This window comes from Taudactylus pleione, unplaced genomic scaffold (genome assembly GCF_031769625.1).
Source record: "Taudactylus pleione unplaced genomic scaffold, aTauple2 ptg000290l, whole genome shotgun sequence".
In the NCBI taxonomy this organism is placed as follows: Eukaryota; Metazoa; Chordata; class Amphibia; order Anura; family Myobatrachidae; genus Taudactylus; species Taudactylus pleione.
The window spans coordinates 5,068,979-5,133,453 of NW_028284692.1; the positions used below are offsets into that span (position 1 = coordinate 5,068,979).

Below are 64,475 nucleotides of genomic sequence, written 5' to 3' on the forward strand. Positions count from 1 at the left end.
CGATCGGGAAAAGACAGCCCAGAAGTCACAGACGGCATGCTAGTTTGAGTGACACAAAGTGCCATTTGTGGGTAGTTACAGGGGAAGGTGCTTGTGAACGGGGGAGTGGTGCTGCTAACGCAGGCATGTCTGTGCATCAAAACAGCGTTTAAAGGGCGTGCATAATTAAACTGGAGCCATTCATGCCCCAGTCCGACACTGTGCACTGCTTATGCCGCCGATGGTTCTCAATGTTACCGATTGTCTTATACACTTCCTGGAGATGACGTGTGCTGTGAAGGGAGAGGGTGCGGTATTAGACCAGCTTGCGACTGATTTGCCGGTGCACGCTAAGACATAGAGGGCATCCTTAAGCCAGGTCGTGCGATTGTGGGATTTGCATACCCAGCCCCTGACGGCTGCGTGCTATTGCTGCATTGCGACTGGTTCTGAATCAGGCCCCTAATTCAATCTGGCCCTTAATCTAATATATTCTCCATGATTCTTATAGAACTTGCCTGTGAGGCCCATGCTACCTGTGTGTAACTGAAGGTGTATTTTTAATAATTTGTGTGGAGAATGCAAAGACTCCATAAACTTCATGGTGGCAGTAAAATTGTGTATTTTGGTAAGTGACTTAGGTGCGCCAGTGTCACGACAAGCTAATCCAGATTGCTATATCTGGGAACCAGCCCAGGATCATGACAAATTGATGTAATCTATATTACACCCACTAGTGCATCCTCATAACTGCCCCAATCTCCACCACTCTCACTAGTCTTGTTGCAGCTGCACTCTTTTTTATTTAGACCTCACTACTCTGTCCACTGCTACTAAGCATTGTGGCACCTTACAGGTAAATGATAACAATAATGATAATAATGGAAAGTCTGTCCTTCAAATCCTGCTATAATTGTCTATTTTAGCTGCAAAACACCAAAGATATAGAATTCCAATTTTGGTAATTATGGCTACATACTTACATAAAAGAAAACGATTTTGGGATTAGAATTTCAATCTTTAAAAAAAAGAGAGAATGGTGAGAGAAGCACTGTGGAAGGTTAGCGAAAACTCGTTGGCCAACACTCACCACTTCCCACGGCAGAGTCCTAGCCTTCGTTCCCGAATTACCAGCTGGCCTATAATCCGGATCCTCTTCACCGATTAAGTATCAGGTTCACTTCAAACCAGCCTGAAGCTGTAAGAGAATGGGGTAATCAATAATAATCCTCCTATGCCTGATGACACTCTAAATGCTAGGGATGATCGCGACCTTCACCGGTTGGGTGAATGGTCATCATCGGCACGAGGCCTCAGCTACCCAGTTTTCACCTATGCAGTGCTCACACACTCAGGTGTACTTTGGATCTCCCACTGTTGTGCGAGATCCCCTAACCGGTGCTCAAGGGGAGAACAGACAGAGAAAGAGAAAATATAGAATGGTTGGATCTCTCACCGTTGTAAGAGATCCCCTATCTGACGCTCACATGAAAGACAGACAGACAGACACTAAGAGATACTCACACTAGACCTCTTGTCACCTTGATGAGTAGTCCACCGCCCCTGAGAATCAACACAAAACAATCCAGCTTCCTTCGCGGACAAATCACATATACAATGCTGTACCAACTGGGTTACCTGATCGTATGCCCGGAAGCATGAACTTCACTTCCGGAAACTTCCTCCACAAACTCTCCACTATAATAACGAGAAGATTCAAGGCAACCAACGAATAAACATTTTCTTACACACTATATAAACTAGGCTTGGGAACAATACACATCTAGCGGAAACACTCTCGTTACGGCTGTCCCTCTCTTTCTCTTCCCGGCCCTGTCTGTGCACTTCTAAGAAAACACCGCTGCCTTGATCCACTAGGCTGGGTCTTCAGAGTTCCCACTACAGGGGTTCAGCACCGGAGCCGGACAACCCCTTGTACTGACTCCCGAGAGGAACTTACTCAATATCCTATGCCCAGTACTCAATCCCACCAAGCTGGGGCCAAGGCAGGTGATTCGAGTCTAATACTTGGATTACTTTATTCCACAAGCCACCTACCAGCACTCGGTACCCAGTGGTCCAGACCTCAAGCGCCGGTCACTCTGCTGTGCAGGCCCACCAACTTGTGGATGATCTCTTCTGTTTTGCCCAGTTGCCAGAACACCTTTCAGTTCAGGCCCACCTTCCTGCGACCAATCCCTAGGGATCTGAGCCTAACGCCCAGACCGCTTTGATGCTGGGCCGCCTCTGGTGAGTCTAGTGGTCTGATGCCCAAATCACTTTATACAAAGGGCCGCCTCTGTGGGTCGTTTAGTGATCTGGGCCTAATGCCCAGACCACTTTATATGCAGGGCCGCCTCTGGGGGTCATTTAGTGATCTGGGCCTAATGCCCAGACCACTTTATATGCAAGGCCGCTTTTATTTACAGGCCTTAGGCCTGGCTGGTGGCACGAGCCTGGTGCCCGCCTACTTGAGCCCAAACAACCTGGGCCTAGTGCCCAGGTCGCTGATAATGGAGGGCGAAGAATTCCCTATAGGGCCTAATGCCCCCTGCTATCCCCGGGGCCTTGTGCCCCTCCTATATGGCCACAGGCCTAGTGCCTGATTATATCCACGGGCCTTAAGCCCGACAACAGATGACCTAGGTTGATTTTTAAATATAAGTAAAGGTGGCCCACGGCCGCCTACCCTGTCCATTGGAAGAGCCTGCAGTGGGGAACTTCGATAAGCTCTTTAACTTCCCTCCACTGCAGAGCTCTCCGGTCCTCAGCTTCGGCTCCGCTGCCCACCGCCCGCCGCCATCTTCCTGCTCCAGCAACAGCGCTTCCGTCTTCTGGTGTTGAGCGCGGCATCTTCCGCCGTTTTCCGGCGCCTCTGGAACTCTTCCTCTCCGCAGACAGTCTTCCTGGCTTGCTCTCCGCCGATTGACTGACTCGCCCCGCTCAGCAGCTCCTAATATATGGAGTCGCGAGGGGGCGGAGCCATGACGCGGCGAGCCACAATTGGCTCGCCGTGCCAGACCTGGATTGGCTGTAGGCCCGCGAGCCATTACTGGCTCGCAAGCGGCGCCAAATTCAAAATCCGCGCTGGTGGTTGGACGAGCTTGAATCTTTTCAGATGCAAGCTCGTCCAGCCCTGTCTCCCGCCGCCGCACCGCGATGCCCGAACCGCCGACGCCTGCCGGTCCAGTGGGCACTGGATTTCGGCCCGGACCAGGCCCTACACTGATGACCCTGCTCACAGCACCCTGAGGAATACACAGGAGAACTGAAGGCCACATCTAGGGGCGTATCTATAATGGGTGCAAGTTGTGCAGTGCACACAGGTCCCTGGATCCAGGGGGGCCCACCTCGCACACCCTGCACCCACGTATTCGATACTTACCTCTCCGGAGTCCTGCATCGGTGGTAGTAGCGCTCTACAAAATGCCTGGAATATGGCCACAGCGGCCATTTTACCAGTGTTTTACATATGTGCAATAGGGAAATTACCGGGAAAATGGCTGCTGTGCATTTCCCCGGAGACCTACACACATGCGCAGCAGACTCTGGCACAGACTAGTACCCTAAGTCTATTACTGCACTCAGTGCGTAGAGAGGAGGGGGCCCCGGACAGAGACTGCACATGGGCTCCTACGCCCCTGGCCACACCCTCAGTATTCCTGTGTAATGTATGCCAATCCAGTCAGCAGCTGAATGATCATGTTGGTGAGTTGTAGAATTTACCTGTCATTGTTTCTCTCATGTATCAGTGAGAGATGGAAGTTCCATGATGGGTTCCTGGGTCTGGCACAATCCTCCTGAAACTCATGGACTGTAGTATGGTGTCACCAGATGTAAACCTGGATAGTCAGATAAACAATTGTACATAATTTCACTGTATTCTGCATGTGTTTACTGTAAGATAGAAGAGTCAGACATTTAATCATATAGTAGGGGCCCATGAAGGGACATAGCCAGTCACCAGATAGGAGTAGCCAGCCATTAGATAAAGTATGAAGGAAATGATCAGCCCATGAAGGAGCAGAACCATAGTAAAATGAAAGTGAAATGAAACCAACCATCAAGAGATCCTCTCTGAATGTCTTCTGTCACCAGCCCTGCTGCTGTTCCTCTCTCTCCTCGAGGATGCTGAGCCGCGAGCCACGCGGGATGGGGTCTGGCCTCGCAGCCGGAACCCCATTGTCCTGTGATATTAACTGGGGGAGGGTCCAAGGGGGGGGTGCAGAAGGTGCGGACTGCCCTGTCCTGTGTGCAGTGCCGCCTCCCTCAGTGTCAGGAGCCGAGTGCTGCACTTAATACTACAGTGCAGCACCCGGCTCCTGTCACTGAGGGGGAAGTCTACACCTAGGTGTCACCCCTCACATCCCCCTTGTGACGCCACTGACTGTTACACCCTTCTGGGAGATGACCACTAATTCAGGGAGTCTCAAAATTCAGGAAGTTGTCAAGTATGATGGAAGCATATATATGCCAGACGCAAGTGAAGCCAATGGAGATGTTTGCTGATGTTCAAAAATAAGCTATTTTTCTTTTGAATAATATACTGTATACCCATTTTCCTTCCAACTCTGCGTCTTCCAATAGTATCAGTTTGGCAAGAAGACTGATCAGATATATTTTTAAAGCCAACACATTCCGTCAATTCTGGCCACAGGATTGAAAATGGCAATAATTTTAAATGCAAAATCAGGAGTGTTTTGCATTTACACTGGAAAGCAATGCCTTTAAAAAGTAGTAAATAGTATAAATAATAATATCCCCTTTAGTTTTGAGTCAGATAGTATTCCATAGTCACCACTAGATGGTGCTTTTCACTCAGTCAGAACATATATACTGTACAAAGCTATACTAATACAATAAAAGGATATATTGTATGATCATTACCAATGTACCCTAGTGACAACGCCAAATATAAAAGGATTAAAAATTCTCCCACTACAATATATAAGATTTATAAAGATAAAGATTTGAAATTAAATGCTAGGAAGATGATGGATCGGAAACTCTAGACCAGTGTTGGCTAACCTTGACACGCCAGCTGTTATGGAACTACATAACCCAGCATGCACTGCTACAGTTTTGCTATTAGGGCATGCTAAAACTGTGGCAGGGCATGCTGGGATATATAGTTCCACAACAGATGGAGTGTCAAGGTTAGCCAACACTGCTCTAGACCCTTCTTCTAGAATAGGCCCAGAGATGTTAAGTTACTGTAACATAAGATAAGTTAAAATAAAGAGTATGCATAGGTATGTTTTTATTATCTGAGGAGTGCAGAAGGATGTTTAGAATCATAATTATGGTCTTTCTCCAAATGATGGAGATATCATTTACAGAACTTGCTTTAGCTTTCAAGTATCTCATGTGACAAACTGTGCTAAAAAGTATTGATGTAAAGTAAAGAACATTTGTAGCGCTTACTTACTGTATCTTAAAGTATGTACAGTAGCTGTGCACACATGTGCAATGACCAAATATTGTCTTGGAGGTGGTTGGGACAAATTTACTTATGTGGTGGCTTTATAGAATGTCAGCTGCTTAAATCATTGTATTGCTCCATCACATGTGCTTGTAAGGAAGGGGTTAATTTAGACAATAAAAAAACAAAACACAGAATTCCCCAGCATAGTGCACAGGGCCAGCAAATGACATTCTCATATTTTTTAATAATAGCAATGCAGATATCTCAGTTACATATATGTGTGTAAGCTGCTAAGCCACACCACGGCGTCTCTGTTAGGCCCTCATTCAGAGGCGGTCGGAGGATGCAAGTGGTCGCTCAGAAACTGACCACATCCACCACACTGACACCCGGTACCTCCACCTCAGCATCTCCTGGAGGGGAGGAGCAAAAAGTTTATTGGCAGTGGGATTATTTGTGTGCCATTAGGCTGTAAATGTGTCTTACCCATGGAATATATTTCTGTTATATAAATTTGTCAATGGATTTTTACTGGGCAATATATGATTATCTATACATGTATCACTGTGCAATGTGTGGCTTCCATTTGTCTGGTCGGTGTTTCTGAAATGTATGGCTGGCAATTGGGAATGACCTCTGCATACATTAACCATTGGATTATTCCTAGGTTTTCTTTTAGCTATATTTGTAACTGTAGAGATTATGCACATTGAAATATCTTCCATTAATAATAATTCAGCTATTGGTTACATGATAACTGTATATATGAACTGGTTTTTGTAAATGTAAGGTTTTGAGGCCAGGTAATCTGAATGCCTTTTTGTTAGGTTTTGTCATTCTGTGGCATGTATACTAACATAAGGGAGGTCTAGGAATTTCAAAGTTTATTGCATGCAGAGCATATGGAAGGTTTTTCATTAGCATGTAAATCACTGAGGAAGCCTGAGAGGGAAGCTCATGTAGTTTCATTAAAATGTAATGTACATCCCTTATGATATCCTGGGAGCAGGGCAAATCAATTACCTGGACAAGACATTGGTAAACAAGGGCTTTGTCTATATCTTCATATAGATTATTTGAGGATGCATAGCTGGCACCAAGAACAGCTGGGGGTATGCAAACACAAGTATGCTCACCAAGTGTGATTGAACATAGGCAGATATCAAAGGCCTCCAAAATCATAGAAATATACATGAGGTCTATAAGCAGGTCAGGTGTGATTTGATAGTCCCTAAGATTTATAGTTTGGGAGAAATTAGGTATCTAACCAATCACACATCCCAGAGCAGTCTTGTTTATAATCATTTATTAGCTTAAATAATGCAGAGTAATATGAACATACCATATTTCATGTGGCTACTACACTGGGGAAATTATATATTTTTTTAACTTTGGTTAAAAGTTACATGGGCCATTCTAGCATGGACCTTGGGTTATTAACCAGCTAACCAGTCCTCAGGGTCTTGGTGATGACATCACTATGGGGAGAGCTGATAAAATGTATTGGATCAGTTTGTTCTGTATTGGACTTGGACTGGTTGGAGGCTGCGGGATAATGATTGTAAGATCCCTCCCCTGTGAGATTACCTCTTTAGGCTTAAAGCGGTTTATACAATCAGATGATGGTGTAAACCTATTGGGCCAAACTCCAAAAAACTTTGCTTTTGTTCAAACAAACGAGATATGTGCTTCTCATGGTATAATATAATTTAATAACCATACATAGAGCATAAAATAGACATGTAAAAATAAAATAATGACAAAGATGGCAGGTGTGTCTGTGTACCAGATGAAAATAGTTCTTTAAGCATATCACAAAACAGTTTTTTTCAAGATGTTCACATAAATGCCTCCGCTTTGGGTAAACTCAGTCACCTCCAGCTGATCACAGCATAGCCTCTATACACCACCAACGCGTTTCAACTGTAAGGTCTTCATCAGGGATTTCTGTGAAATCTCCTGTATTAAGCTGGGTACATATTTGACCATGTTTTGAACGATTTGGCTGAATCTGACGCATCAGATCAACAAATCATTTAAATCATCCAGTGTGTACGCGCTCCCGTCCATCGCAGCCTCAGACCTTTGTACATGCAGAATGATCTGAGGATGACGCTAGCATTGCCATGCTGCCGAATGCATCATGGCCGCCGCTACCTCCCACTGTCACTCTGTCGCTGCCAGCATTGGCAATGTGTATGAACTTGCTGATGCTGGCACCGAGCGATGTCGTGCTGGGTACACATTGTCTAATGTGTACCAAGCTTTAGTCTGTTAGCACATAGCAACAATTCAGAAAATTATACAGAAACTGCAGTTTCTACATAATTTTATGGAAAAAGGTGCCTGATAAATAACCCCTTATTTTAAAGCCCCCCCCTAAAATAAAAAGGCTAGATCCTCCCCTGATACAAATGTATTTACTATTGTGTTATTGAGATAAGGTATTAGTTAGTTTCATTAAGTTATGACTTCAACTTCTATATTAAACCAGTTCCACATTATGACTCTCAACTAATGACAAGACCAAAAGGTTGCATCGAGCTAGCTGGCTGACTAAGCTAAGTAACAGCTTTGGGTGGCTCAAACATGTGGCAGTTCGCCTTCCAACTTTGCACAGAGTGGCACTGCAGTGGTTGACACACATGGCACAGGTCGCACTACCCTAGTTACAGCCCTGTGCTGCTCATCTGCATATCCAGAGCAACTCCACCAGGACTCAGCGCACATTGAGAAATTTCTAAAACAGGCATTGGAACTGCTAATAAGGTACCAAAGTTGCATGCTTGAATCTTTTGTGCACAACATACCGTGTTTCCCCGATAATAAGACACTGTCTTATTTTTTTTTTGGTTCCAAAATACACCATAGGGCTTATTTTCGGGGTAGGTCTTATTTTAACTAACATTGACAGCAGTGCCCCTTATGCAGGCCCCCCTGTAGCAGTGCCCCTTATGCAGGCCCCCCCTGTAGCAGTGCCCCTTATGCAGGCCCCCCTGTAGCAGTGCCCCTTATGCAGGGCCCCCTTGTAGCAGTGCCCCTTATGCAGCCTCCCTTGTGTAGCAGTGCCCCTTATGCAGGCCCCCCCTGTAGCAGTGTCCTTTATGCAAGCCCCCTTATTGCAGTGCAAGCCCCCCTGTAATTGATCCCCCACCAGTACAGTACAGTACTTACCTGAGTCGCCGCCGTCCGGGATGTCCCTCTCACTTGCGCGCTGACTGGATCTAACATGATCCAGCAGGCGCGGCCGCACAGGATCCTCAGCGCGCGGGTGACATCATGACGTCACCCGCACACTGCATGACTGGCAACGCTGGTCTCTGCAGCGTTCCCAGCTCAAAAAGAGAATAAGGTAGGTCTTATTTTCAGGGTAGGGCTTATTTTAGACCGGGTTACAAAAGTAAGGGTAGGGCTTATTTTCAGGGTAGGTCTTATTATCGGGGAAACACGGTATATTAGGAGCTGCAGTATAAATAAGGATACACAAAATGAATGTCTTCTTCATATAGAGCAGCTTGATCTTCGCACTGCAGGGACTCCAATAAAGACTAAGGGGTTGATTCAGACCCGGAAGCTAAGCTGCGCTCTCTCGCTGTTAAAAGGGGCCGGGTATGCAAATTCTGTGATCGCACTGTCTGCTGTAAGGACGCCCTCTATGTTTTAGAGAGCAACAGCAGAGTGAGCGCACACCGGTATAAAGAAGCCCACTTTTCTTTCTTACCACACGTCATCTATAGGAAGTGTATGATTAATAAGAACCATCGAGAGCCATCGGAGCAGTACGCAGCGCTTGAGGTAGACTCTACTCCACCGCAAGCAATGCGATCACTGCAGGCTGAAATACCACCAAGTGATGTGTACAATGATGCTTCCATGCTAATTATGCCCACCCATAAAACTCCATTTTGATGCCCAGACACGCCTGCGTTCGCACCACCACTCTCCCCGTTCACAAGCACCTTCCTCTGTTACTGCCCACAAACGGCACATTCTGTCACTCAAAGTAGCGCTCAGTCTTTGTGCTACGAGCGCACGATTCCTGATCGCAGTAACTGGTTCGCGCACGTGCACTGTGATGCATACGCATGCGCAGACGGGCGACAATCACCCATAGCGTGCGTCCGCTGCTTAGCGTCGGGGTCTGAATCGGGCCCTAAATGCATGTACAGTACAATTAACCAATATAACTGATGACCAAGCCAAGTTGCAGCTTTCTCATGGATATTGTTGCCAGGAAATTACAAAAATTGGGCTATATTGTCTCAATACTCTCTAAACTGTGCAAAACCAGACAGCAAATTTTAGCTCACCATCTTAACTGAATTGGACCTAAGCCATTACAGTGGAGAGAGCTTGTCTATTAAAAAGGGGGTGCATACGGTTTGTAACCCGGGTCAATTTGCAGAAAAGACGGTTATCTAAGCTAGATATATGGGTCATATATCAGTTTATGAAACTGTATACAGATTGTAATTGTTGTATTGTTTGCATTGTAGAAGATTAGTGTTAGTTAGGTAACGGGTTTAATCCTCAGATTTATACATAATAGAAACTGTCTTGCTGAAATATGTTTATTGCAAATTGTGAAATTGAATCTTTGACTTATTTATATCTGCTAAACCAATGTTCCAAAATAAAATAGTGACTTATTTAATTCTGCTAGATTTGCATGATAACATTGCAAAGGCTAATAAAACTTATGCTATTTGAAAGTACAGTGTCATTTAGTATGTGGAAGGGAATGGGGGTCCTTGCCTCTCTGTATACACTGGAGCAGAGCCCCTGGAAGGACACAGCAGCCCCTGCCCCTGGATGGACACAGCAGCCACTGTCCCTGGATGGACACAGCAGCCCCTGCCCCTGGATGGACACAGCAGCCCCTGGCTGGACACAGCTGCCCCTGGCTGGACACAGCAGCCACTGCCCGTGGATGGACACAGCAGCCCTTACCCCTGGATGGACACAGCAGCCCCTGCCCCTTGATGGACAAAGCAAACCCTGTATGGACACAGCAGCCTGCCCTGGATGGACACAGCAGCCCCTGGATGGACACAGCAGCCACTGCCTCTGGATGGACACAGCAGCCCCTGCCCCTGGATGGACACAGCAGCCCCTGGATGGACACAGCAACCACTGCCCGTGGATGGACACAGCAGCCCCTGCCCCTTAATAAACACAGCAACCCCTGGATGGACACAGCAGCCCCTGGATGGACACAGCAGCCCCTGCCCCTTAATAAACACAGCAACCCCTGGATGGACACAGCAGCCACTGCCCCTGGTTAGACACAGCAGCCCCTGCCCCTGGATGGACACAGCAGCCACTGCCCCTGGATGGACACAGCAGCCACTGCTCGTGGATGGACACAGAAGCCCTTGCCCCTGGATGGACACAGCAGACCCTGCCCCTTGATGGACACGGCAATCCCTGGATGGACACAGCAGCCCCTGCCCTGGATGGACACAGCAGCCCCTGGATGGACACAGCAACCCATGGATGAACACAGCAACCACTGCCCATGGGTGGACACAGCAGCCCCTGCCCCTTGATGGACACAGCAACCCCTGGATGGACACAGCAGCCCCTGGATGGACACAGCAGCCACTGCCCCTGGATTTACACAGCAGCCCCTGCCCCTGGATGGACACAGCAGCCACTGCCCCTGTAGGACACAGCAGCCACTGCACATGGACACAGCATCCCCTGCTCGTGAATGGACACAGAAGCCCTTGCCCCTGGATGGACACAGCAGACCCTGCCCCTTGATGGACACAGCAACCCCTGGATGGACACAACAGCCCCCTGGATGGGCACAGCATCCCCTGCCCCTGGATGGGCACAGCAGCCCCTGCCCCTGGATGGACACAGCAGCCCTTTCCCCTGGATGGGCACAGCAGCCCCTGTCCCTGGATGGACACAGCAGCCCCTGGATGGACAGAGTAGCCCCTGCCCCTGGATGGACACATCAGCCCCTGCCCCTGGATGGACACAGCAGCCCCTACCCCTGGATGGACACCGCAGCCACTGCCCGTGGATGGACACAGCAGCCCTTGCCCCTGGATGGACACAGCAGCCCCTGCCCCTGGATGGACACATTAGACCCTGGATGGACACAGCAGCCCATGTCCCTGGATATACACAGCAGCCCTTGTCCCTGGATGGACACAGCAGCCCTTGTCCCTGGAGGTACAAAGCAACCTCTGGATGGAAACAGCAGCCCCTGCCCTGTAGGACACAGCAGCCCCTGGATGGACACAGAACAGCTCTGATGAACAAGCCTGCCCTGGATGGGACGCAGCATGGAAATGGCGCCGATCACCGCGGGGAGGGACTTACATACAATCCAAAACCCACGAGAATCCGACAGTTTGTATTCCGAGTCAGGTGGGAAAACCCGAGCCTGACTCGGATCCTATTCGGATCCACTATGTTCGGGTGGGTCCGGTTCTCAGAGACCAGACCCGCTCATCTCTAATTAGAAGTATTTAGAATCACACTGTTAAGGCTTGGGCATGATAGTAGGGAATAGTCCTGCAACAGCCTTGAGGGCTGGTATATCTTGGCTGGATGCGGCCGTGCAGCAACCTTGAGGGCTAAATTGATATGATTAGTTGTGGCCTGATGGCTGAGGATGTGATGCAGCCTTTGGTCTGTAGAGGCAGCCTTGAGGGCTGGAATGCTGTGGTAGTTGTAAACTGATGGCAAAAGATGTGATGCAGCCTTTGGGCTGTGGAGGCAGCCTTGAGGGCTGGAATACTGTGGTTAGTTGTGGCCTGATTGCCAAAGATGTGATGCAGCCTTTGGGCTGTGGAGGCAGCCTTGAGGGCTGGAATGCTGTGGTTAGTTGTGGCCTGATGGCCGAAGATGTGATGCAGCCTTTGGGCTGTGGAGGCAGCCTTGAGGGCTGGAATGCTATTATTAGTTGTGGCCCGATGGCTGAAGATGTGATGCAGCCTTTGGGCTGTGGAGGCAGCCTTGAGGACTGAGAAGTCTCTCATGTTAAGTGCCCATAGGCGAGAAGGAGTTGCCAATGTTGCCTGGTTGACACTGGTGATGGTGCGCCAGGTTGCGCACTCTGGACGCTAAGGTGCGGCCTATGTTGCTGGGTTGACACTGGTACTGGTACATTAAATAGCATACCCTGGGTGCTGGAATTTGCACACTTTGGACGCTGAAATGTGGCCTGTCATTGGGTTGACACTGGCGCTGGTACACTAAATAGCGTACACTGGAAACTGGGATTTGCGCACTTCAGATGCTTGAATTGTGGCCTATATTGCCGAGTTGACACTGGCACTGGTACACTAGGTAGCATACCCTAGAAGCTGGAATACTTGCCATGCTGCCAAGATGACACAAGCAGCAACAGCAGATGATATGCAGACCGGGCCGCCTGGATGGATCAATTGGTAGTGGGAAAACACATCAGGACCGGACTCTGAAACTACGACAGATCAACAGGAGACTTGGTACCACTGGAGACACAGTAAACTCTATAACCGGCATGGAGTGAAGGGCTGGCTGGAATTTAACAGAAACAGGGTCCAACCAGAGAAACAGGGCCCAACCAGAGCAAGCCTCTCTAATGGCAAACTAATGTGCAGCTGTGCTGTGCACAGACAGGAGAATCAATTAGTGTGCACCTGATACTGCACACAGACAGGCAGTAATTAATGCAGAGCCTCAGTAGCAACTAAGGCTAGAACTGCAAACCATATGCTGCAACTACAGATCCTTACAGGAGGAAGGAGGAAACTTCAGCGAATGCTTGCCCGGCGTTCACCCCACACAGCATTGGCAGCGCGGCTGCTTGTGACAGTACCCCCCGTTGATGCAGGGTTAAAGAACCCCTAGAGCCTGGGATAAGGGAAACACCTGAAAGAACATCTTCTACAGCCTGGGAGCATGTAAGGCATCTTCCTGGATCTATGACTGGTCTTCTGGACTGTAGCCCTTCCAATGGACCAAGAACTGTAGCCGTCCCCTGGAGACTCTAGAGTCAAGAATCCTCTCAACCATGAATTCTTGTTGACCATGGATCACCACCAGAGCAGGCCTGGAAGAAACTCTGTCCCCAAATTTATCCGACCTATGCACTGGCTTCAATAGAGAGGCTTGAAAGGTGTTATTTATCATCAATGAGTTCGGTAATTGGAGTTCAAAGGCCACTGGGTTAACCTGGGAAATGACCCAGAATAGATCAATGAAGCGAGGACCCAACTTGTGAGTAGGCTGCCGGAGTTTGATAATCCTCGTAGATAGCCAGACCAAGTCACCCCTTCTTAAGGTGCAGGGTCTCCGGTGTCTATCTGCCAAGCTCTTAGAATGACGAGAGGCCGTGAGGAGATTATGATGTATCTTGGCCCAAATTCCCCGAAGTCTGGAAACTGTCGTTGAATCAGAGGAATTGGAGAAACTGAAGTCAAAAGAATTGGCTCGAGGATGTTGCCCAGTCACACAAAAGAATGCAGAGACTGAAGATGCTGAGTGGCAGGAGTTGTTGAATGAAAATTCAGCCATGGGCAGATGGGACACCCAATCGTTCTGACACTTCGAGACATAGCAATTTAGATATTGTTCCAAGGTTTTATTAGCATGTTCCATCTGACAATTGGACTGTGGATGATATCCTGATGGCAGACTGAGACTGATACCTAATGAAGTGCAGAAACATTTCCAGAACCGCGGAATCAATTGTGTTCCATGGTCAGAAATGATGTAACTCGGAAGTCCATGCAAATGAAAGACATGCTTCTTGAACAAAACAGAAAGTTCCTTAGCAGAATGCAATTTGGGCAGGGGATCAAAATGTTCCATCTTGCTGAAGCGGTCAACGATGGTCCAAATGACTGAGCAACAGGCAGAATGAGGTAGATCCACAATGAAGTCCATTGCAATGTGTGTCCAAGGCCTCCTGGGTGTAGAAAGAGGAAGCAGCAATCCTGAAGGCGAAGTACGAGGAGCTTTGTTATGAGCACAAATGTCACATGCCCAAACAAAGTCTCGCACATCAAAAGACAAGGACGGTCAACAGACAGACGAGAAATTAATTCAGTGGTTTTATTGATGCCTGGATGTCCAAAGGCTCGCTTCACATGGAAGTCCTGCAAGACGGCCTTCCTCAAACCCTCGGGGACAAGCAAATGATTGGACAGCCTACCGGGAGGAGCATCCGCTTGAAATCTAGATAAATCCTCAGCCAGGTTCTGAGACAGAGCCACGTGAATAATACAGGAACTGGGAATGATGGACTCTTTCTCCACAGTATCCTGCTGGACTGGGGCGAAGCTCCTGGACAGTGCATCAGCTTTGATGTTTCTAGACCCAGGGCGAAAGGAGATGAGGAAGTTAAACCTGGTAAAAAAAACAATGCCCAACATGCTTGCCTGGAGAATAGTCTTTTGGCCGATTCGATGTACACCAAATTCTTGTGGTCAGTAAGGACAGAGATCTGGTGTTTGGCTCCCTTAAGCCAATGTCTCCCATCCTCGAAAGCCAACTTGATGGCAAGCAGCTCCCTGTTGCCAATGTCATAGTCACATTCAGCTGAGGAAAATTTGCATGAGAAGAATGCACATGGATGAAGTTTGCCATCCAATGGATCCCTCTGAGAGAGAATAGCTCCAGTTCCGATCTCCGAGGCGTCCACTTCGACAACAAAAGGCTGACTTGGATCTGGATGTCTAAGGACTGGTGCGCTGGTGAATGCAAGTTTAAGAAGCTTGAACGCCCAGAGAGCCTGGGAAGGCCAGTTGGAAGTGTCCGCACCTTTCTTGGTTAACTCCACTATGGGGGCAACAATGGTGGAAAAAGAGCCAATACATCTCCGATAGTAATTTGGCAAACAAGAGATTTTCTCCAAGTCTATGTAAGACCTGATTGACATGTTGGACATGCTGGTGCATGGATTGAGAGTAAATGAGAATGTCATCTAGATACACGACCACAAATTTGCCAAGGAACTCTCGGAGGACATAATTAATTAGATCCTGTATGTGTACTGAACACCGTCTTCCACTCGTCTCAGGCTTTAATCTGGATCAAATTATAGGCTCCTCGAAGATCAATTTTCGAAAAGATGGTGGCCTGCCGGAGCTGGTCAAACAGCACGGAAATGAAGGGCAAAGGGTAAGAGTTTTTTATAGTAATCTCGTGCTCTGTAGTCTATACATCCATCCTTTTTCTGGATGAAGAAAATGCCTGCTCCCACTGGAGATTTAGGCCCTCATTCAGAGCCGCTCGCAATTAGCGCTCGCTCGTTCAGAAAAAGGGGCTGGCTATTCAAATGAACCGTTTGCTCCTTGCGGTCTGTTGACGCCTCCATGTCTGAACAAGAGAACAAAACATGCGCTCGTTTATTTGAAAAATACGCCCCCTGGCCGCTCGCATCATACGTCATGTCCGCTATTTATTAGATTAATCGAGTACATCGAACAGCGTATGAACTGCTCGCTAGTCTTGTGGTTGTTTTTTCCTACCGCAATCTTGCGTGCAGTTTTGGCTAAAAGACACCCAACTGACGTGGTTGATGACGCTGCTGTGTTAATTATGCACACCCATAAAACGCCCGCTTTGACCTTTAAGCACGCCTGCGTTCTGATCTCCACTCCCCATTTTCAAGCACCTTCCCCTGTTACCACCCACATACGCCTCATTCTGTCACTCAAAATAGCAGGCACTAGCTATCTAGTGAACAAACAATTTTCCGCCGCACAGACTGGTTCGTGCATGCGTATTACAATCCGTAAGCATGCGCAGTTGTGCAAACATCGCTCGGAGCGAACGAGCAGCCGCTAACGAGCGGCTCTGAATCAGGCCCTTAGAACGGCGAATGAATCCTTTGGTTAAAGCATCCTCAATATACTCCTCCATGGCCTTATTCTCAGGATAGAGGACCTCATTCAGAGTCGGTCGTTGCAGCCGTACGGTCGTAGGGGAAAGGGGCCGGATATGCAAATGAAGCGATCACAAGTTGCGGTCTATGATGAGTTTGTTAGCTAAACGACCAATGGTAAGAAGCGGTCGTAAGACTAAATCACGCCCCCTTCTCGATCACAACACACGTCATCTCCTGGGATATAATGATTAATTGCGACCATCGGGAACCATCGGAGCTGGTCGTAGAGCTTAAGGTTGACCATACCCTCTCTTAAGTACTACGATCAAGTCAGTGTACAAACCTCCCATGTCACATGTGCCATGACACTACTTTGTTAATTATGCACTCCCATTCAATGCCGTTCGCATAATTAGGCACGCCTGCCTTCGGATCTCCACTCCCCCATTTTCAAGCAGCTTCCCCTGTTACCACCCACAAACGGTTCATTCTGTCACTCAAACTAACGACCTGGCTGTGTTCAAGGAGAGAGAAATTTCTGATCGTAACAGCTAGTTTGCGCACGCGCATTGCGAACTTTACGCATGCGCAGTTCAGCGAACATCGGCTGCGTACGACTGTGCAGCCGCAACAACCGACTCTGAATGAGGTCCAGAGTCTTATAAAGAATAGGTTACATTTTACATCACTTTTCCTATAACAAAAGGAACATAGTGAAACACTGACGTGCAATTCGCTAGAGCTTTATCAAGCCTCTATCCTGAATGTATACCTTGATCCTATGTGGAGGTGGGATATGATGCAGTTAACATAAGTAATATGAAACCGACAGCTTCTTTTTGTTTGATAGTGGTGACTGAACCTGATTGTAATGTGGCAGCAGAGTTGATTTGCCGCAACACACCACATGGAAAATCTGGGTCAGCGGCCACTGTTTTGTGAGGATTACATAAATGTTCCCATTTTGTATCTAAAATACTCACACAATGCTGACTGAGATTAATGAAAATGCTAGATGTGTATGAATACTATGAAGCTGACGGCTGTGCATTAAATTGTGATTATCACGGAGCTGACAACCACGATATACCACACCAAAAATCCGAGCCAGCAGCCACTGTGATAGCCACTATGATAAAAGGATTATATTAATATCCTTAGTACATAGGTGAACGAACTAACCTCATGCTCACTGAGATCGCCGGAGGCTACAGTATGTATAAATAACATGAAGCCGACAACTACATATTGAAACTGTGATGATTAAACGTGACCATAGCGGAACAGCAGAAGTAATAGAGCTGATAGCTGTGATATATGACACTGACAATCTCATGTTAACTAGCCTTTTCAAAAGCAGCAGGATTTAATAATTTGAAATAATAGGATATATAACAATGATCGGGGTGGGTGACAAACTGACATTATAAGCTAGTGAGCTAACCAACTTCTTTCCATTGTATAAAAATGATATAAATTGCAAAGTATACGTATCTGTGATGAAAGTGAATGGCTACTGCTTTATAAAAGTTATATGTCAATTACTTATATCTGCAGACTCACTCCAATTAATGAAGACTGTAAACTTCATGCTGATGAATATTATATCAATAAACGGCCACGTGTAAACCTATATACACCTTATGAGCATACTAATCCTGGACATGGTATTTAACAATTAGCTACAATCTATTTATGAAAACAGCTCAGCTGGAAAACACACTCTGGCTAGTGGTGCTAATAATTGATACAAAGTCGATACATAGTTTGAGAATTAGGGGTCTATTTACTAAGCAGTGTTAGGAGAAGTGAAAAGTGAAGAGTGAAAAGTGATAAGGTGCCAGCCAATCAACTCCCAACTGTCATTTTTCAAACACAGCTTGTGAGATGGCAGTTGGGAGCTGATTGGCTGGCACCTTATCACTTTTCACTCTTCACTTCTCCTAACACTGCTTAGTAAATAGACCCCTTAGAAACATAGTTGTGGAATAAATAGATACTTTTGGACTCTGGAAAATCATTCTTTTCTAATACAAGACAACTGTATACAACGCCAATGTAGCTGACTAATAATATTTAGGAATACATAATCAGGGAGATATGAATGATTATTCATTTAATATTACAAGATAAGGAAACCACTGGTAATATTAAAGTATTTCTATAACCGGAACACAGTGGATTCGTTTTTAATTTTATATTCTTTATATTCACACAGATATCATTATGCATAAAGTTTTTTAATACTTTGTTTGGAGCCCCCTTTTTTGTCTCATAAAGTTATACATTTTATTTTAATGAACATCAATAAAAGTTCTATTTTATATACTTGTCGGGCGGTAGCACATCCCAGAAATAATTAAAATAAAGGATCAAAGTGCATACTTTGGGATTTTTTGGGTGAACTCACTCTTATATATATTTAATTGACAATCAGAATGTAAAGTGTCCCGTGCGGAGAACATTTTCTTGATTTGACATTATGACTACATCCCATATCTTGAGCACATCTTTCTAGCTATTCTTCCATTTCCATGCTCTTCTTTGCTTCCAAAATCATGAATGGCTTGTCTGTAACTGCCTCATCTACTTACTCTCCATTCATTCTCTTCCCAAAGCTCTGCACACTGGGTTCTACCTGCTAAACCATAGCGAATCTAAAGTAACCTATTATTTCCTCCCTGCTAACACCACTTAACTTCTCTTTTGCTTTCGACACACTTGTACATCATCTACTTCTCAACACCCTTCAATCACTTGGCCTTCACAGTTTTGTACTATAACAACTCTGTTTACGACACCTACAGTCCTCTCTTTACACCTCTTATCTGTGTGATATCATACACTCCTTTAGCCTCCACTACCACATCTAGGCAGATAACACTCTAATATGTCACAATGCTACTTCAAGCTCAATATGACCAAAACGGATCGAATCATCTTTCCTTCTCCTCATGTCATTACTCTTAGACTCATCTCTTACTGATCACAACATCACACTCTCCCTTGTTCCCCATCCCTGCTCCCTTGGTATCAACTCTTCCCTCAGTTTTAATCCAGTCCCTTATGCAGTCTTGTCACCTTTTCCTTTACAACTTCCTCTTACCCTGGCCCTCCCATTTACACTCCACCCTGGATGCAGTGGTGACTAGTCTTCCACTCCCACCCCCCATTTTTCACAGAACCACTCAGCAAATCTCCTCACTTGTTCCCTATTACTTTCAAAATCCTATTCAAGCAGCTCATCCTTGCCTACAAAGCACTTACCAGCATTTTATCTTCATACATTTCTTACCTAACCATGAGATGCATCCCACACTACCTCAAAACTACATTTCTCTCCCTCCCTTCTCGAAAACCACCTCTATCTCCCATGCTGCTCCATACTAATGAATCTCTCTGCTCCCCTGACCAGACTCTTCCCCAATTTCCAGTCTTCAAAGCACTCTTTCAAATCTGCCTTTTTTATAGCCTATCTTATCCCAACTTTAAATTGCTCTTTCTACACAGTGTACCTGATACATATATTGCTCCCTCTAGACTAGACTGTACGCACTCATTGTCTGCTTTGTCTACCTCCTACATCTTCGTTTTAAAGTTTATTTTTTATTTGTATGAATTGTAATGCAGTCCAGCTGAGCACTGTGGAATTTGTGGCGCCTTACAAATAAATTATTATTGTGATGATGATGGGAGGCTAATTGAAGGTCATTTTGTAGCAGTTAAGGGAGGGGCTTATTGTTCCTTGCAACAGTGAGACTGTACAGTTATTGTTTTGGGGGGGGGGAGTAGTCAGGGAGGTCGTACTAAAGTGGGTTACTCTTCCTTTAAATGGGTTCTTACCAGGAGTGGTTCAATCAAGGTGGATCTCTGTAAACAGTCTCTATGTTGGCCCCTCGTTCTCATCAGTGCATGCACCGAGCAATCTCTGGCACTGTGCCAGAGTACTGCGCATGTACTAATCTCAGGGAATATGGTTCCAGTAACATTTTGCCCAGTAATTTCTGCGGTGCTCGTCGGAAAGGTAAAGCTCTGGGCGCAAGGTGTGCTATTTGGTCCTCCATGTTTACCCTGCACCCATTATAGATACCATCTTGGGGTCAAATGTAATAGGGTGAGAGTTTAGAAAATGTGAGAGTGTAGCAGTAAAACTCTCACACTGATACATTAATCGTGTTGTGTTTTCAATACAGGAAACACCTGGTTGAGAATTTAAATCTTGAGAGTTTTTTGAATGTGAAAAACATGTGAGTTTGCCTGTTCTGTGACTTTATTACATTGGCTGAGTTTAAAAATGTGACAGTTCTCTCTCACATTTTCTAAACTCTCACCCTATTATATTTGGCCCCTGGTTCTTACACACTGTGTTCGACAGAAATTCAAGCGACTGGTTTGTTTGGACAAAGCTTAAGTTAAGGGGGTTGGTTAGGGGCTCGATTTCTTGTGGTATTTGGCATCACTTGAGTTACCCTGTACCCTCCCCTTAAACTTATAAAGGAAATAAATAATAAAAGGTTATGGCTATATACTCTGCACTATTTGTTGTGGTGTCAGTTATTATGAGTGCCTGTCTAATGTCCTGTATGCACTTTCAGGATCAGCACTGGTTGCTTGTCTCTGATATGACTCATTACAAAATCATGGTCCCTACCTTCCGTGCACTCAGCTTTTTTTTTTTTTCATTTTAGTCACCGTCTTCTCTTGTTCCCATATATGTCATAACTAAATGTCTTAGTGCAGCAAAGATATATGGCTATTGTATTCCCCTGTTATTTAATATGATTAATACCAAATGTGATGACAATATCCTTATTAGAATATTATGTAATGCTAATATTATGCAATATCACAAATATATAGATCACAATATTTCAGGAATAAAAACAAAATCCTGTTTAGCAAATATTTACTATAAGTTCCAGAATGCAGAAGATTCACTTCTCAGAATCACTTGCAATCACTTGTCACTTTACCTGGATCTACTACAAGAATGCCACTTACATTTGAGATCGAATGGTATCACTTAACAGGCAGATTTAATTTTCATGTTTTACCCATACTCCCCAATCATTTTCCAGAGAAGGGGATAAAAGGTATCCTATACATTTTATAAAAAAAGAAACCTTGTAGAGACACAGACGGTGAAATGCTTTTGTTTTGTGTTAATACCGTATATACAGTATCTTTATAGAGACCCTATTGTGCACATAGAAAGGGATATTGAGATCTATATAGTCTCAATCTGTGAATTGTTTATTTCATTGTATTAGTTTTGTGAATGTATTTTAACTCTATTAACTATTTGAGGATTTCCATATATTCACAGTGAAACTGACCTTTTCCTATATCTAACTCTCTATCCCAGCACTGTCTTTTCTTATATTTACCTATTGAAGGAGGCAGATATGATTGAAGAGCTTCAGTTTTGACACTGAAAAGTACATTGATGTCATTTTTGTATAATGAAGCTTTATTGCAAAATGCCAGCCTCCAATAAGAGGATGCCATATAAAATGAATTACTATGGGCCTAATTCACCACGGATTTCAACTGCGATTGCAATAGAGATAACGCACACAGTTCAATTGCGATAGTATGCTAATCCATTGTGATCGCTATACCGTCGCAGCACTACACAAGAACGCCCACTTTACCTTACACACATCCGTAATGTTTAGCAAGACTGCAAAACCATCGGTACCATCGCAGCCTCATGCACACTTGCACAAGCTCTGCTAACTTCATCGCACACTATGAGACCTCAGGCTGCGTAAGGCACCGCAGTGGCTAACTTATGCATGCCCCTATAATGGCATCTGAACGCACTGGCACGCCTGCGTTTTCGCCGACCACTCCACCCTCTTCACCTCCCGCAAACGGCACTTCCTGTCAATCACTCTGCTGATGGTTCTGCGTATTCACTGCGATCGCAGTCCCTGTCACAGTGACTGCTTTGTGCACGTGCACTGCATACGCATGCGCAGGACGCAATAATCAGCCAATTGCGTGCGTAATCGCAGATGCAAATGGTAGTGAATCAGGCCCTATGAACACAAATAATTGTACATGTTTCTCTAAATATATACAGTATGCAATTACACTTCTACAATATACAAACTATCATTCACATATTTAAATGCACATTCAATGATGCTTATACACACCTTTCTACATGCAGTCAGAAAAACACATGCATTACGTGATTATCACATATACATGATTAATGGACCTTTGAGCAACAAACCATTTAATGCTGAGCAGGAGGCTGTTGTGTAGGTAGGCATCTCATGGCAGCTTCACAGTATGTAGTCAGTGCTGTGCCAGATACATTCACAGATTAGAGTGCAATACAGACAGACAGTAAGAGGGCCCATACACCTACGCGATCAGCATCCGATCCGATTCACATCGGATTACCCTGCAGTACCGTCGGCACGTTTTTTTTTTCTTAGCACAGGATCTGTCGTAAGATCGATCCTGTGCCTCACGCGCTCATTAGGGAATAGGGAAAAACAGTCATTGAAATGACTGTGGGCCTGATTCAGACCCACTCGCGAGCGGCTGTCCGCTCGCAAGTGGGTCGATGTTATGCACTGAGCATGCGCACGACGGAGGGAGCTCCGTCGTGCGCATGCGCCAGACGCGACGAGCGAAGGAAAGTCCTTCGCTCGTTGTGTCCGATCAAAGGGGGCGTGCTGTCAATGTTGATTGACAGCACGCCCCCTTTGGTGGGCGTTCCGGGGGCGTGCCTCCCTGACGGGGGCGTTCCCACGGGAACGCCTCCCGTCAGAAGCCGGCCCACTGACATCACTAGTGATGTCAGTGGGAGTGATTTTGGCTCTGATAGAGCCAAAATCACTCCGGAGCTTGCGGTTGAAAACCTCAACCGCAGGCTCCGGCTCGCAATTTCGATGGTCGCGATGGTCTCGACCATCGCGGCCATCACAAAGCACGCTCGTATAGCCTGTGGGTGGTGACCCACAGCTATACGAGCGTCCAGGAGGACGCTCCATGAAAATGGAGCCCGGCCCTCATTCAGAGCGTGCGCTCTGCTCAGAGCGTACGGCTCTGAATGAGGGCCTGTATTGCCACATGATGGATCGTATGAAAAAAAAATGCCACGGTCTGAACACGATACGATGGAACATATGGTGCTGCACATATGATCATAAGATACGATTGAAGGACCTACGGGAGCGCGCATCGGATGAAAACATGCACGATTTCAACAAGACTGAACGCACATCGAGTCGAAAATCGTGTGATCATCTACAAATCGCGTAGGTGTATGGGGGCCTTAAGGGCCATGAAATAGAACATTAGAGCTACAAAGCATGGAACAAAACTGTGTTTTAGCTTTATTTTACTATATATGTTCATTGAAAAAATTTAGATAAGTTATTTGTATATAGCTATCTGTATATTTCCATTTATCTATTATTATACTTGATCAAGTATGCTTTATAAGGATCAAGGGAGCAATGCTACTTCATAGCCGAACTATCAGGATATGTTATTATATAGCAATCAGTTTTAAATAAAACATTTCTGAGTTTTTCTGAACTTGCTGACTCCCTAGAAAAACAAATTTTTTTAGGCCCTGTAATTATAGGATTGCTCTAGCACTGGTCTGGCACTCAGGTTTTTTTTGACTGGCACACCCATTATTAGTTGTAGACAAGAACTACCCTGCTGCCATGCAAATCTCAATGGGAGTTCTTTACTAACAAAGTTCAAACGTGCAATAGCCCATATTGATGAATCAGCAATTAGCTGAGTGCAAGTGCAAGTTAGACAATGAAAGACAATGTCAGGTTGAGTACTCTGGGTTACTGCAAATAAGAACTTTGTAAATAAATATCCACTGAAATCTGTAGAAATGTAGTTTTGGCACATTATAAAGATCAAGTTCAGAGGACACGAATTAGGATATTTCGGGCACAAGCTAAAGGTGTTCTGAGCTTGCAGCAAAACCACAACATAATAAATAAATTCATGTTTCTATAAATAGTTCTAAGTAAAAATGTGTCTTGTTTTAACCCAGCTTTTTGGGAAGGGTATAGTGAGGCACATTCTTTTTCCTTCCCAGACCCCCCCAACAAGATTGGTCTGATCTTCTCCAATGTCCTGCCTCTCCCAGTTCTGTATCTCACACGTATCTTCCTGTGTGTTCTCAGAACCAAACATCCTAGGACATTCTGAACACTTCCAGAAGACTGGCAGCTCCATGCATGCGGTAGAAGATGCCGAAAGGAAGGCAAATGTTGGTAATAATGGTCCATACCGTAGGTCCATAGAATTTCAACTCTAAATTGTTCTTTAACTGTGGGCGAGCACCAAATGCCGGCATAAGCCAAAGCTGTGAATAGAGAAGTCAGAGAATTAAGACAACAGCAATGGTCGCTAACAGGGAATAAAAACCATGTCAATAAAATACTATAAATATACAATACTGTGCAAAAGTTTTAGGCAGGTGTGGAAAATATGCTGCAAAGTAAGAGTGCTTTCAAAAATAGAAGTGTTAATAGTTTATTTTTATCAATAATTTATTCTGCAGCAGGACAACGACCCCAAACATACAGCCAATATCATTAAAGACTATCTTCAACGTAAAGAAGAACAAGGAGTCCTGGAAGTGATGATATGGCCCCCACAGAGCCCAACATCATCGAGTCTGTCTGGGATTACATGAAGAGACAGAAGGATTTGAGTAAGCCGACATCCACAGATCTGTGGTTAGTTCTCCAAAATGTTTGGAACAACCTCCCTGCCGAGTTCCTGCAAAAACTGTGTGCAAGTGTACCTATGATTGATGCTGTTTTGAAGGCAAAGGGTGGTCACACCAAATTTTGATTTGATTTAGACTGATCTTCTGTTCATTCACATTGCATTTTGTTAATTGATAAAAAAAAATGTTTTTGCTGTTCCTCACCCAGTAAGCCCCCTACACAGCTGTTTCTGTTTCAGTTAATGACTGTACTTCACCTACATATGAAAATGATGATCATTATCACCTGTTCGGTACAAATGGTTTATCATACATCTGACTATAATCCTACAAAATCCCTGACTTTGTGCAAGTGTATCTAGAATAATTGATGCTGTTTTGAAGGTAAAGGGTGGTCACACCAAATATTGATTTGATTTAGATTTTCTCTTCTGTTCATTCACTTTGCATTTTGTTAATTGATAAAAATAAACTATTAACACTTCTATTTTTAAACTACCGTATATACTCGAGTATAAGCCGAGTTTTTCAGCACATTTTTTGTGCTGAAAAAGTACCCCCTCGGCTTATACTCGAGTGAAGTGTAGCGCTGACCGGACGGAGTTCGGTCAGCGCTACACAGCACAAACACACAGCCGCCGGAGCTGGCAGCTGTGTGTTTGCTGTAATCAGCAGCCGCTGAGAGTCTGTCAGACTCTCATCGGCTGCTGCTCCCACTGCGGGAGCCATCTTCCGGCTCCTGCAGTGGGTAATGGGAGAGACGTCATGAGTAATGACGTCTCTCCCATGCAAAGCAGCCGGAGGAGCTGTTAGCGGTGGGACCAGGAGCGGGAGTTTCAGGTAAGTGATTTTTTTTTTTTTTATTCTTCTTATTACGTCTCTCTCTACTGGGGGGGGGACTACTGGGGGCACTACCAGAGGGCGCTTACTACAGGGGGCACTAAAAGGGGTTATTAAAACTGAGGGAACTACCGGGGGGGATTACTACAGGGGGCACTAAAAGGGGGGCATTACCACTGGGGGTACTACCAGGGGGGGATTACTACAGGCGGCACTAAAAGGGGTTATTACCACTGGGGGAACTACCAGGGGGGGATTACTACAGGGGGAACTACCAGGGGGGGATTACTACAGGGGGCACTACCAGGGGGGGATTACTACAGGGGGCACTAAAAGGGGGGATTACCACTGGGGGCACTACCAAGGGGGGATTACTACTGGAGGCACTACCAGCTGCTGCCATTTCCCACCCTAGGCTTATACTCGAGTCAATAAGTTTTCCTAGTTTTTTGTGGTAAAAGTAGGTACCTCGGCTTATATTCGGGTCGACTTATACTCGAGTATATATGGTATTCTTACTTTGCAGCATTTTTTCCACAACTGTCTAAAACGTTTGCACAGTATTGTATATATATCATATGTTATCTATATTTTTACAATATTCAACAGATTGTTGTAGCATCTGTAGTGTGCACCTGAATCTTATATATAAAATTCATTGGTCTGTTTGTTTGTCTGTCCAGTTATGCATTCAGACACCCCTGCACCAATTGGTTTGAAACCAACGCGAGGTGGTCCAGTTGGATCCTGGCCAGGTTTTAGGGGGGATAGGGTCCCGTTCGGACTTCCCTTTATGTGTGTACGTGGGGTGGAACTTTGACCCAGGGAGCCTGTTCTGGGCCTTCCACTGGATGGATTTGGTTGAAAACTTCACAGAGAGGTGGGAATTGGTCCGGGGTACCTGACTTAATAACTTGAAGATTTAAACCCAGGATGCTTCAACTAGTTTTGCATATGACTGCCTTCTTTTTGGCTCCTCGTCCCACCCATCTATCCATAGGTGTTTTTTATCAGAGCAACATGGTTCCTAATAACAAAACTTGTATTTTAAAGGCACAAAGTATAGTAAGTCACACACTAAAATTATTAAGTATATGGGGTAAATTGACTAAGATTCATGTTCAGCCCATGTCTCTCTGTTTTTAAACATGGGTAGGCATGATCAGAATTGGGAGGGTTTTTTTTAAATAAATTTGGGAATTTACCAAGCTCCCGTGTTTGTCATGTTCGAGTTTTCCGATGGTGTATGTGAGCGCTCCTACCCATGTTTAATCCCCGTGTTTCCTGCCAGTGTTTCTCTCCCGTACAAGCAGCCTGCACATATCAGTGAGATACGTGAACGTTGCTTGTGTGTGTGCGTTAAGTAACTAAATGGTTAATTTAAAAACAAAATTTATGTCCGCCCCCCACCCACCCCCCAAAGTATAACCAGCCCCAGGCTCCTGACCCAGTCCTGGTTCTAAAATTACTGGGAAAACAACGTGTAGGGTTAAACACTAAGATTAAGTTTTAAGTTTAAAATATCTTTTTTTCTGGATAATTTAACACTGTCTTTTTTTGTCTTTGTGGATTTGTCATCACCATAGGGAATTAGACAACAAAACAGAGGTTTTGGATGATCAATAGTGAGATTTGTATTATTATTTTAATGTAATTTTCTCAATACTTACTATGATGTTACTCAGCAGTAGAAAAAGACAAATCTCCTGAACAAGTCTTCTTTTTAAGTTCCATGGAAGATCTTGTGTATTTTGCATTCCACTAGCCATTGCATTGGTGCCATGTAATGTGGATTCTAGAGATGCTCCATCTTGCAGAGTGGGAGCAACAACCTCATTTGTATAAACAAGTTCTTTTTGTGGATCCAGAGGTACATCTCTGAACGGTTCTCTGTGTAGCCCTTCAATGATAAAGGTATTCTGCAATGTAAGCTGTACAATCATGAGTAATGAGTAAGCCAGGTTTAAAGCATTGATCAGCTCCCCAGGAGTTGTGGCAATCATTGCTACTATGGAGTAATAAGATATACAGTACTGTCCAAGTGCTGCACCCAGGAGCAGGGTCACATCTAAAGTGCGAGTTGGGTTTTTATGACCATCCATATCTCTCTTGTCAAATCTGTAAATTATGGTGCCAGTGAGGGAACCCATGGACATAAGGCTGAGGACCACAATGTTGAATGAATAGAACATAATGTGAGCCTGGTAACTTTTATCTCGAATATTGACTTGAACCTTGTATGTAACAAGAGCCACAATGCCAGCAAGAAGAACTATTCCTCCCAGCAAAAGGCCCACAAAGATACTGTGAAAGCAGAAACAAGGATTTAAACGGCGGTGGCATGGCATGTTGTCATCCATTTTGCGGCCAACATTCTTCCACATGACATATGTCATAGCTGAAGCAAAGAGGCTGTACTCTATGTTAAATGGGTAAAGGTAATAGTATCCTGTCTGGAAGACGTGGCACAAGTGATTGCTGCAGCGGCAGGTGGGTCCATGTGCTCCACCAGAATCTAGAATATAGTAATAAGTGAGTTAATAAAAAGGAGACACCAGGCCATTTATTCCACTACGACATTCATTTTACATACCTCTGTGATCATGGTACCCAACAGTGCTGGTCAGGTCATCCAAGTCATCCTCCAAGTCTCGGGTCTGGTGGACAGACTCATCCGTTACAGCAGCCATCCAAATACTGAGATTTGTTATTAGAACCAACATAAGGCCGTATCTGAAAATAAAACAGTTTACAACTATATCAATATAGAAAGTATTCTGCAGCTGCTTTCTTAATGGGATGAAAAAAAATTCAGTTATTGCATTAGTTGGCAGAAATACTACAGGTCCTGTAATAGTCTCTTTAGTGAAAAAAAAATTGTAGGTATTGTTCTTTTACAGGATATTAAGGATAGTTACTAACTAGGGAAAAGTATATAACCTATGGATATCATATTCATAGAAGAGAAATCAGTTTAATTTGTAAAAGTTGGTTAGTTTTGGTAGGATGGTTCCGTTGAACATTGGCATAGCTACTATATTTTGTCTGATAAGGATGCACTCACCTTGAAATGTTGGTATGAATCTGTACACAGTGTTTGCTTGAGACCCATAGAAAATATGTCTGAAAAACATGAATGAAACAATGAAACATTAAAACAACTTTTGTGGATATTTTTAGAAGGCAGCCAAATAGTAGCACCACAAGGCAGGGGCGTATCTCTAATGGGTGCAGGGTGTTCTGTGCACACGGGCTCCTGGGTCCAGGGGGGCCCACTCCACATACCCTGCACCCATACTTCCTAATATTTACCTCTCCAAAGTTCCATGTAGGCTGGAGAGGTGCTACACAGAACTTCTGGAAAATGGCTGCAGCGGCCACTTTCCCGGCGTTCTGCGCATGCGCAGTAGACTCCAAGCACAGGCTAGTGCCCGAGGTCTACTGAAACTTTCAGTACACCGTTGCCGCCAGAGAGAGAGGAGGGGGCCCCAGATGGTGAGTGAACACGGGCCCCTTCCTCTCTAAATACACCCCTGTCACAAGACTTACAATCTCCAGCTAGATGGGACATTTACCTGAAGGATGATGAAAGCACTCTGTACCATGGGATGAATCAACTTGATTGGTGACTCACAATCAATATAGCTTATGTAATATCCTATCTTAAATACATCAAGAACAAGACTGCAGATCCCAAAAAACACCAGACCACCTAAAAGAGGATGAACAAAGTGACCTTAATGATCTTAATTGAAGGTTAGGTAAATAAATTAACATTATGTAAAAAAAGGAGCAACAATGATTATAATTACCAGTTAAATTAGTATATATTAATTGAAATAAAAAAGAAAAAGTATTTATCAATATTTTTTATTGGACAGTAGACTGCTGCCATCTCATTGATTGGAGGGTATTGTGTGACATTCACCAAACAGAGTAGTAAAAGGTCTCAACAAACTGACTGGTAAATAGCTGGAACCATCCACCAATCAGAGTGCAGAATGCTGTCATATGGATTGTACAGCTCACCTAGAGACTACGGGGCCTATTCATCATGCTAATTATCGGACCCCGATAATTAACATCCCAACTCGCAGCGGCTGCCGGAGCAATTTATCATTGCTCCGATGCGGTGACAGCTGATGCGAGATCAGCTGCCCCTGCGAGCGGCATCACTGCTCCTTTTCGGAGCAGTGAATGCTTTCACTGCTCCTGTTGGAGCAGTGACGGGAGTATGCATGCACGACCCACAGGTCACACATGCGCACAAGAGCCCCGATGTCTGGCAGAAAGAGGCAGACAGAGGCGGAGGGATCCGAAAGGATCTCTCTTCACAACCTGGGTTGCAATGCCGGAGCATTCGCCATCTGAAGATGGCGAATGCTCCCGCAGTCAAGCTCCAAAATATAATATTTTCGGAGCTTGATGAATACTGTCCCCATGCTAGTGTATAGGGACAGTGGGCCATTCCGCAAAAGGAAGGTAAGTAGGAGATATCTGTGATATTTCCTGCTTTACCTTCTTGATGAATGGCCCTATAACTTAATTTTCACAATTGCATGTGAAAATGTGCATTTTCACCTGCTTTTGTAGAAATTAAGTGATGACGAATAGGCCCCTAATGCAGATATATTGGCAGTTCAATTGATTGGCCAATATATTGCGTGTGCATCGTTCAGTGTGTACAGATGATGGGCCAAATGCAATAGGGTTCAAGTTTTAGTTTAATCCAACTCACACTTTTTCGCATTTTTTGAAGGTGCGAGTCAGTGCCGGGACTCGCAAATGTAATAGCCTGCAAACTATTGAGCTCAAGGCTACTACACTATGCAAATATGTGCGAGTATTTGCCTATGTAACCTCACACCTTTTAATGTGACTAACATTAAAAGGTGTGAGGTATACAGAAGCCTACACAGATCAGTGAGATCCGTGAAGGCTTCTGCCTGTGTGTTCTTTTTTTTTTAATTACGTGAAACCCCTCCCCAGAGGCTTAACCTGCCCCGGGCTCTGTACAGCCTGTGCTGGTTTTTAACATATAGGGGAAAAAATGTGTAGGGACCCCTGTATTTTAAATACCAGCACAGAGCTTTTCTGATCCGGTCCTGGTTGTGGAGATACAGGGGACAAAATGAGTAGGCGTCCCCTGTAATTTCCATAACCAGCAACGGACTCTTTCTAGCAGGGGGGGGGTAATGCCACAACCAGGGAGACCCCTTCACCAGGTTCCCCGGTCAAAGCATTACCCCCTGGCCACTAGTCAGCTCCGGACGGGGATCAATAAAGGGGTCCCCCTCTACAGGGCACCCCAGGCCTAGGCTGATAACCCAGGGCTATCCCCGGCACCTCTGGCCGGTGGGTGCCGGGTTGGTAGTGTAAATGTGTGGTGTGAAAGATAGATAGTGTAAATAGTGTCTTTTGCAATAGAACTACAGGTCCCAGCAAGCCTCCCCCACATGCTGGTACGTGTATTATCAGTAATTTGGAGTTGTGCACCTGAGATTTGTCTGTTTCTGTGCCTGCAATGAGTCTCATCAGGTAGCACCTCCCATTATATATATTCAGGGTGTGCAGTCCAGTAATCTTTCCCATCACCTCTCCCATGCATTGATCATGTCCTGTTCGGTCCATGTAGGCATCCAGAGGGTTAAAAAAAAAAACGAAAAATCACGAAACCATGCCGGACAGGAGGAAAGGTATGTTTACACATACCCTTCCTCCGAGCAAATGACTGGGGCCCACGTGAGCCTAGTCATTGCAGGAGCCACCAGCCAATCAGCGTTCGACTCCATCGGAGCTGCCCGCTGATTGGCTGGTCCTATGCCCCCTTGGTTCTGGTCCTATTCGGTCCATGTAGGCATCCACCATCTTTTTAAAATAAAAAACAGCAAGCCCAGACCCAGACCCAGACATGATTCAGCAAGGATCGCAAGTGCTAAGGCGCACACAGTCGGACGATTTTCGCGATCTGCGCATGCGTATGCATCACAGTGCGCAAACTAGCCACTGCGAACGGGAATGACATCGCAGTGTGTACGCAGACCCATCGTGTGGCGATTGACATGAAGTACAGTTTGTGGATGGAGATGGGGGTGGTCGAGCGAAAGCAGGCGTGTCAATGCATTTAAACGCTGTTACAGGGGCGTGCATAATTAATCTGCTGTGACGGAAATATGCAGCCTGACCTCTAGATACCGACAGGAAGTTTAGCAGTTTGTGAGTGAGGTGTAACCTGCCTTGATGGTACCGATGTTTTTGCAGACTTGCAAGGTATTATGGATGTGAGTAAAGAGAAGTGGGCGTCTTTATGTTGTGCTACGGCGGCATTGCGATCATAGTCATTTGCATAATTTCACAACAGAACTGCGTACGTGCTTGCTGCCACGATCGCATCAGCGATCCTTGCTGAATCAGGCCCATAGTACCGTCCTCTAAGGACGATACTTCGCAAATGATGCGACAGCTGCTGCATTTCCCACAGAAATGCATTGGCTTTGTTCATTGGCTGATAGAGGCGAGCCTCCACCTCTAGCCGACAAGTGATTCACCCCATTAACTTCAATGGTGGGAATGCACTTTAGTTACGTAGTGGTTCCCACCATTGAAGTCAATGATGGGAAATGCTCATTGGCTAAGAAACATGCATGGATCTCACTGATCTGTGCATGCTTCTGTGTAACTCGCACCTTGTAATGAAAGTCGCATTACAAGGTGCGAGTTTACCTGCAGTCTAAGTGGGACCCTTAAACTTGTGAGTTTAGGGACAAACTCTCACCTCCCAAATGTGCGAGAAGGTGCGAGTTTTATGCCGCAAAAAAACTCGGACCCTATTAAATCCCTCCCCTGAGGTCTGATATTTAGGGAGTGGGGGTCAGAACTGTGGTGTAATTTGATTTTTTCCTACAGAGATTAATAAGGGGAACATGATTGGCAGGGGTTGGCAGGGGCACGGTGCCATCTGACCCCCGGGCCGGTGCGATTTTGATGTTTCAGGGCCGCCCGCAGCTGTGCTCTGCAAGTACATGACACAGCTGCAGGAGGCAGAGGAATAAATGCTTGTTTGTTTCCCCCTCTGCTGGAGTAATCAGCAGGTGCAGGCATGAAGGGGACGGGTCACCGGGACACATGACCCAGCGCAGTAAAAGGTATTTTTTTATGTTTTCGGGCTGTGCGTGGCATGCTGACGTTTGAGTTCTGTGACAGAAGGATACAGGAGGAGTCACTGCCATTGCAATGAGGTGCTGAGCAGAGCAAGAATTGACAAGCCCAGGGTAGTAGAGGAAAGTGTAGCTGCTGAGAGACACGGGTAGGGGAGGGAGCTGACGGAGGCCATTGTAGAGAGACACAGGATGGGAGCTGAGGGCCATGGAGATACAGAGGGGGGTGGGGGGAGCTGAGGCCATGAAGATACAGAGGGGGGTGGGGGGAGCTGAGGGCCATGGAGATACAGAGGGGGGTGGGGGGAGCTGAGGCCATGGAGAGACACTGGGAGTGGTGGGAGCTGAGGCCATGAAGAGACACAGGAGGCTAGGGGTGCTTAGGGAGGCCATGGTGAGACACAGGGTAGGAGCTCAGGCAGGACATGGAGAGACGGGGGGGTGTGGGGAGCTGAGAGGCCATAGAGAGACAGGGGTCAGTGACTGCAGTGAGGTCAGTGTGTTCTGCAAGTGGCTCAGTGTTACAGTATATGGGAAAACCTGGCTCTGAAAGACATGGAGGGGGCAATCAGAGAGGGCTGATAGAAATGCTGGGACCACTTCATTGAATTTGCCCCCCAGGCTAAACATTGCCAGCCAGCCCTTGTTCTTCATTACTACAGGCCTTTTTTATTTGTTACATGCTTTCAGGTGGAAGTGTATTTATAAAAATGACACGATACTGTAGGTCTCCACATCTTATATTATTGTTCAACATTGTGTTTGGATGTACCCTGATGTCACTTATAAGTTATTACATTTACATTGTTGTTGTAAATTTTCAATAAAAACAGTTTACACTTAAAAAAAATTATAACATAGATCTGGGTACTGATTTATCACCATGAGGGTGGGAGTGGGTATTACAATAGTGCCAATAGAGATCTGGGGAGAAATGTAATAGGGTGAGAGATTAGAAAATGTGAGAGATTAGCAGTAAACTCTGACACTTTTTAAACTTGGCCAATGTAATAGAGTCCGAGAACATACAAACTCACATGTTTTTAGACTCAAAAACTCTCACGATTTAAACTCTCATCCAGATGTTTTCCCATGTTGAAGATAAAACTCGATCAAGGTGAAAGTTTACTGCTAAACTCTCACCTTTTCTAAACTCTCATCCTATTACATTTGGCCCCTGGCGAGCAAGTAAATTAGCTGTGAGGTTTTTTTCGTTAATACATCGTGTGATATCCGGCCAAGGAAATCTCATTTGTTTTAGCTCAAGATTTCCAAACTGTCATAGGCGGAAATCTGCGCAACTGTAGATTGTGCTAATTTCTAACGGAATATGGCCCTGATTCAAAGGCACTCGCTCTGAATGTGGGCGTTTTCTTTTTTTATTTGTCTCCAGCCACTCGCAAAGCTCTGGGTGACCACCCACAGCTTGTGCGAGCGGGCTGGAGACCGTCGTGATTATCGCGACCATCGGGCTTGCGACGAGACCCTGGGGTAGGGTCTAGCTGCCGCAAGCCCAAGTGGACTCCCTGCGCTAATAGAGCAGGAAGTCCACTACTGACATAACTAGTGATGTCAGTAACCCCTCCTACAAACGCCAGGCATTCCTAAGGGAACGCCTGCATTTGTCCGGCCACCCCCGCTACCCGCCCACAAAACGGGGCGAGCTGTCGATCAACATCGACAGCCGCCCCATCTTGTTACGAGCCCCGCAACGACTGAACTTCAGTCGCTCAGAGGGGCTCGCACATGCCAGACGCGGCGCGTGCACAGTGGGCAACCATCAAGCCATATGCGAGCGAACAGCGCTTGCGAGCGGCTCTGAATCGGGCCCTATATGCACTATGTATCTAACGATCAAGCCGAATATTAATCCCATGAACAATATCAGCTTCCTTCAACTGTAGCAGAATGTATGTCTTCCATCAAGCAAATTTTGTTAGCAGGATTAAAGTAATATACAGACCATTTGGTTCTCTTTAGAAAATACTTAAATCATAGATATTTTTGAATAAAATGATTCCCTAATGGATTATATGAGCATTGCAATATAGCCTGGTTAATACCAAATCACGCTACACAGAGGTATTGTAAATGGGTTAATAGAATGTTTGTAAATTGGTTAATAGAATGTTCGGTATTGTAAATTGGTCTCTGGAATGCTGTCTGTTTTGTATAGGTTATAGTGGTCACTAGAATGCTCTGTGTATTGCATACTTGTTAACTGTATTTTATACTGGTCACTAGTTCTCTGTACTGTAGAGATGATCTCTGTATTGTTTATATGCCATTAGAACAGTCTCTGCTTTTTTGATATGGTTTTAGTAGGTGTTATATGTTATATCTTATTGATATAGCCATTTTTCATACAATGTATTGGCTATATAAACACATCCGCATTAAGCAAACCATGCCTGTCACACTCATTTTACTATAGCTACAAGCTGATAGAAAAATCAGGGCCATTTGCTTAAGTTTGCCCCGAAACTAAAACTGCCAGATAGCCTCTGGTCTGTTCTGTGTACTCATATTCCTCAAAGAATATGTAAAGCTCATGACTATAGATATCTGTGTAAAACAGGGCCGGTCTTGCCATCTGGCAAATGCCAGAAGGGCCGATTACCTGATGAGCCATTCCAGTTGCCTGAAAGTCTAGCCAAGCAGCTTTGCCTTCTGGTGCTATGCTCAGCTGGCATGCAGAGAAACAGGGGGTGTGTCGCAAGGCCATGCCCCCGTGACTCACAACACGACCCCATGAGGTGTGGCCAGGCCCTGTGAGATGTGGCCATGCCCATTTTCCATGTGCACTGACAATGCCAGGGCCGATTAGGGGCCCTAGTGTGTCAGTGGTGTAAACTTTATATATGCATCTATGTATACGTATGTACAAAAGTATATATTGTATATATTGTAAAAGTATTTATTAAAAAAGTATGTATGTCTAAAAAATGTATCTATATTTTATAAAATGTCTCATTGTGTAAAAAATTTATCTACATGTATATTTGCATATTTTGTGGGTTGTGAAGCCTGAGAGACTCAGTTTGTATTTTTTTTTGTGTTTGTTTTCTATTCACAGATAATGTTGTTCGTATTACGGTGTGTCTACCATTATTAGCACTGTATTGGAAATTATTGTCCTGATGAAGGTCCTTGAAGGACCGAAACGTTGACAAAAATATTGGATGATATGTTTTGAATATCATACTCAAAGTGACTGTGGCAATATGTTGCCCGAATAAAGCAATTTTTTTTTAATTTGACTTTGGAGAGTGCCCTCGTCCTTCGCTATGGGACAATGGGCCTGATTCAGCTTTGGAAATAGAGTGAGATTTAGCACTTAACTGATCATCTTGGTAAAACCATGCTGCACTGCAGGTGGGGCAGATATACAATGTGCAGAGAGATTTAGATTTGGGAGGGAGGTGTCCAAACTGACATCTAAAGTGCAGTGTAATAATAAAGCTGTGCAGTATTTGTGGGCTACATGCAAAAGCAGCCAGTATTTATACTACATACAAAAAAATGTATGTATTTACACCCCTTGCATTGCAATATGGTTTGTTCAGGTACACAGTTAAGTGCTAATTCTCACTCTATTCCCAAAGGTGAATCAGGCCCAGTGTTCTTATATATATTGGATCTGAGTGATCTTAGTGGCACCCCCCTGGTGATGTAATAAGTTGGTGTGAGTGCAAGATTTATATATATCTGTGCTGTGCACACCATGCCGGTCAGTATGTGCTGTGTACCCCTTGTCTGTTTGTATGTGATATGTACCCTATGCTTGGCTGTGTGTGCTGTTTAGCCCATGACTGTCTGAGTATGTAAACCTCATGTCTATCTTTTTATTACATGACCCGCATGTTTGTCTGAACATATGCATACACTTTACTATTAATACAAACAAAACATATTGTACAAAAAAAAAGTGAAATGCATGCTTGCACCCAGCACAAATGGCTAAAGCACCAATTCACTTTCACATGGGGACAGTCTATCTAGTTTTACTGTATTATAAAGACAATGTCTACAGCAGTACAACTAAGACTATAATTAATGTTAGAATACACTCTATATATACTGTAGCATGTTGTCATCATTTTTAGTTTCTGTTATTTGCCATTTTGGTGCCTAATTACCTCGGAGCCACACAGGTCCTGCGTGTGAGTCTTTGTAGAGGACTGCATTTTTTCGGCATGAGAAATAGAATTGGAATATCATCCAGAAAGTGGAGAGCAGCATGAGAATGACTAATAATGCAAGAACATCTGTATCCTTCACAGTGACCTCTTCTAAGGAACCACTGCTCACAAGAACACAGGCAATCAGACCAACATTAATGGCCAGCAAAGCAGACAGCAAGCGACCTGCTTTCTTCCAGACATCAGCATGAACTGTTGGACTAGTATGCACCTGATTTTGGATAGGAATATCCACTTGACCAACTGAAATGGCCAAAGTTGTGGCATCTGCTGAAACAGGAGGCAGGGACACTGGCTCTTCTGGAACTGTATTAGGTACATGTATATCTTGACTTTGGCCAATGTGAGGCACTTCCAATTCTTGTTGGGCTATTTCCGTGTTGCCCATCTTCCACTGACCAGTTCTGGAATAAGAACAAAAAAGCTTAATCTACATCCATTCATCAAGTCATGTGTTTAAGGTGTTGGCCATTGACGTGGGGATTCCATATCTCAGTTAATAATTATAATGAAGTTATAAAGCGATTTATGTCAGGTTAATTCCGTCTTAATGGTGAGTTTCTCTTATTTCACCTCACAACGCCCTATAGACAAAACCTTGGTTGGCACAGTTCCAGAAAAAAATGGAGAAAGGAAAGAGTTAACACTGTAGGAATAGCTGTAGCAGTTTTAATTAACAGAGCCCAAGTCATCTCATTTAAATGCAAATATGTTCAATAAATCCCTTGCAGAATTCGGAAAGGTCGCAGGTCGGAAGTCTCCGCTCCCTTTAGATGTGCAGAATGTCATAGCTGACTTTCCTGGTAAACCAATTAATGACATTTTCATGAATCATAAAAGCTCAGAGACCTTTGGCCTTACATTGATCTTACCATTGTCATAAGAGATTGGGAAGGGTCTTTTCATTGCCTTGTTATGTATCAGACTATACCAACTGACCTTGAACATGCTTGATAACTTCAGATCAAATGTTTCAGCGAGAAACCTCTGGGTCAAAATTAAAAATTACTTCAGATACACTTAAACGAAAGGAATATCATATTTATTGACCCATAACAATATTCACAGGGGATCTTGCCATGGAAAGGGAAATACAATTTGTACCACTTATAGCTGCCAACATCATAAGCTATTTAAATGGGACGGTTTCTATTTATACCGATATCTACTGTACAATATACAAACACTATTATGTTCTTTTTCTATTGTCCTTCCTATGATTTCTAAGTGGAAAACCTAGATACGTGTGCTATTTCCATTGATGCCAATAATCTGGTTACATCAGTAATCTGAATTCTAGATAATTAAATACTATAGAGGATTACTTACAGTCTAAGGGGCTGTTTCTGAGCTGCATGCAAAGTGGCTGTAGTTGCAGGTAGCCGTTCTACTTTATGGTAATGCAAGTATCCGCTCAGCCAATACAGGGGGCTTGTGCATGTGACACCCATTGAATTTACGCCAATTGCTGCATCCATCATTATTATTATCTGCACTTGCACCAGCCCCATACTAGTTGCAAGAGACACGTCTGAAACAGACTTCCCTTCCCTATGCGCATGACTCAAAATTGCACAGAGCTTTTAATAAATTACCACAACACTCCCAAAAGTTAGGGTGGTTAGTCCAGGGTCGCCATCAGGGGGGGACTGCCAGGCCTGTAGTCCTAGGCCTGGAGAGAAAGGGGGCCCAGTGTTCAGCATTAATGGAGAAGACGCGGCGCAGGCACTGGCAGCATTCGAAATAAGTTGCCAGCCACGAGCCAAATAGAGCTCGCGGAACGGCAGCCAATCAGGAGCGGCCGCTCCTGATTGGCTGCTTGCAGAACGACAACCAATCAGGAGCGGCTGCTCCTGATTGGTTGTCCTGTGAGCAGCCAATCAGCAGCGGCCGCCCATGATTGGCTGTCGGTCCGCGAGCAGCCAATCAGCGGTGGCCGCTCCTGATTGGGTGCCGGTCCGCGAGCTGTGATTGGCTCACGGCCAGTGCCTTATTTGAAATGCCACCGACGCTTTCTTGCATAACTGCACTGCTGCAGCCCTGCAACCTGAGCCCCCGCTCTCTCCGGACCAGCTGAAGTAAGTACATAGGTCCTCCTAATGCAGCCAGCCTTTCACTGCGTGTCCGCCCCCCCCAAGTCCAGATAGCCTCCCCTGCCCTGTGCCTCTACCCTACTCCTAACAGCCCCCCCTCCCATGTGCCTCCCCCTTCTCCAGCCTTTCCTAACCTGCCCCCCCAATAAGGTTCAGCCTTCCCTGCCCTATGCTCTTCTCTGCAACTCATAATAAGCCGCTAGATGCAAATCTACTAATATAAAGCAGTCTACTAATAAACACAGCAACCAATGACATATGTCATTGTATAACTAACGCAATACCAATCAAATTAATCACTAACTAGTTAACTAACTACATAACAACATCTAAATGAAAGATTTACCATGGGGGAGAGCAGGGCCAAAACTAGGATATCTGTCACCCGGTGCAAGGCAGTAATTTTGCGTCCCCTCCCTTCCTGTACCTGAATTTTGTCCTTGCTCCTCCATAAGGCAGTGCACTACTCAGACGTCCCTGGTATAGTGACCTACATTATTCCACACACCATAATGCCCATTACACATTATGCCACACACTGTAATGCCCATTACCAAAGTGCAACTTACATATTTGCTCGACACCATTTTATGCCCTACAGTAAGGCTTCTAATTACTTTAAAATTACCTGCTTGTTGTAAGGGGTTTTATTCTCATTACCATTTCCATGCTCGTTGCCATGTGGTTTCATGCTCGTTGCCATGTGGTTTCATGCTCGTTGCCATGGGGTTTCTTGCCCGTTGCCATGGGGTTTCATGCTCATTGCCATGGGGTTTATGCTCATTGCCCGGGGGGTTTCATGCTCATTGCCAGGAGGTGTCATGCTCATTCTCAGGGGATGTATGCTCATTACCGGGGGTTCCATGCTCGTTGCCAGGGGTTTCATGCTCGGTGCCAGGGGGTTTATTTTTGTGGCCAGGGGTTACATGCTCATTGCCATGGAGTTTCATGCTCGTTGCCAGGGGGTTTATGCTCATTGCCAGGGAATTTCACGGGAGAAGGTGCAGCTTTCAGTATCTTCTCCCAGCAGCGCAAGCGTTCCCAGCACTTCCGGGAATGCTGTGTGCATTGAGCTGGCCTAACAGACACTAGAGGTCCAGTAGGACCTCTAGCATCTGTCTCCTGCTTGGCGGCGGCAATTTTTAATGCCCATTTTCAGCAGAGTCCATGCGGACAGACAGTCCGCATAGAATCTGCTGAAAACAGCCATCCAAAAAATGGCCGCTGCCAAGGAGGAAACAGACACTAGAGGTCCAGTAAGGACCTCTAGCATTTGTCTCCTCTTTGGCGGTGGCTATTTTTGGATGGCCATTTTCTGAATCTGCAGCCCCCAAGCCACCACGAGTTAGGCTTTTTTCACCCCCTGCATTCTGGCACCCGGTGCACGTGCACCTCTAGCCCCCCCCTAGTTGCGGCCCTGGGGAGAGAGAAACAGGACTGTGCAGGGAAAACTGATACATATATTCGCAAGTTACAAAACATGGCTGTCTTCAACACTAAGCTCATTCATATTCTGTATTGTATTGGAGATGTAATGCTTTTTGTATTTCTACCTATATATTTGTGTCTGATGTAGTGAAGATGTTTTATGCCTGACCTTAGCCAGCTGACATGATGCTAGTCAGCCACCTACAGTACTGTGTAATTTATGATGTATAATTGGCACTTCTATAGGACAGCAAGAGGAAGGACTCAAATGACTTTATGTTCACTTTCAATGTTTCTACTACACCAAACACTGACATGGGGGCTAGAGACTTTTAAAAAAAAACAAAAAAGAATAAAAATATAAAAATCCCAATAGATAAACCATGTAAAATTCTTTGAATGGAAATTATTTTTCATTGTACCATGAAAAATTCTCCAGTGACTTCAGTCTTATTCCCCAATCTATCAGTGATAGTAATTGATAACACCTGATATAAGTAAATGAAAAAAGTATTGTTAACGGCACAAGTTATAAGTAGATTAAATAAATTGAGTTTAGGTGAAAAATGCTCTAAGGTGCAATATTTTGGGAAAAGCCGGTTGATGTTGAACCACTATCTCCAGAACACCGTGCACTTTGTTTTGCCTGGAAATGGTAACCCTTCATTTAAAGACTTTCATTGAATGAGGGAACTTAAACTTTGATTCATCGTGCAAAAATGAGTACACAAATTCATATAATCTAATTGTGCTAAACATCCCTAAACAAACCTTGGATTCACTTTGTAGCAAATATTTAAGCAAATCTCTCCTCCTCTTACCAAGTACCATACTGTATGTTCTGTGTAGCTTGGAAGCTGTATATTAAACAAATGCTTGAGACCTACAGTACATATTGGCCATTATTTTCCACATTTGGTATGGTCACCAAAAGAGTGGGTACAGTTTTGTCACACATGCTTGGACAAATTGCTCAGATATGGTTAATCGGTAAACATGTTGAATAAATGGGGGTCATGGCGTGTAGTAATTGGATTTTCATGCATGCCTTCGATTAGGTGTGCTGGTTGCTTTGGTGCCATGTGGCTAAACTTGAAGGAAAATGATCATTACCTCGGACCTGATCCCTATATTTGTGGCTATCTTACATCTGATATATAGATTGGAAAATGATTGTCATGTCAGACGTGATCCTTATATTTGTGGCCATCTCACTGTACATCTGATATATAGATTGGGAGAGAATGGTCTGCATCTCAACTTGTATAACACACAGGGAAGGAAGCAGTATGCATTGCAAGTTCTTGGCACATCAAAGTTGTTTTATGGTACTGGATAGATAATGTAACAGGTCTGGTAAGTCTATAGTGTGTTCAAGGAGGAGGAGGAAGTAACTTTTAGAGATTACACATTATATTTAAAATAGACAATTAAGAAATATATACTTGTGCCAATAAGGAAGTGACTAGTCTACCATAATAAACCAGTGAAAGGATAATAATGTGTCTGTCTTGGGAGTGATCCAGCAGCATTTAATCTTATCATATACAAGTCTAGCCATAATCCTTCTACTGTATCAGAAGTTCTGGTGTTTGATACTTTGTATACTAGTGGGCATATGTTATGTTAAACCTACATCAAAGGCCAGTATCCAAAAACATTAGTGATTTATCTATTTATCTTGTTATATTAAGAACTGTCACCATAAGCAAACTTGGCAAGGTCCTCAAAAGGGGATACGTTCAGAATCCCAACAGCAGGGATTCTGGCATTCAGACTGCTGATGCCGGAATACCAACACCTATCAGAATACCAGCTCCGGCATCCCGACTGCCGGGAAAGTAAGCAGCAGGGATAGGGGGAGGGTTAGGGGTTATTGTTAGGCACTAGGGGGAAGGATAGACACTAAGTGGGGAGGGTTAGGTTTAGGGTGTGAAGAGGGGGAGGTTAGGTTTAGCAACTAGGGGGAGATTAGGGTTAGGCAGTGGGGAGGGTTAGGGTAGGGTTAAGGGTTAGGTTAGGGTTACTTACCTAGAGCCGTCGGGATTGTAACCTGATTGGGATGCCGGTGTCAGGATTCTGACCGCCAGGATCCCAAGTGCCGGCATCCCGAGTGCCGGCATCCCATACCCATCCTCTCAAAAACTGCATTACTGAAGCCCTTTTGAACTTTAAGCTTTAAGTTAAATAAAATTACTAGACTAGAGATAGGCCTGATTCTGAGTTACGTTAGAACTTCCTGACTCGTCGTCATGTTTGGCAAGTTGTAGAAAGCCAACATGTTGGATTGCTTCGAGCCCATGAGCCAAACATAGGCAAAATAGGGAATTACCCTAATGTCGTAGATCACAGGTTCTCAAACTCGGTCCTCAGGACCCCAAACAGTGCATGTTTTCCAGGTCTCCTCACAGAATCAAAAGTGAAATAATTAGCTCCACCTGTGGATCTTTTAAAGTGTGTCAGCGAGTAATGATTACACCTGTGCACCTGCTGGGTGACCTGGAAAATACGAACTGTGTGGGGTCCTGAGGACCGAGTTTGAGAAACACTGTCGTAGATGAATGGGCCCCATTACACTAGGTGCAGAAGACATGTCTGAAATTGGCATCCAGACCAGAATGCATATGCAGGACTCAAAATAGTGTGTAACTCTGGCTACATGCCCACGACACACCTGCAAAACAGTTCTCATGGGTAATTTCGCATTTTTGCGTCCAGTTACCACCCAGAAACACCCACTTAACGTCCACGAAGAAATGTCTGAGTTCTGTGAAACTCTGAATCTGTTATGCATTCGCAGAAGCTTTTTTATACAAATGTAAAGTTTATAAACTCCAGTTACATTCATTATATTCATTCTAACACATTTGTGTCGGCAGTGCACATGTATGTGAAAACTCCTATGTGGTGTATGGACCTCATTCAGAGCCGCTCATAAGCGGCCGCTCGTTCGCTCCGAGCGATGTTCGCACATCTGCGCATGCGTATGGGTTGTAATACGCATGCGCGAACCAGTCAGTGTGGTCAAAATTTGTGTGCTCGCAAAATAGCGAATGCCTGCTAATTTGAGTGACAGGATGAGGCGTTTGTGGGTGGTAACAGGGGAAGTTGCTTGAAAACGGGGAGTGGAGATCCGAACGCAGGTGTGCCAAAAGGTCAAAACGGGTGTTTTAAGGGTGTGCATAATTAACAAAGCAGCGTCATTGACAACATCACTTGGTTGTTTTTTAGTCTGAACTGCTCGCATGATTGCGGTAGGAAAATGCAACCACAAGAATAGGGAGCAGTTCATTCGCCTTTCGATGTACTCGATTAATCTAATAAATAGCGGACATGACGTATGATGCGAGCGGCCAGGGGGCGTTTTTTTCAAAATAACGACCGCATGTTTTGTTCGCTCGTTCAGACATAGAGGCATTAACAGACCGCAAAGAGCGAACGGTCAATTTAAATAGCCAGACCCTTTTTCTGAACGAGCGAGCGCAAATAGCGTCCGGCTCTGAATCAGACCCTATGTGTTGATAACTATATGTTGTATCATGTGTACTGCAAATACAAGTTAATGGGATTAAAGGTACATCATTTGCACTGTAGGTAGAAAAACAAACACTTGCAGATCCTATAGAGTTAGCACCAACAAATAAAATTATATCTTTTACAGATAAATTAAGTTTTTAATAAGTAGGCCCCTAAGGCAGTCAAATTCATAAAAAAATTTGAATTCAGTTATTTGGAAGGATGTGTTTCCAACAATGAGAGTTCCCTTGTTAAAATGTGCTAAGGGCTAATTACTAAAATATGCCAAAAGACATTGTGTTTGTAGAATATATACATAAACGCACTTAATATATATATATATATATATATATATATATATATATTGTGATAGGATCACTGGTAAAGGGGTCTGTGGCAGGGACATTGGTCCCAGATTCCTGTCCTATGTGTGTTAAATCCCCAGGAGAAAGTCTGCAGTGTGGCGGGCTTGAGTCTCGGCTTTTTGAAAAGCCGGTTTGGGTCCTGGGAGTTGTGGGTGAAAGGAAGGGCTCCACCCACGGCCACTCCAGGTTTTGGGCCTTTCAGCTTGGTAACAGGCTCATTAGGGCTTCCAGCTGAGAATGGCCAACATATGCTTAGTTTGTTTGTTTAGGGCTGAGTGTCTCACCTGGGTGAGCAGACATGAAGTCTGCTCAGAGACCCTGGGAGACCTAGCTATGAGGACTGTGCTGTGCTTTTGTTGCTGGTGTGGGCATTAGGCCCTGCCAGGTTCATGTAGTAAGGAAAATCACTTGTAAAGTTAGAGCCCAGGCAGGGCTAGGCTTTATGTTTATGTTTTCTTTATGTAATTTCTGACATTGTACAATAAAGACTGGCGCCGACCAGCTTGTACTCGCATCCAGACTGGTGTGCTGCTTCCTGGCTGCTGTGTGTGTAAGAAAGGAGTCCTTCTACCCAGGAGAGGGACCCAAAACCCGACTGAAGGTCACTATATATATAGAGAGAGAGAGAGAGAGAGAGAGAGATTATATGACCTGTGAACCCTGCAACATATAATGCATTTTAAATTGTCCTAGAAACACCTTTTGTCACAATGCAGAGTGCAGACTCTTAAGCTGGGTACACACTGACAGATATATTGGCCGACCAATTGATCGGCCAATATATCTGGATATCTGATGCCCATCGGCCAGTGTGTAACAATGATATGTCTGTGAACCAGTGGCGTCACAAGGGGGGTGCGGGGGATGCGACCCGCACCGGGTGTCACCCTTTAAGGGGGTGACACCAAAGACAGCCGCACCCAATCCACACCCCCTTCCCCGGCACCACCGCACCTCAGCCGAAACGGGCTGACCCTGCACGCCGCCGCCGAGGGGTCACTTCCTGCTTCCTCTCACCGCGGCTGGTGTCCAGCGCCAGACACAGAGCACAGAGAATCTCTCTGTGCCTGTGTGTGGCTCTGGACACTGGCAACAGTGACGTCATCACGCATGCGGCATGCCGGAGGGAGAAGAAGAAGGAGGTGCACGCCCGGACATGGTGAAGAGAGGTAAGTAGTATTGCACAGGGGAGGGGGCACAGCATAAGGGGCGTTACTGAGGGCGTTCTGGGGCCACTGTATAGGGGCACTACTGGGGGTTCTGTATGGGGGCACAGTATAAGGGCACTACTGTCTGGGGCACTGCATAAGGGGAGCTTCTTGGGGTATTGTATAAGGGGCACTACTGGTGGTACTGTATAAGGGCACTACAGGGGGCACTGCATAAGGGGAGCTTCTGGGGGTATTGTAAAAGGGGCACTGCATAAGAGCTCTACTAGGGGTACAGTATAAGGGCACTAAGAGGAGCTCCTGGAGGTATTGTATAAGGAGCACTACTGTGGGCATTGTGTATAAGGGTCAATAATGTGGTCATTGTGTAAAATGGGCACTACTGTGGGTCAGAACATAAATAAGGGACACTACTTTATGGCGTAATGTGATTCAGGGGCACTATGTGTGGTGTAATGCAGGTAAGATTGTGCTACTGTGTGGCGTAACTTGAATTTGGGATAGTATTGTATGACCATGCCCTTTTCTTTCGAGATCACACCCCTTTTTTGTGCCACACGACTTAGGCGCACGCTGTCCTTTTATTGATAAATCGCACAGGATGGGGGGACTTTCCACCACGTCTCTAGGACCACTTTAAGCACTGCTACCCAGAATATTGGGCGTGGCATCATCACGCCTGCCGTGTACGCCTGGCATTCTGGGAGGAGCAGGACTGGTAAAGGGGAAGAGTTCGTGGAGCTGCGCACCCTGGTCCAAAATTATTTTTTTTGGTGGGGGGGGGAGTGTCACCATGCATTACAGCACCGGGTGACACCAACCCTAGTGACGTCTCTGCTGTGAACGACGTTGTTCACAGACATATGACGTCGGCTGGACAGCCAATGAACAGATATATCTGTCCATCAGCAAGTGTGTACAGGCGATCAGCCAATCGCCCATACACATGCAGCGGCAGCCACGGGGCGGGGGGCGCAGCTCGACCCTTGGCCAGCGGGACTCGCGGCTGCCTGGAAGATGATTGTCGTTCAGTGTATATGAACGACCATCATCTACAGATATATCTGCAGATCACTCGATCTGTAGATATATATTTGCAGTGTGTACCCACCTTTTGGCTGGGTACACACTGGCAGATATATTGGCCGATCAATTGAAAACCAATATATCGTGTGTGCGTCGGCCAGTGTGTACCAGCAATACGTCTGCGCTGCACAGCCCATACCCAATATATCTGCAGATATATTGGGGCATCGTGCTGTGTGTACGGCAGTCAGCCGACCGCCCGTACACTTGCAGCGAAGGCCGCAGGGAGGAGGGCGCAACACACTCCCCGGCCAGCGTGATCCATGGCCAGAAGACAGATGATGTTTGTTCAGTGTGTATGAACAACCATCATCTGCAGATCACTCGATCTACAGATATATCTGTAAGCTGTGTACCCAGCTTTAGGTTTATCCTTGACATTTTTATTGATGTGACCTTTCGTGTTGGTCTATGGATTCTGCTGATAATAAACTCACTATGTTAATTTCTGATGACTGAGCAAACTAGAGATCAAATGAATACATGTAGTGAACTGCATTCTATGTATCACCCCATGCAGTGATTGTGTTGTGTCAGCTGTAATTGTAGAACACATATATTTGAACATTCATAGAGGTAAATTTACTATGAACAAGAAAACTCGCACGAGTTTACAAACCACGACCAAAGACAACATCGGCCATACTCGCAGGTACTTTCCATAGGAAACAATAAATACATCATGCAAATTACCAAGAATCGAGTTTTGAAACTCGCATGGGAAATTACCAAACGCTCACCAAAATAGACTTTTCAAATAGTGTTTGATCCTGAACGCATTGACCGATGCCGAGGTCATACAGATGCTCCGGCTGAACCTTAACAACATATTCCATCTGTAACAACATATTGAACCGTAACAACATATCCCATCTGTATGACCAAGTCAAGCTGAACCTAAACCCTGAAACAGCACGTTCCCACTCTGTCCAGGCCTGCATAAACTTGTGGCTGTGTTGCGCTTTCCAGCTACTGGTAATTTTCGGTCTGTGACTGGTAGAGTTCTCTGCATATCCCAGTCAACACTCTCATGGTACCTAACTCAGGTAATGGTGGCATTTCAGCCATTAATAAATACCTGCATCGGCTTCCCTAGCCAGGAGTCACAGTGGCATGCAGTCAGGGTAGCTTTTTATAGCATTGCGGGCATGCCTAATGTCCTGGGTGCTATTGACTGCACTCGTGACAAATACGGCCCAGATGGCATTCTTGCAGTGGGTCGATGTGCTGGCAGTCTTTCATCCAAACAGCATGTGGTGGGACTTCATGACCTCCTGCACAGATAATTTTACATTGCGCCCGGTCTTGGTCTTGCCCCTCTGCCTGGGTGCCTCATCACTGCTGCCTGTACTGCTCAATAGGGCCTCTTGAGCAGCAACCTCCTATACCCTGAACATATTCCTGTCCCTTTCCCTATACAAACACAAAACACACACAGGGCGGGATGTACTAACATAGTGCGGTACTTACCGCCAGACACCGCATCCCTACTGATCGCATATGGCCATATGCACTAACATATGCGATTAGTACAGCAAAGGACAGCTCTTCCGATAAGAGCTGTCCTTTGTGATCAGCGCCACCCTGTGGACTTCCGGGTTTATGACACGAGAGTCCATCTACGAATGTGCAGAGTGACGCGGCTGCGGGGCATGCTGGGAGGGATCCGATCGGATCCCTCATACCAGCGCGATGCGGTAGAAGCCCATAGACTTCTATAGGGTTATGCCAGCAAAAGATGGCGTTACCCTCCGTATCGGAACCCCGGCTGCCACACAATAGTGCATATGGAAAATGCGGTAAAACCCCGGTAGTGCATCTCGCCCACACACACACACAAAAAAAAAGACAAACTAACACAAACCTTCTCTCCTACCCACACACACACACACACAGAAAGACCAAAAAATTAGACAAACAATAAGTAAGCACAAAAAAACTTTCACACACCAAGTAGCAATCAATTCTACTAGCTAAAAACTGTCAATACCACTAAACACACTTCTCCCTGTCCCTCTGCAAACTCCAACCAACAAAACCCTCAAAGGTTGGGCTGTTTGTGGAATTTGTATATGCTTCGACAGTGTGTACATGACGTGACTGCTTCAACCAATCAGAACATGTTTCTAGGGTGATGGATCTCAAGCGCTGTTTTAAAAACATCCATTCTCTCACGTGTTTTGCCAAAAACTTGCACGACAAAACGCATTTGCTTTTAGTGTTCACTCTATGTCCGGCGGGAGGCAGGGTGCCGGACCTAGAGCAAGGGCACTTCTGCACGCGCGTGTGTGAAAAGGGGCGTGATCAATGAAAAGGGGGCGTGTCTTTATGACGCATCCCCTTTTCGTCACTCTTGGGGGCATGCGGACATGCCGGGCAGCCCCGAAGCGCCGTAGACACTGTGAATGGATGCCAGGCACATGCGCCCGGCATTCATTCACCAGCGGTGACAGCTGCTCTGCTGTTTTCCCCACCCGCGGGACACTGCAGCCCATGGGTGGAGGACAGAACCCGCAGGCTGTTTCAGCGAGGGGTCGCCATGCTGGAGGGCAGGGTGCTTTCTGCCCTTCAGAAATAGGGCAGGGCGTGGCGCTCCGCTGAAACAGCCTAGCGGGAATGCTATCTTTCACCATCGAAAAACATGATTTTGCAAAACTCAGGGCCTGATTCAGACCCGCTCGCGAGAGCTGAGCACTCGCAAGTGGGTCGATGTTGCCCAAGTGCGCATGCGGACGACGGAGGCGGCTCCGTCGTGCGCATGCGCGAGACCCGAATAACGATGGCCAAGCAGTCGTTATGGGTCTCGCACCAAAGGGGGTGTGCTGTCGATGGTGATTGACAGCACGCCCCCTTTGGTGGGCGTGCCGGGGGCGGCCCCACTGACATCACTAGTGATGTCAGTGGGAGTGCTTTTGGCTCTGATAGAGCCAAAAGCACTCCAGGGCTTGCGGCAGCGAGACCCTACCGCAAGGGTCTCATTGCAAGCCCGATGGTCGCGATGGTCTTGACCATCGCGACCATCATTTTGGCCGCTCGCTATAGCTGTGGGTGGTCACCCACAGCTATGCGAGCGGCCAGGAGGCCGCTTAAAAAAGTAAGAGGGCCGGCCCTGATTCAGAGCGAGCGCTCTGCCAGAGCGTCCGGCTCTGAATCAGGGCCTCAGTTCTTTGTAAGTTTGAGAGTTTGCTCTGGAAAAGCTCATGCGTGTTTATGGGAACCTATTTGGTTTACTCTCCCTCAAACTCGATTCTTAGTAGATTTACCCCATAGTCTCCCCTATATCCAGCTATAATACTAAAGACATGTATTTGTAAGATGTCAATGAACTTACAAGGTGTCTGAACTAGTATTATGCTTTGTAGAATATGTTTACCACAATAATCAGGAAAGCTACATTAACTGTCAAGCAGTGGTTGTGTAGGATCACAAGTGTTAAACTGGGTACACAATAGGTCAATGGGTTGGCCGTTCGTCCCGCCGACCTATCTGACGATTAGTAAGTATATACACACTTACCAATCATCTGCCCAATGTCCTGGGCTTGACAGCTCAACTAGGCAGGCATTTAAATTGCTCGACCAGTGGAGCACCGCCGGGTCCCAGTAGCATGTTTACGGGCGTTCGGCGGGTCACCCGTACACACCAGCAGATCGGATATGTCTATGAACAATGTCGTTTACAGACATATCTGCTGTACACACTCGGTGAAGCACTATAGATATATCGCTTGTTCAATGGAATGGGCGATACATCTATCAGTGTTTACCCAGCTTTAAATAGATAACAAAAAGCTTTGCATGTATGTCAGGCTTGCCTACCCTCCCGATTTGGTTGGGAGCCTCCCGAATATCGGGTGCCGCTCCCGACCGCCCGGAAAGGCAGGCAAGCCTCTCGGCTGCAGCCTGCCCCCCGCACAACTACTAGAAACCCCCGCAGCGGGGATGCCCGATGGCGCGATTCGCGCTGAATCGCGTCATCGTGGCTCCGCCCCCCGCTTTAATGCCCCCAAAACGCCGTCATAGCCGGCCACGCCTCCCCCTCTATGCAGGCATTCAGCTCCCTCCCAGAAGGAGGGAGCTGAATGTCGGCAAGTATGATGTATGTATGCTTTGGTATTGATCAGTCATCCTTTGTATAAGTGAGTACTAATAGAACAGCAGAGGACTATAAACAATGTAGCACTGAAACCAGGACAGAATCTAACTATAAGCACAGTAGCTGTGTGTACCTAGTGGTGATAGAGGCTGACAAGAGGCTCTTTACCTGCCCAGAGAGTAAATCACACTTCTTTTTAATAATAAGACAGATGGATTGATGGAATTATAAGAAAAGGAGGGTATAGTGTTATTATTTTGTGATCTGTGATATATATGGAGCAGGGCTCAGGGCAGATCTATCAAAGGGTGAAAAAACAACTTTTGCTGGCAAACGCCATCAATGCCAACCTCTAGTTTTTAAATCTGCCCTTTGCATCTCCCATATGATCAGAACCGGAATTCTTTGGAAAAACACCATTATCATTTAGTACAAGGCCTGTAAGCGTGCCTTATTCTAATGAAGTGAATTCTGCACCCCATGTGTATTGGGTTAAGTGTTATATATCTAGTACTGTATAAAAAAAAAAGTATACTAATCATCATAGTATATGAAGCTTCCTGAGTAGCTGGTAGGTTTCTGCATTGGGTTCATAGGTCATCAGCGTTTAGCAGTACTTAGAAATAAATGTAAAAGTTTATATCAAACTGATTTTCTTTATTTACAATATTTAAAATGCTGATTTACAGTAGATGAAACTTTAGTAAATAAATAGAACTAATGTCTCCAGGTTGTTTTGTTGAGTTTTTACAATATGAAACAATTGCATTGTGATCGTGCCAAGTAAAGGCCATTTAGTGTTTTTGTAGGACATGATGGTAACTAAGCATATTGTGCCAGCAGCAACCTTTAACATGTCAGGTGCAGACCATTCCTTTCAAATGATAAATGAACAAGTGCCAACTGAGGAGCTTGGCACCAAATGAATTTTCACTCAGTACTTTTATCCCTAATTGTGCAGTACTGAGGAAATGTCTCTTTATATAACATCATGATGATACTCTATGGAGAGAAGGCTCTGCCACCTTTATGAAAATTACAGTACTCTCTATGACACAATTTCTCTATTATGTTCTAGATACTGTATTATGTTGCCTTATGATGAAAAGTCTCTCACAATGCATCTGATGACAGATCTCAACGAATTCCTCACAATTGCAAAAGAAAGGAAAAAATGATTTTGTTTTTCTTTCTTTGTGTTTGTTAAATAACATCAATACAGTCTTTACCAATCAGATTTGCTATCTCTGTTGGATACTGCCACAGCTTAGTACATTAAAGACTGTACACACCTACAATGACCTGAGCATCCCAGATTAGTTTCAGCATAACTACAAAAATGAGCAATTAACAAAGTAAAGAATAACAATTATTGTACATACTGTACTGTGCATATTTAGCAATATACAGTTTAATGACTTAAAAAGTATGTACGAGATAAATCTCATATAAATACAAGAAACACATGAGAGGAAATGTTTGGACTGGTACTTTATGGCATACATTTGAGTTGAGAGTATATTTACTAATATTTGCAACATTCTCACTCAAACTGGATTTCCATATTTCCACATACTGCAGCGATATTATTATTTGTTGCTCCTAGTTTATCAATACATTGTTATGCGGAGGTTCTCTCATCCTCACCATACACGCAGGTGAGGATTTTAGGCAATATGCACAGCCAGTGGCCGCACATTCCTAGTGGGACGTGACCCGGAGGGTTTAAAATGGTCGTTCAGACAAATTGGTTAAATCCGTTTTTCTTTTAAATAACTACTAATCCAGAACATCTTATCAGTGGAAAATGGGATCAGACAGTGACTTTTGGAGTATGTGTTTAGTTATCATTATTTGTGTTACAGCAATCTGCATGTTCAGTCCAAACACAAACATTCAAAGTGTATCTGTGTTATTTGGTCAAGATGAGATATGACATCTTGGATCAGTTGATCTATGTATGCCATTAGCAAAAGACAGGAGAAGCGAAATAAAACTAAAAACATGGTGTTAGAAAAATAAAAACAGAATGTGGTACACAAAATCAAACAGCAATGTCATATAACAGAAAACTTACTACATCGGCCTGCCAAAATGAATGCTATTTCAAGTGGTATAAGACAGATCCAGTTACATTGTCGACAGACACCATGTCGACATCCTCAGAATGTCAACATGTTCACAATGTCGATATCTGAAATGGCATTATGTTAAATGGCGAAATTCTCAGAATACCAATGGGCAGAATTTAGCGGTGCCGGGAGGGTTAGAACAATACTCGGTACACACTTAGCGATGTGTACTGCTATGATATGTCAGCCCGATATATCGTTCGTGCGTACGTACATATATACAGTGCATCGGGAAAGTATTCACAACACTTCACTTTTTCCACATTTTGTTATGTTACAGCCTTATTCCAAAATGGAATAAATTAATTTCTGTCCTCAAAACACACAATATTGTCTACACACAATACCCTATAATAACAACGTGTAAAAAAATTCTTTAGATTTTTTTTTTTATTATTAAATTTACAAAAATCGCAAAAAAACTTTTTACACATTGTCATTATGGGGTATTGTGTGTAGAATTTTGAGGACAAAAATGAATTCATTCCATATAGGAATAAGGCTATAACATAACAAAATGTGGAAAAAAGTGAAGCGTTGTGAATACTTTCCTGATGCATTGTATATGTATATATATATGGAATTTTGAGGACAAAAACAAATTTATTACATTTTTGGAATAAGGCTGTAACAAGATAAGCGTTGTGAATACTTTCTGGATGCACTGTACACACACACACACACACACATATATATATATATATACAGTCAGGTCCATAAATATTGGGACATTGACAGAATTTTCAGATTTTGGCCTCTATTCACCACCACAATGGCTTTGAAATGAAACAAACAAGATGTGCTTTAACTGCAGACTTTCAGATTTAATTTGAGGGTAACTACATCCAAATCAGGTGAACAGTGTAGGAATTACAACGGTTTCTATATGTGCCTCCCACTTTTTAAGGGGCCAAAAGTAATGGGACAAACTAAACAATCCTAAATCAAATTTTCACTTTTTAATCCTTTGTTGCAAATCCTTTGCAGGCAATTACAGCCTGAAGTCTGGAACGCATAGACATCACCAGACGCTGGGTTTCATCCCTGGTGATGCTCTGCCAGGCCTCTACTGCAAATGTCTTCAGTTCCTGCTTGTTCTTGGGGCATTTTCCCTTCAGTTTTGTCTTCATCAAGTGAAATGCATGCTCAATCGGATTCAGGTCAGGGGATTGACTTGGCCATTGCATAACATTCCACTTTTTAGCCTTAAAAAACTCTTTGATTGCTTTTGCAGTATGCTTCGGGTCATTGTCCATCTGCACTGTGAAGCGCCGTCCAATGAGTTCTGAAGCATTTGACTGAATATGAGCATATAATATTGCCCGAAACACTTCAGAATTCATTCTGCTGCTTTTGTCAGCAGTCACATCATCAATAAATACAAGGGAACCAGTTCCATTGGCAGCCATACATGCCCACGCCATGACACTACCACCACCATGCTTCACTGATGAGGTGGTATGTTTTGAATCATGAGCAGTTCCTTTCCTTCTCTTCTCTTCCCATGACTCTGGTACAAGTTGATCTTTGTCTCATCTGTCCATAGGATGTTGTTCCAGAACTGTAATGGCTTTTTTAGATGTTGTTTGGCAAACTCTAATCTGGTCTTCCTGTTTTTGTGGCTCACCAATGGTTTGCATCTTGTGGTGAACCCTCTATATTCACTCTTGTGAAGTCTTCCCTTGATTGTTGACTTTGACACATATACACCTATCTCCTGGAGAGTGTTCTTGATTTGGCCAACTGTTGTGAAGGGGTTTTTCTTCACCAGGAAAATAATTCTTTTGTCATCCACCACAGTTGTTTTCCATGGTCTTCCGAGTCTTTTGGTGTTGCTGAGCTCTCCGATGCGTTCTTTCTTTTTAAGAATGTTCCAAACAGTTGATTTGGCCACACCTAATGTTATTGCTATCTCTCTGATGGGTTTGTTTTGATTTTTCAGCCTAATGATGGCTTGCTTCACTGATAGTGACAGCTCTTTGGATCTCATATTGAGAGTTGACAGCAACTGATTCCAAATGCAAATGTCACACCTAGAATCAACTCCAGACCTTTTACCTGCTTAATTGATAATGAAATAACGAGGGAATAGCCCGCACATGTCCATGAAATAGCTTTTGAGTTGATAGTCCCATTACTTTTGGCCCCTTAAAAAGTGGGAGGCACATATTGAAACTGTTGTAATTCCTACACCGTTCACCCGATTTGGATGTAATTACCCTCAAATTAAATCTGAAAGTCTTCAGTTAAAGCACATCTTGTTTGTTTCATTTCAAAACCATTGTGGTGGTGAATAGAGGCCAAAATCTGAAAATTCTGTCAATGTCCCAATATTTATGGACCTGACTGTATATATGGTCCTCAAAGGTGCCACTCCCAATATCAATCATGCAGCGTGCAGGTGCCCTCCAATATAAGTCAGCAACAACTGACCCAAAATCTACCATACACGCAGGCGGCACTCTGTCTCCAATGAACTGACACAGGTAATAGTGAATAAATCACCGACGTTTTGGAGCGTTTAATATAGTACCTTGATGAAGGGGCTATATTAAACGCTCCGAAACGTCGGTGATTTATTCACTATTACCTGTGTTGGTTCATTGGAGACAGAGTGCCGCCTGCGTGTATGGTATGTATATATATATATATATATATATGACAAAGTTAATTATAGTATGGGCGCCAACAGAAGTCTAAATGGCCCAGCTTGATTGTAGTTACAGCGAATAACACAATCTCTGATCAACTTGGTCACACTTCCTACCACCTTCTGTGGGCGGCAGAAGACCATTAGGTGAAGCAGCAAAATTAACCTATTGTGAGAGAGAGCGAGCACCCAATAGTGTAGTAGTTTAAAAATTGCTTTAGTACACTCAGCATTAGATATGAGTACCGGATTCACGCTATTGAAAAGCGTATCAGCAGAGGTCTTTATTTCTCCGTATGGAAAGTGTCCCAGGGTGGAAACTCAATAGCCTCTGCTCCACTTTGTGTCAGCATGTAACCTCAGATTGATTATGTTGATTATGTGGAGTAGTGTAAATAAAGAGTAGCAAACATTGTCTTTAAAAGGAGAACTGCAGGTCCCAGCAAGCCTCCCCCGCATGCTGGTACTTGGAGAACCACAAGTACCAGCATGCACGGCATTAATTATCTTATCCTCCTCTCCTGAAAGAGACCATTCCAGGGAAGTGACTACTGGGTGTAGAATCACAGACTTTGTGACCAGATCACTGCGGATAAGCTAAGAACCTTTTGTTTTTATGTACGTTGTTTCCAGTTTGTCTATGTGCAAAAAAAAAAAAAATATTTGTATTTTACAAAATATACTGCACCATGGAAACTTTTTACACTTTATGAGGTTACATGCTGACGCAAAGTGGAGCAGAGGCTATAGAGTTTCCACCTTGGGACACTTTCCATATGGAGAAATAAAGACCTCTGCTGATACGCTTTTCAATAGCGTGAATCCGGTATGCATATCTAATATAGAGTGTGCTAAAGCAATTTTTAAACTACTACACTACTGGGCGCTCACTCTCTCTCACACTCATTATATATTATACACAAATACAGTGTAAGATCATATATAACAAAAATTGAACTGTATACATTTACACAAGCAAACAGTGGCCTCAAGACCATCGGCTGTCGACTGATCCAATTCATTTTTCTTCTGCTAAACTCGATCGGGAGGTCCTCTCCTGCCGTAGTCTGTACTGTCACACTAGTACATGCACATTTCTCAATCCAGGACTCTCACTCTACACCTCCAAACAAAACAGCAATATTGCCTCAAGTCCTCCTTTGTCCTATGTATTCTCCTTTCTATCCTTTAGCTTTATCTCCTGCTCTTTCCCTACTTTATCTTTCTCTCTCTATCCAACTCACCCTCATTTTCCCAATAAACTGCTCTGTTCTGACTGTACCCCCCTCCTGCTCCCCTCCCTTTACCGCTGCTGCTCTCTCCTCTCGTCACACGCACTCCCACCCCCACCAGCCCCCCCACCCCCACCCCGCTGCTGTCTCTGCTCGCACAGATTTCTTCTTTCCTGTACTTTTAAATGAAGTGACAAAGCTGATTAGGCCAATCACAGCAGCTGTAGTTTCAGCCCCGACCAATGACAAGTTCAAAATGCGAAACAGATCTCATTGGCCGCTGCTAGTCTGCCAGCTTCTAATGATTGGTCCTGTGTCCATGACAGACTTACTGTGGCAGCTGTTAATGAGCTAAGCAGTTGCAGTTAGTACCTGTGCAGGGGCGTGTGCGGCTGAAGCCACCCCTGTATGCTGCTGCAGCTGCTTTGGCATTGATGAGGAGTCCAGGCAGCCTGTCATGCCCACCCACCCCACTCCTGCGGTCCACCCCTACTCCTCCTTCAGCCTGCTTCACTCCTCCTCAGGCTGCCCCCACTTCTTGTCTGGTCAACCCCCAATCAAATGGCCGCTGGAAAATGCATGTGACGGAACTGCACAGTGCAGTGCTCCATGTGCATACGACAAAGCAGGCAGAGAGAGCCTGAGAGAGGGGGGCCCTGGTACAAGTGCTACCCACACCCCCCTTAATCTATCTCTTGTCACATGACTGCTTTGACCTAGACCAGGTAAGTAATCACTGGGCCACATCTGTGTAGACATGATTCATTTCCAAATGGTCAATGTCAACATGCTAAGCATGTCAACAGGGTGCATGCCAACATTTCAACCATGTCGATAAAATAACTGTCGATCTAACATACCCCACACGTGAAGGACTATAATCTTCACTGGGAGAGGGACCAATACAAATTATTAATCATCTCTGTATGATGGCACTAAACAAAAGATAATAATTGTCATACTTAAGAGACCCAAACAATTCCAATAGCAAACAGTGGTGTCATTTTGCACAAAATTTAATAGGCCATTTTTTGCTAAGTTGGTGAAACAATTTTCAAGTTCAGCTTCTGCTCCACCATTACGCAGCCCATGCCAGTATGCCACTCTGTTATTATTTTAGTCTAAAACAGAGTTGAAAACTGTGATACCACACACAGAACTAAGGGCCTGATTCAGACACGCTCGCGAGCGTATTGTGCTCGCAAGCGGGTCGATGGTGGGTCAATGTGCACGCGCGGCGTGTGCAATGCGCGTGCGCAAGCCCCGTAGCGAGTGAGAAATCACTCGCTCCAGGGGCTCGCAACAAAACGGGGAGGCCGTCGATGTTGATCGACAGCTCGCCCCGTTTTGTAGGCGGGGAGGGGGGGTTGGCTGTACAAACGGAGATGTACCCAAAGGAACACCTGCCGTTTGTGAGCGTCCCTACTGATATCACTCGTGCTGTTAATAGTGGACTTCCTGCTGTATTAGAGCAGGAAGTCCACTTGGCATTGTGAGTGCTGAGACCCTACCACAAGGGTCTCCTTGCAATGCCGATGGTCGTGACAATCGCGACCATCGCCAGGCCGGTCGCACTGTGAGAGCGGCCTAGAGGCCAGAATTTTAAAAAAAAGGGACGCCCTGATTCAGAGCGAGCGCACGCAAATAGCGTGCGCCTCTGAATCTGGCCCTAAATGTTAAATTCTGCCAGAGAAGCAATTTTCCATGCCAAGTGAGGCAAATATTCTGCAGAGCAGTTTTGAACATTTCAATTGTCTCTAAATATTGGTACTAGGTAAAATACAGCCCCACATCAAAAAGTGAGCCATAACTCAGCAGAATCACAGTGAATCACTAATAAAAGAATACAAAAATGTACTGGCACTAAAGTAACTAAACGATGCAAAAATTAGTCAAATCGTGGCCTCCAAGGAGAGATCAGATTAATAAAATACTTAGTGACTAAAGCCATTTTATAAAAATATATATATTAAATTGAATAAGAATGACTGCATACTTGTATGGTGCATTTACAACTGATGTTTATGAATTTGATTGACAATCCCCCATTTTTACACAGAGATGTCCATAGGTTATTGACAATGACTTTAAATGGTAAAAGTCACAGGGGTGACTGTGTACAGGACACATACTGGATATCATGGTTAGAAAGCAGAACACAAAAAATCTCAGATAAAAAAAAATCTAAGACTTTACACCAGTGAATATATAGATTGTGCATTTAGGAAACTAATCTTAAACTAGTTTGTGATATGGTTGTAAAGAAAACCCCATGTATTATATTTAGCATGAATGGAGCAAGTCAAGTTGTAAAGTCCTTACCTGTTGCAGGTCTCAGATGAAGTGGATGGTATAAGTGCTTATCACAGAAGTCTTGTGTGAGGTGCTGTATGTTCTATTCTGAAGGGAGCCAGCCCAGTATTCCTCTACAACTAACCAGTGCTAGAGTTGTGGACCAACAGGTTCTATATAAATGACACTCCCTGGAGATCTGTGACAGGAGGTGCTGCCTTTGGTGCTTACAGCAGTGTGCACAGGCAAGTGTGTCACTAGTGGAACCAACACCTACAGGCTGCACGATTACTGTAATCTCTAATACTTGCCTAGCAGGGGTTCTTTGCCAGGCAAACTCAAAGTACAGGGGAGGGGATAGAAGCTCCCAGGAGACAGGGGCTATATACTTCATTGGAACTTATATTAACTAGGTTTATTAATGTGCATTACATTTTGTATTTGATACCATTCTGTTAAATTGTAAGGGAATACATTTTACTTTTTAAAATATTGTTTAACTTATTGATGATAACAAGTTGTCCTTTGATAAAGGTACGGTACACATATATAATAAAATCCTAAAGATGGTGACAATCTGTACCAATACTTGGTGATACCTTGTGCCCTGCAATTACTGTCTTAAAAATCTTAAAGATAAATATGCCCATGGCTTATGGTATGAATGACCAGTGCTTCATTTACCACAAATGTTATGCATACAATTATGTTCTATGCAGCAGCTTAGCTTAGAGTAACAGGAATAGGCACGTAATCTAAGAAAATGTTCATTGAAGATGCCTTAATTACCAAAAACTTAATCAAGGTATAAAAATGACTGAACTGGGACAAGTTGATTCCTGGTAACTCTTTTTAAACTTTCTTCAAAGTGCAAAGGTATATTGTGTCAGACCCAGGGCTTCCATCTCTAATCCAAAAGCATATGATTCATGCAGAAGGTTCTCTAGCTGATAATGACTTTTCCATGTTCATATGCTACTGAAACTCACTACTCTCTTTTTATGATGATTGTAGAACATTATATACTAATTTGAAACATTCCGTGCTGTACATTTTTATAAGATCATGGATTTCATACAGCTGTATGCTCAACTGATCATTTGCTGCAATTCCATGCCAGTAGTTCACAATTTGTGAGTGAGTGTAACAAAATAGACTAAACTTAAGATATACCTATGCTATGCCCATTTTAGGAAGACTATGCTATATCCTGGAAGTCCATGCCCTTTTGAAAAGTAAAATAGGGTGATGCACAAATATTTGGACTGTTGGTAAGTGTGTGGTAGGTTGCTTCTTATTGAGCGTGCAGTTGTCAGATACTGGATTGTATCGTGCTCTGTAAAATACATTAGAGCTTATTTACTAATACTGTATTTAGGGGAAAAATTAGCACTATACTATAGCACCTATTCAAACTTGTTTCAATTGTCTAACTTCCAATAGACAAAAACTAGGGGTAAATTTACTAAGATTCGTGTTTGGTCGAGATTGCAATCTCGGGTGAGTTTAAGCATTTTTTTCAACTCGCATGCCTAAGGGCCTCGGCCACTGGAGGGTGCCGCTGAATCCACAAAAAATCTAAATAAATTAAATTGTCTCTTTCAGTCCTGGCCATGACTACTGATGATCAAGGCTGTTGCAGGAACTTCTCCAGCCCCCGGTACTGCACTTTCACTTGTTAGTGTGGTAGAGTCAGCAGCAGTGGTGGCCACCCCTTCCCTCTCCTCCATTCCTCTCCTTTCCTCCAGGTTCCAGCCTGTCACTCAAATAAGAAGCTCCGCTCCCCCCAGACAACACAAGGAGCTCCTGCTAAATGAAGCCTGTTAAGGTATGTTATGACTTTATGGTGAAGAGAAAGGAATAATGGGTGGGTTAGTGTGTGTAGGGGATGGGGGGGTTGTGTGTGTGCTAATGAGTGTTGGCAGGCTTAGTGTGTGTGGTGTTAGTGGTGTTTTTTAATGCTGGCAGGGTGTGTGTGTGTGCGTGCGTGTGTGTGTGTTAATGAGTGCTTAAAGGGTTAGTGTGTGGGGGGTTAATGAGTGCTGATATAGGGGCACAGATGTGTGGCATAATGTATTAGGGCATAGCTGTATGACATATTGGGGCACACGTGTGGTATATGTATTTGGTGCATTGTGTGGCATAATTCCCTACTATGTGGCTTCAAATAAATTTGGTGCACAGATGTGTGACAGAAACTATTAATTTAAGCAGTCTGGGCACTTATCTCAGAAAGGACTTTAAACTAGTATTCTGTCTTTGTTAGTCAAATAGGACCTTGACACAACAATAATTGGAATTGTTAGTTTTAACTGCTATTCATGTGACCAGAAGTATTCTTTTATTACCAATTTGTAACTATTATTTTATTAGTTTATAAAATGCCATGCTTTAAACCAATTACATTTCTTGATTTTCACTGAAGTGTTCTGCTTTGTATTGGGGGCCATAATGTGTGGTATATTATGTATTGGAGGCACAAATGTGTGGTATATTATGTATTGGAGGGATGGGCGTAACTAACTACCATAGGTGCAAGTGGTGTAGCTGCTATGTGGGGCCCAGTGCTTTGGGGGGCCCATCTTGATAAATTTACATGTTTTATATACATTTTTCGCCATTAGGTGGTGCATAGGGGCTCTTAAAAACTTTTGCTATGAGGCATTGAAATACCTAGTTACACTCCTGATTGGAATCAATTGGGGATACAGCTGTGTGGCATATAATGAATTTGTGGCACATATGTAAGGCATATTATGAATTGGGCACAGCATGATTTTGGAGCTCTGTTGTGTGGCATATTAGTTGGAGTATTTCTATATAGTATATTATGGATGTGTGGCATAGTATAAATTGGAGGGAGCAAGGGTGGTGGGTGAAATGTTGCCTAGGGTGCCCAGAAACCTTGCACTGGCCCTGGTAACAACATTGATGATGTGGCAGATTCAGAATTGGCTGTACTCTAAATAGCACAAATTAGTGGGAATAGTTTGATGCTCCCTACAATAAAGCTGTCATCATACTGTAGCATCTTAAACATCTTACTATTTACCTGAATATTTTAGACTTAAAATGGGCAGCACTTACATTTAAACCTACAGGCACACATACTGATCTAGCTAGGTGTCTCCAGATGACAAGGATTAAATAGAAAAAGTAGAAACTACAAATGAGTGGTTCGGATTCAGAGAAATCCAACAGAACTGAATTTTGGTGTACCGAGTCGAAGTTAGTCATAGTTCGGTTCCTCCTGACAAATTCAGTTCTCAAAACAAGGCAAGATATAATTTTCCCAGAAATCTCAGATATCACATGTTTTGGGTTGATTATAAGTCCCTCCCTTGTGGTTTCAGGTGTCATTTCATATAGGAGAGTGCATACAGAAGGTCGTTGGGCATAGCTGTGCTGAAATAGTTGCCATTGAAGAGAGTTGTAGGTTCTTGGAGTGGGTGAAAAGGGTGGAAAAGAAGACATCTTTAGTCTGTGTGTCTGTGAGGGTCAGATACTGTGTTGCACTTAAAATTGTTTTCACAAGGGTATCTATATATGCTGCAATATACAGTACTGTGAAAAAGTTTTAGGCAGGTATGGAAAAAATGCTGTAAAGTAAGAATGCTTTCAAACATATGTGTTAATAATTTAATTTTATCAATTAACAAAATGTAAGGAAATGCAGTGGCAAGGAAAAGCTCAGCCTCAGTCCATGGCCTTGTTTTTGCGAGTTGTGGTCCTGCTACTGCTCTTTCATGTACTAGAATGCCTATGTGAAAGCCAAGGCTAAACACAGTCAGACATCGTTTGTAATCTCGCATGCATCACCTTCATGCTATGAGTTTAGATGTGTCACCTCTAAAACAGGCAAATTTGTGCACAAAAAGAACACTAAGGCTGAAGAACAAATTGTGTGTTCACAAACTTCAGGTTCCTGAGAAGAGTCTAAGGTTGTCCATGAGTGCTATGTGTTAGTCTGACATTTCTGACAGTGTAATCCTAGAGAAGCCTCCTTCCACCATTTCTAAACCCTCTGCAAATGTGAGGATGAATAGTAGTAAAAGTAAACATGATGATGATGGTTTTGGCATACAAATTGAGGATGCTACTTTGGAAGTTGTAACTGTGGAACAGGATGAGGGAGATAATTGTGTAACTAAAATTAATGAGGATGCTGATGATTAATGTGTTGGTCAAGAACAAGTTGATAAAATTCAGGAGGATGATGTTTGTGTTGAAGTAGGTCAGCCACCAGTGGCAGCAATTCATGCAGTGATTCAAAGTGCAGCCATGTGGACAATATTTTTACCCAAACCCTTACATTTGTCAAGGCATCTGTAGCATTTGTAGTGCCAAAGTAAGTAATAGTAGGGACATCCATCAAGGCACCTCCTTCCTGTTATAATTTGCAGCGAGTAAATTCAAGTTGTTTATCATGATCAGGAAAATCATTTACAAGCAATCCAGCATCAGCTACCAGCAGCATGGATAGATACCAACACATGCAATCTCAACCGCCAACACCTTTATCATCAACCTCCTCATTAGCGATCAGCAGTAATCCTCCAGCATCCAATTTACAAAGGCAAACTGACTCTTCTAATGTAATCCACATTTCCCAAGAAGCATCCTTATGCTAGGACTGCTAATCTCCATCACAGAAGGAAACCCAGAACACTAGTAGTTTCAAACAACAATTGTCTGTGTAACAATCATTTGCAAGAGGAACCAAGTATGACAGTCGCCATTCTATGGCACATCAGATCACTGAAGCCATGACGGTTATGTTAGCATTAAATCTGTGGCCAATATCAGCCATCAATTAATCTGGTTTTAGATGATTAGTTGAGATAATGCATCCCCGCTGCCAAATTCCATCTCAATTCTGTATTTCCAGAACAGCAATTCCTCACCTGTACCAGGACATTAAACAAAAAGTAAATCTTTGCCTAGAAAATGCCATTGTACCGACTATTCACTTAACTACAGATATGTGGACAAGCGGTACTGGTCAAACTAAAGATTAAATGTAAATGACTGTGACAGCCCACTAGGTAGGTCTATAGCCTTTAGCAGTAAAATCTGACACCCAACACCAGCTCATTCAGAGGTAGGCTACTCTCTGTATTATTGGCTTCACTAAGAACCATACCAATTTCAATCTGTTGGAAAAATGTAGGGATGTGATAGCAAAATGGCTTACCCCGCTAAGACTCTCCTCAGGATTTGTCATTTCAAATAATGGAACTAACATTACG

General features: G+C 44.3%; 1 protein-coding gene across 1 annotated transcript; it reads right to left on the reverse strand.

Moving 5' to 3' along the window:
• Positions 1–24,429: 24,429 nt before the first annotated feature.
• Positions 24,430–37,556, reverse strand: LOC148511845 (proton channel OTOP2-like). The gene is made up of 6 exons (XM_088482703.1): positions 37,106–37,556; positions 29,385–29,521; positions 28,874–28,932; positions 28,403–28,542; positions 27,480–28,324; positions 24,430–24,600 (listed from the first exon to the last, which is right to left on the reverse strand). Exons 1-6 carry the CDS (start codon positions 37,554–37,556, stop codon positions 24,430–24,432), a joined length of 1,803 nt encoding a protein of 600 aa, XP_088338829.1.
• Between the last annotated feature and the right edge of the window lie 26,919 nt (positions 37,557–64,475).

Bases quoted from the DNA above. Each gene is read 5' to 3' on its own strand.
- LOC148511845 (XM_088482703.1), bottom strand. From the start codon at position 37,556: ATGGGCAACACGGAAATAGCCCAACAAGAATTGGAAGTGCCTCACATT. The intron at 28,933-29,384 runs GTAAATGTCCCA...CATGTTTTTCAG, and splicing joins GTGCTTTCATCATCCTTCAG to ACATATTTTCTATGGGTCTC. The intron at 28,543-28,873 runs GTGAGTGCATCC...TTTTATTTTCAG, and splicing joins ATTCATACCAACATTTCAAG to ATACGGCCTTATGTTGGTTC.